Genomic DNA, 71,645 nt, shown 5'->3' on the forward strand with positions numbered 1-71,645 from the left:
AAGCTTTTTGATTCTTGGAGGTCTGTAGATTTATTTCCATATGAACTGGTTATTTTGTATAAAGTACATTCTTAAAATAGCAAGGTTCTGGCGTGTGTGTGTGGTGTGTGTGTCCACGTGTCACTTTTATCCTCGGGCAAATGCTCATCAGGCCAAAGGTTTGAACAAGGCCACAGTGGCATCATCTAAGATGCCATCGCTTCATCAGCTCTGCTTCATCAAGAATCCTGTGAGGCCAGAAGTGTACCCAGCGGGGAGGAGTGGGAGCAGTGTCTGGAGCCAGCTCTGAATTATAAGTGGCTGCAAGTGGGAACTACAAGCCTGAGTAAGCCAGTGCCTTTCTGCCTGCCCATTTTATTATTTCCAGTTCCGGGGAGGACTTTTCTTATTGGGGTCAGGGGAGAATAGGTAGAAATTAGCCATATTCTCATCAGTTAGGTATAGTCTAAACTAAGACATCAAAACTTCTGGCCTGTTGTATCCTTAAATAAGGAATCTCATTCAGTAAAAATCCCACAACAAATAGTACCACCAGTTTCTAAATCGGTTGTTCACTCAGATTTGTAACTTTGTAAGCAGTGACAGATCTTTTAGTTTTGACCTCCAATTGTGTGATGTCGGTATTATTATTATTGGCTAATATGTTTGGAGACTTCATCTTTTGACTTTTAAATCTCTGTTCACTGTTCAGTAGTTCTCCTATAAAATAATGTCAGTAGCATTTTCTAGTTCAGAAGTTTCATTTCCATATAATTTCTGAAACAGAAAAATCAACATTAAAGCAAAAATCATTAGTAAACCCCAGATTTGACATTACTGTGCTGTCAGGTTTTCTTAATTGATTCTCTCATTGTTTCTTTTTGTCCTGGTAGGGTACAGTGGCAGGGCACTTTGGTCTGTTTCTAACTTGAGTTTTCTGACTGGAACTCTTCTGCTATAATATGAATTCCTCACGAAAGGCTAGAATTTTCTGACAGTTAACAGTTAAAGGTAGGGTTTAACCTATCTTTTAAAAGAAACCCAGCTGTTAGCTGAGTGTAGTTTTAGGATGTTCCCAGGTTAACCTCCTTGGAACCTCCTCCCCACACCTGCCAAAGAAGTAAATCAGTTTAGGGCAAGATTTAGGGAAAAGAAAGGAAGCCATAAATTGTTAATGTGGATTAGTCTCAGAATCCTGATGAACTTTCCGTTTTGACATTTAGAGATATCCTAACATGCTTCCTTGGTTAAAGATTAACCTCTTTTGTCTCTGAATCTGTTCCTATCATTGGGAGGAAAATAACTTGTTTCCATCCAGTTGACTCCAACCCATGGCAACTCCTCGTGTGTGTGAGAACAGAACTGTGCTCCATAGGATTTTCACTGGCTGACTCTTTGGAAGTAACACATAACCAGGCCTGCCTTCTGAGGCACCTCTGGGTAGACTCAAACTTCCAGCCTTTCGGTTAGCAGTTGAGCACCTTAACCGTTTGCACTACCCAGGGACTCCTGGAAGGAAGGACATCCTAATTTTATCAACCTTTTAGGGGCTCAGTTTTGCCCTGGTCTCCACATTCTCAGAGAGTGCTATTAACAGAATTGAGAGAAGAATCCAGATTTGCTACTATGCAAGAGATGCCTTTTGGAAGAAATGCCATTGGACCTTTCCCTTCCATGGCTGGATGCCAGGCCAGTTCAGCCACAGGGGAGACCAGTTTTGCGTGTCCATGCTACAGCTTGTTACTTGGACTGCCTTCACTGTCCCCTTCCCCATCGTTGGATTTTCTGTAGATTGGCTCTGTAGATTTGTCTCCTTGGACTCATGGTTCTTCCTTAAGTTTTTAAAAGGGAACATCTGTGTATCTATTTTAGTTCCCTATCTGCTACCAAGCCTTACTCCTCCAGTTTCCTTAAGCAATTTTAACAAAAAAAGCTACAGGACAAGATGGACTGTAATCTTAGCCAAGAAAGCAACTGAAAATCCCCAGATTTGGCTATTGTGTGCTGAAATGCCAACCCCCTTCTGCATCCATGACATGCATATAAATTCAGGAGCCCTTTAGAAGTCTTCAGGTCTGGAAAAGCACAACACGCTGCTAACATCCTGGATTTGAAACTCATTCGGGAATGTTGTAGCCATGTGTCTCACCAGCTAAAGCTGGGCAGAATTTTAAGAAGGAACGGGGCCCGTTCCTTGGATTGTGTCCAGTGTTTTAGCTTTGGAGGGAATTGAGTCAGCAGTAGGAAGCCAAAGATAACATCCAAGAGCAGCCTGACCTATGAGATGAAGATGGAGCAGCTCAAAGTCACATTTTCAGTAAATAATAGATGCCCACTATGTGCCTAACGCTAAGAATACAAAAGGGAAAAGATAGCTGCCTATGCTCAAGACTTCACAATAAAGGAAAAATGTGGAAAAACAGGAGAATAAGGTGGGCTGTAATCAAATACTACAGAGTACACTGCTTAGCTAGGAAATCTGTGTGATTGGTTTCCCAGGAACTTCCAAGCTACTATTTGCAAAGTAACTAGTAAATAAAGGAAAGATTATTTTTATTCCCTCCCTGCAATTTAATCAATCATAGCAGGAAGGTAGAGTGTTGCTGTTCTTGGCCCACTCAATTTGGACAGACCTCAGTGCTTAGGCCCTGAGGGACTCATATAGTGAGTTTGGGGACTGAAGTTTCATAGCTTGTTCCTATTCAGCAGCCTCTGAAACTTGTCTGGAGAGGTGATCATGCCTTTCCCTCCACCTTTTTATAAGTCTCTTATCTCCTAAGGGAAGTAGCTAGGAGCGGTTAGAATCCAAAGCACATGATCTATAGGTGTTTTTCAAAGTGTGGCCTCCAGACCAGCAGGATAAGCATCACCTAGGAACTTGTTAGAAATACAAATTCTCAAGCCCCAGCCCAGACCTACTAAATCAAACTGAGTATGAGCCCAGCAATCTGTTATAACAAGCGCTCTTGGTGGTTCTTGTAAGCTATAAAGTTTGAAGACAAACCTATAGGAATGGCCTGTGACACTTGTAGGCCCTAACCAGTAATCACTTACCATACAGTCGATTCCAACTCACAGTGACCCCATGTGTGGGGCTTTCAGTGGCTGATTTTTCTGAAGTAAATTGCCAGACATTTCTTCCAAGATGCCTCTGAATGGACTGGAACCTCCAAGTTCACTTTTCGGTTAGCAGCCAAGCACATTAACCTTTTGCACCATCAGCCAGGGACTCCTTTTAGGCCCTCAGGCAAAAACCAAACCTATCGCCATGGAGTGGATTCTGTCTCATAGTGACCCTGTAGGACGGTAGAACTGCCCCGTCAGGTTTTAAGACTGTAACTTTTACAGAAGCAGACTGCCACATTCTCCCACGGAGCAACTGGTGGGTTCGAACTGCTGACCTTTTGGTTAGCAGCCGCACACTTTAACCACTGCACCACCAGGGCCGATACACACTCAATCTGGGTTGAATTATTCAAACCAGATACATAAAATAACATTCTTCTAATAAACTGTAGGAAATACATCCCATGTTCACTGGTTAACATGGAGTAAATGTAATGGATGTTCATCTATTCCAAGCCTGAGGAAGAAGAGCAGAACAAGAATAGCTGCAAAATAGAGAAATTTTCTCACTACTGTCTCCCCACCCCCACCCCAGGGCCAGTGCCACTCTGGCTGTCCACCCTGGCACACTGACCTGCCCTCCTTCACACCCTGCTTGTGTTCTCCCACCTTTCTCCTCAGATCTCATTCCCAGTTTCAGCTTTCTCTGTTCCATTCTCTGGACTGTGGTGTTCTTTAGAATGTAAACCCAAGAGACCAGTCCTATTCTAGCATCTTGCTGTCCACCATATGCAAGGCCCTCGATGCTGTTTAACGAGCTTCTGCGTGCTCCGTGTGACATCTCCCAAAGCTGCTGTTGCAATTTATTTATTCAGCAAACTTTACTGAGCTCAAGCTTGGCTTTCCAGTGCCTTTAAAGCAAGTTATCAATCTAGGCCACCCATTATGGGTTATCTGGCCCTTAAAGAATATCATGTACCTGGGCCCCACCCCCTGAGATTCTGTGTTAATTGGTCTGGGGTGTAGCCTGGACAGCGGGATTTTTTAAAGCTCCTCAGGTAATTATATCATGCAGCCAGTATTGTAAATCACTGTCCAAACCAGTGCCTTGCAAACTTCAATATGTGTATGAGTCAGCTGGGCAGTCTTGCTAAAATCAGATTCCCTGGTTCTGTAGGTCTCCGGTGGGGCCTGAGTCCTGCATTTTTAGCAATCTTCTAGGTGCTGGTAGTTGCTAGGCTCTCCAACGCTAATTATCTTACCTTGTTTTTTAAAGAGGGAGGCCACCTGACATATTCCTCTGAATTTTGTGTGTTTTCCAAACCATCTTTTTTTTTTTTTCCTGCCAGTAACATTCTTGCCAAAGCTGACTCTTTTACCTGTGCTTTGGTTTCCAACCTTTCCCATCTACTTCACGACTAAATCCCATCAGTGATTCTCTACCTTTCGTTGGATTCTTCTCTGCCTGTAAATGTTGCTTCAGTTTCCACTGTCTAAATAGGGCATATTTATGCTGCCATCCAAGGTGTCCTGGTGGCATGATGGTTGAGCTCTAAGCTGGTAACTGAGAGACTGGCAGTTTGAACCCAACCAGCAGCTCCACTGGAGAAAGACGTGATGATTTGCTCCCTTAAAGATGACAGCCAAGAAAACCTTATGGGGCAGTTCTATTCTGTCACATGGGGTTGCTATGAATTGGAATGGAGACGCTGACTCGAAGGCACCCAACTACAACGTATCACTATCCAACTCCTTACAACATAATTTGCACTTATTTTCTGTACTGCCAGGCTCCTGCAATGAGGCTTCTCTACCTTTCGGGAACTGCTAACTTAAAGCGTCTTCCAGATAACATTTCTCGGCTTTGTAGCGTTTCACACAGTCAGCCGCCTCTTGAAACTGGTCTTCATTGGTGCCTCGAGGCCACATTCTCCCAATTGTCTCTTTCATATTCTTGTCTTCCATATTTACCTTTCTTCTCTTGCTTCCCTGAAGTAGGCATTTCCTAAGATGCAGTCCTTTATGCTCCTCCGTCTGGATGATTTCATTTTTACCTGCAACTTTGTCATTCTTTGCAGTTGTCTCAAATTTCCATTTTCAGTCTAAACTTCTTTGCCATATTCTGTTCACCCTGTCCAAATTCCTGTTTCAGACATGGCCACCTAGACATCCTGCTGCCACTGTTTTGTGATTGTTTTGCCACTTTTTTTTTTTTTTATTACTGAGGTGGTTTTAATTTTATTTCCAGACTATTTCCCTACATCTTGCCTATTTTTTAAAAATCCTTTCTTAACCATTAGTGTAATTCCCATGCAATGCTGACCTTCTACCCCTTGCCTCAAGACCATCCATTTAAATATAACCTAGTAGCTTCTTTGCTTACCATTCCTTCCTCTACACATTGTCTTCCCCTCTTTTGCAGCTACCACTTTAAAAAAAACTCTGTGTCAACAGCCAAACTTTTCTTCATCTTCCTGCCCTCTCACCCACTCCTAATGCTCCTAGTTAGGGTGATAATATATCTTTCTCCTATTAGTCCATGTTTCAAACCTGGTATCTGTCCCTGTCTTGTTTAATCATTTGCCAAACCCTTCTTCACAGAAACTGCTCACATCTCTTCCCTCTTGTGCTCATTGTATCTCTCGCCTAGGTTGTCATCTCCCTGGTCCTGTCCAAACCTCTTGGCTGCTGCCATAAACCTGAACCCTTTGAGCCCCTACTCAGCATCCTGTATCAGCTTTCCATTGCCCACCTGAAAAAGGAAAAAGAAAATAATCATTTAGTGGACACCCTTTATATCCAGGCACTGTTCTAAGTGCTCTACAAGTAGGTATGAGTCCCGCTTCATAGATGAGGAAGCAGGCATAGAGAAGTAACTTGTTTAAGGTCACACAGCTAGTAGTAAAACAGATTCAAGCCAGTTCAAAAATAGCCTCCCCCTTAGCCCACTTTTAGCCCCTTACTGATTTCTCATAGCAGTCCTATGAAGTAGATATCCCATCTTCTGTCGAGGGAGGAATAAAAGCGCTAAATTTCATAGGTTGTGAGATCGTTAACAAGTTGAGTGCTGATCTTTGAACCTGAGATTCTGATTCCAAAGTCCATTTCATCTGGTTCCTCATCTCTTCCCAAATACTAGGTTGGCCTGACAACAAGGTCCTATACCATCTGGATCTAATATGACTGACCAGTTTTAATCTGCCCTCTATTGCCACTGAAGAGCAAGCTGGGTTTCAGTTTTACATCTCTGCTCCTGTTCTTTTAGTTCCTTCAACATTGTAGTCTTTCTGCAAACCCTAAATCAGTTGCTACTTCCCGAAACCTTCCCAGCTCTCCAAGCTGCAGCCGTGGGTTCACAACTCAACTGTAACATTCTTGAGGGCAGGGAATGTGCCAAGTCAGCATGGGCCCCCCACCCCACCCCAGCCGAATGCGTGGTACCTGTCGAAAACCGACTGCCGTCAAGTCGGTTCTGACTGAACGACCATATAGGACAGCGTAGAACTGCCCCATAGGGTTTCCAAGGAGTGGCTGGTGGACTCGAACTGCCAACCTTTTGATTAGCCGCCGTGGCTCTTAACCACTGTGCCACTAGGGCTCCGAGTGCATGTTAGCCCCCGACAAATCAGTGCTAGAACAGAAAATGAATTCCTGCAGACGGTGGGCCTTGTAGGCCAGGAAATGCTATGAAGAAGTGCTGGTTCCTGCCTTTCAGAGCTTAAGACAGATATTCTTACTGAAATTATAGAATCAATGAATCAGTCAGTCACCATCAATTATAAAATTGTATGAAACTGAGCAGCACGTTAGCTTCTGGCAGCAAGTGCTCTTTGCCCAGTCTGCACCGCATTGATTTTCAGTTGTTTGTCCTCCCTGGTGGTTAGGCCTCTGAGTCCTGGTGAGTCTCCACTCACTCCCCAAGCTGCCTCGGTCAGATCTTAACCAACCTGAACTTTTGTCCTGGGCATACCAGCACCAAAGTAAACAGCCACCTGCTTGCCAGCTGGGGAGGTAGGGCTTGGCTGTGTAGTAGCCTCTGGGGTTTGATTCAAACCCAACCTGTTGGAAGGTTCAGCACAAGGAGGAAGAGAGGCTGGGGAACTAGAGCAGAGGAGGAGGGTTTAGCGACTGCCGACTCCTCCCTGCTGTCCCAAGGTGAAAGTGCTGCTGTGGAGATGAGGAGGGAGGGATACTAACAAAATCCAAGGAAAAAACTCAACACCGGCTGTGCAGGATTATAAACAAACACCTGCAGTTCAAAGTAATCTGGCCTGTATCTTGGAGTCCGGAAAAGGCAGAAGGTTCTTAACTGAAAGCAGGTAAGTGTATGTCTTGTTTGTATCAGGCTTAGAGGTGGTAGGAAAAGACCCCCTTTTTAGCAGCATCTCACCCTAGTAAACACTTTCCCACAGCCAGCGGAAAAGGGTCTCCCATCTCTCATTTGCTGTACGAGTAGGAAGTGGGTGGGCAGAAGGAGGTGGCCTCTCCCTGTCTATGGGGCATCCAAGGCAACATCTAAGCCAGGAAGCAAGTCATATCCTTGGCACCGAGTCAAGAACTGGCTTTTGGCTACTAGTGTGAGGGGCTTATCCCTGGGAGAACTGCTCACTCTGCTGATAGGAGGAGGTGGACAGATGGCCCTGACGGTCCTCATCCCTGAGCCTCGACCCCCACCCCACAGCTCCTCACAAATTAAAGAAATGAGGGTAGCTAAAGAGTATAACTGTCTATCTCCTGATAAGACTGACTCTGCAAAGGTAAAGGAGGTAGTCACCCTCATGGTTCATTGATTCAGCAATGTGTATTGAATGCCTCTGCACCAGGCCACAGGATTCAGCTGTCAGAGTGTCTTTCCCCTTAAGTAACTTAGAGTTTCCATGGGGCTAAAAGACAGTGGTGGTTAAGAGCTCAGGCTGCTAACCAAAAGGTAGGCAGTTTGAATCTACCAGCTGCTCCTTGGAAACCCTGTGGGGCAGTTCTACTCTGTCCTATAGGGTCACTAGGAGTCAGAATCGGCTCAATGGCAGCGGTTATAGGCCAGTAAGCAAGCAGTTGTAATACAACATAGTAAGTGCTATAACTGGGTATTAAATCACAGAAAAGGACTCCTAGCCAAAGTTTTGAGGAGTTCAAAAACGCCTTTTGGGAGAAAGTGACATCTGAGCTAAAGCCCAAAGAACAATTTATAACCCATCAGGTGTAGAGGAGGAAGAGTGTCCTAGGCGGAGGGGACAGCACACACAAGGCTTAGACGCAAGAGGCTATAACGTGTTCCTAGAAGTGAAAGAAGTTCAGCATGGTGGGCTGGGAGAGGGGAGGAGTGACTAGAGAAGAGGTTAACTATAGGGGGCAGATCCTGGTAAGGAGTTGGGAAACTCCTTAGAGCAATGGGAAGTTAGTGAAGCACTTGGGAAGTGCTTAAACAGCAGGCTGGACACGGGGCCCGGATTTGCCTGTTAGCCCACTTGGCCATGTTGTGCAGAATAGATGTGAGGGAAAAGGCTGGAGGCAGGAGCCGAGTGAGGAAGCTGCCAGGTGCTCCAGGCAATGGGTGATGCTGGTGCGGTCTAGCAGTGGCTGCCGGGAGGGGAGCCATTGATGGCCTCTAGAGAGACTTAGGACAGTGCTTTACCAACTATGATGAGGACTCAGTTTTTCCCTCAGTCCATATGGAACAATAAAACCTATTGCCATCAAGTCAATTCCAACTCATAGTGACCCTATAGGGCAGAGTAGAACTGCCATAGGGTTTCCAAGGCTGTAAATCTTTACAGAAGCAAAGTGCCACATCTGTCTCCCACAGAGCGGCTGGTGGCTTCAAACCACCAATCTTTCAGTTAGCAGCTGAGCACTTAACCACTGTGCCACCAGGGCTCCATGTATGGAACAATAGCTTTTGTAAAATACAAGAAAAATTAATTACTGGAAAAATATAATTAAAAAAAGATAAAATATAAGCCCACTTTTTTTATTAATAGATTCTGCAAGCAAAATACTCTGCTGAATTGCGATAAAAATTTCTAAACATTTACTCTCAATTTCTGTACTCATCACAGACCAGTACCAAACCACATGCCACTTTTCAGTGCCACTGGCTTCAGGAGGTAGAATTGACAGAACATGACAACTTTGAGGGGGCAAGGAGGGAGAATCAAGGATGGTGTTCAGATTGACCGGAATCGCTGAATGGATGGCAGTGCCATTCTCAGAGCTAGAGAACCAAGAGGAAGAACAAGAGAAGTTGTGTTAGATGTTGAGTGTGGGTGGACCGCTAAGGTGGCAATGTCCAGGAGGCAGTTAAGATTATGATCCTGGGTCTCGGGAGAAAGACAGCTGAAGATACTGTGGAGTCATCAGCAAGTAGAGGGTATCTAAGCCAGGAAAAGACAGGCTTGCTCAGGATGAGTGGGAAACGAGTCCAGGACCTTGGGCAGAACTCAGCACCAATGACCCAGGGGCACCAGTAGAAGCTGAGGAGCCACTAGTGAGAGCCACAGGAGTCATAGAAGTCCAGGGAATAGAATGTTTTAAGATAGGTGGAATAAAAAGTATTGTAATCTGAGGAGCTCAGAAAATGCTGGCCTGCAGCTCACCAGCTAGAATCATTTCTCTAAAGGGTTGTGTCTCTGCATGACCTTGTTCAAAATAGAATCATGATTAACCATCTATTAAGAATCAAACTACAATTTTCTCTGCTTCCAGAATTTTCTAGAATTTTTTTTCTATGTAAGTATTCTAAGAAATGGAACATTCATTATTACTAACAAAAAAAGAATTGATCACTCCCTAAGATCTGTAAATGAGCTCTCCTAATAAAGCAGACAGGATGAGTCACAGAGCAGATGTGTTCAAACAAGGGGAGTCCCTGTGGGATGGGGAGGAGGCCTGAGAAGCCCCTGGAATGCTTCAGTAAGTGTGATAAGATCAGTGATAAGAGGACTGTACTTTGACTCACTGACTTTCTCTCGGTTACCGCTGGGCATGCTTCTGAGGCCATGCCCAGTACCATCCTTCGCCACCTCCTTTGTTTGTCCTACTCTTTCAACCTTAAGTCCAGGCCCATTTTTCCTTTAAAAATCACTCTCTCAGCTAACCCTTTTGCCCCCCACCACCAGCACCCTAATCCTTTTCTTTCCACCACCCTAGTCCTTCCCTCTCCACCTCATTTCTTTACCCTGATGCCTTCTAACTGGCCTCTTACCCAAAGTTTCCTTCCCTCAGCTCAGCCCATTCTTCAAGATTAATTGTTCTCAATCCACATTCAATATGGTAGTTTCCAACTTAAAAGTATTCAGTGTTTTCTCACTGTGTACAGGATCAAGTAAAATATTTGCTTAATTTGTAGGAGCACATACTGTATCTGGCAACCAAGGTCTTCCCATGACCTGGCCTAACCAACCTTTGCAGCCTTCTTTCCCACAGTTCTGCTTGTGCCAGACAGGGTGGTTTCCTGTTCCCCGAGCCTGCTTTGCTTGGCTTCCCCTCTGCTCAAACAGTGCTCACATCCAGACCGATAGCCCTGTCTTCTTCTCCTTTTAAATTTTCCCTTATTCTTTAAGGCCCACATCAAGTTCTACCTTCTTCTCCAAGCCAGCCCATAACAACCTTGCCCATCTCTGAACTCTTAGCACTTAACCGTCTAAGATCAATTGCCATTAATTGGAATTTGAGGGGTTTTTTTTGTTTCTTTGTTTTTTTAATGTGTTTGTTAGTTAAGGACTCTTTGGTTAATGAGTTACAGAAATTATCTCTAACTATCTTAAGACACTAAGTCAGTTCATTAGAAGGGTTCTGAGCTACCCCTTTGGTGCCCAAGAACATAATGAAGTGGATCACTGTGTAATCAGGGTTTCAGACACAACTAGAGTTTTCTTATCTCTATGGGTCTGCTTTATTCTTTTATATTGCTCAAATATCTCTCTTGTTTCCCAGACCATATGGCAGTAAACATGACTGCTGACAGGTAAAAACTCTCTGAGAGAGGCTACGTACTCTCTTAAAATTCCTGTGGAAGGGATTGAATAACCTAGCTTAAGTCAGATGCCAATCCTTAGACAATCAACATTAGCCAGGGGCATGGAGTCACATTTTAGGAATATGGCAGTTCCCACTGCAGCCAGGTAAAATAATGAAAGGGAGAGGGTTAATTCCTGGAAATGGAGTAATGAAGAGACACAATAGTTGTCTACTACATTTTACCCTTTGATGTCTAAGGACATGCAAACCCATGCTATTTTCCATACATCAAATGTCTTCCTCCTAATGGTTCAATTATCACATGTAAAATTGTAAATGCACTTATCTTCCCAGTGTGAAATAATTCAATGTCATGACCAGATACTGCATCTGGAGGCAATGACATGGAGCCTCTGTCATCCAAGTCCATCTAAGTTGTTTTGTTTATCCAATCTTGTCTCTGCTTTGGTCCCAGAGTTCTAGATATGACTCCTCATAATTCCATTTAGAAAGGAAGTACTATCCAAATGATCAACAGTCTGAGGCATAGAACACACTTTAAATGATTGTTGTTGTTGGGTGCCGATTAGTTGATTTTTGACTCAAAATGACCCCATGTGACAGAGTAGAACTGCTCCATAGGGTTTTCTTGACCGTAATCTTTACAGAAGCAGATCACCAGGTCTTTCTCCTGCAGAACCACTAGGTGAGTTTGAACTGCCAACCTTTCGGTCAGCAGCCAAGTGCTTAACCATTGTGCCACCAGGGCTCCTTCCTTATGTGATAACTCGTTGCTGATTCCAAATCATATCGACCCTATAGGACAGAGTAGAACTGCCCCATAGGGTTTCCAGGGAGCTGCTGGTAGAAGCAAACTGTCAACCTTTTGGTTAGCAGCCTGAGCTCTTAACAGCTGTGCCACTAGGGCTCCGCTTAAGTGATAGGACCAGATAATTTAATGAGTGTCCGTGTGTTTACTAAGTTCTTTGGCAGTTTAGTGAGTTCGTTGGCCAGGCAATATGGCTGCCTCAGGCCTGTTTTCTGGAAGAATTTCCTTTGTCCAGGATCTTTTAGGGCCTATATGGAGAGAACAGTGAGGATGAGTTCCCAGTAGGAGGTTGAAGGGTGAAATATAGCTCTTTAAATGTCTATTCCTGTTACTGCTGGCACCAGTAGAAGGTAAACTCAGTGAAGGCAGGGACCTTGTTTTTGTTCCCAGCTGTATCCCTGTGACCTAGAACAATAAGCACATAGTAGGCACTCCACAAATTTTTGTAGAATGACCAGGACTCAGTCCTATGGCATTGTTGCCAAGTTTGGTTTTTTTATGGTGCTATGACTCCTTTAAAATCTTAGCTGGCTGACTATCAATTTCCTCTTTGGGGACTCTCTTTACTAATACGTTTTCTAGTGCCAGAAATCTCGTCAAGTCATACTCTGAATACCTAAATCTGTTAAAGGGAACTGCCAGGGCTTGCATTTACAGTGGCTTGGCAAAATCTCTGAAAGCTGGGGCGACGAAGCTGGGAGCTCTGAAATGTACCCACCCACCCACGCAGACACATCCACAACACTTATGGTAGAGACATTATCACACTTGTTCATTGGAGGTGCTATGGAGTGGCCCTGTGACTGGATCTCCCTAATTTCTCTGGCTTCTCTTAAATATCTTATTCCAATAGTCAGGGAACCACAATTTATAAAATAGCAAGTTAGCTCTAGAAATAGCATGAAATATGGCTGCTAGGGCAGATGTAGGTTCTCAATTCTTTTGACTCATTGGCTTCAGACAGAAACAAATTTTTGAACAAAAAATTTTGGGCAAATTTACCAACATGTCCTTTATTTATTTATTTTTAGTGAAGCAAAAAGTTTTATTTGGCATATATTCAAAAAGGCAAAAGTGGGAAATGGACAACCATGCTGCCAGAGCCATGTCTGCCCGCGTTCAAGGAAATATCACAGAAAAGACAAAAGTGGGGAAACAGATAAGCATGCTGCCACAGCCATGTCCACCTGAGTCCACAGACCATTACAGAACAGACAAAAGCGGGAAAACAGACAAGCATGCTGCTAGAGCCGTGTCTGTCCAAGTCCAAAGAATATCACAGAATAGGCAAGAATGGGAAAACGGACAAGCATGCTGCCACAGCCATGTCTGCCCGAGTCCCCCAACATGTCCTGTTTTTTTGTATCAATTTTTAAGGCAGTTACCTGAGATCAGAGTGTGACTTTCTCTCATAACAACTTATTAGTTGATTAATAATAATTATTAATTGATTAAATCAGAGAACAGCCAACACTCTTTAATTTCCTGACATTTTGCCACCATTTTGCTCTTGCTCAAAAGATGACAAATGATACTGCACAGGAACTGCCAATGTCCCAACCCAGGATGGGGGAATTGTCATGGCCCATACCCTACTTTGTCTCAGCTGATTCCATACTTTGAGATCTGTAATTTGCAAATTCCCACTTCCATTACTAATTTCTTCCATTACTGATTTAAGGGCTAATTAAGACTTTTGGTTGGAAGGAACAGAACCAAATCTAGTAAGAGAAGCAATAATGTCAAATTACCAGCAGGACTGTGTAGTGTCTCAGAATCCAAGGACAGGAATGAACTGCAACCACGGATTTAAACAACATTAGGAACGTCTCCATCTTTTGTTTCTCTTCCAGATGTGCTTGCTTCACTTCTCTTTCTGTCTACAGATCAACTTCTGCTTCTCCAACAGATCTGTACAGGTTATAGGTCCAGACTCCATGTTACAAGTCCATTCTTCCAGTTTCTCACACCAGAAACCTTGGTGTCCCCTTGATTGTTTTTTCTCTCTCAAGTCTGGTCCACCAGGAAATTCTGTTGGCCCTACCTTGAACATATGTCCATAATTTAACCACTTCTCACCACCCCAACTGCCACCACCCAGGTACAAGCAGCCATCACCTCTTGCCCAGATTATTGCAATAATTGGTATTTCTGCTTCTATCTTGACTTCCTGTGGTCTGTTCTCAATACAGCAGTCAAAATGGTCCTATCACTGCTCAAAACTCTCCATTTGCTTCTCTTTTTACAGAGTAAAAGCTAAAGGCCTTGCGTGACCTTACCTGATCATGCCTCCACCCCATCATCTTTATGACTTTGTGTTTCAGTACTCACCCTTGTTCACTCCTCGCTGGCCACCTTGCTGTTCTTCAGCTCACGAGTCTCACTCTGCTCTCAGGGCCTTTGCGCTTGCTTTATCTCAAATGTTCTTCCCCCAGATGTCTGCATGGCTCACTCCCTCATTTCATTTGATCCTTACAAGTCACTTCAATGCGTCCTTCCTTGGTCAAGTCCCAACCATCGCACCCCACTGACATTTCCTGTCCTTCTTCCCTTCTGAATATTTTTCTTCACAGCATTTATCACTATTGATACCCTGAGGATATGCTTATCTCCTTTATTGCCTGTCTCCTCTACAATGTAGTCCCTGAGAACTGCGATTTTAGTCTTTTGTTTCACTTCTATATCCCCAGACTTAGAACACTGCCTGGCACTCAGTAATTTTTTTTTTTTTCTTGAATGGATTAGTAAAACCACCTGGAGAAAGACTGAGCTCTCTTTCTGTGTCTTTTTTCCCTCTCCAAAATAAAATACCTGCAGACAATAAAGAATTGTTGGCAGCCTCCAGGAACAGTGAGGCACAGAGGAAGAGGGGAGCCCTAAAGCAGCTTGAAGGGGGCTGGGAGAAAAGAGGCTTCTCATAGCTCAGACCAGCCTCCACTTTGTAACATCAGGAGAACTGTTGCTGACCCTGCCTCTCTGGGTTAAACCTGGACCCTCCTCAGAAGCAAAAATAATTATTATTGTAGCTTCCATTTTCTGAGCACTGTTCCGGTGCTTTCCAGATATTACAATTATAAATAAATTCAGAGACTTAGTGCAGCTTAGTCTCTCTGTAGAGTCATATGAAGTTCAGAAAACACAATTTAAGAGCCAAAAAGTAACGGAAGAACAACTCAAGTATTCTATTGTAGGTCTTGAACATTGGGAGGGGAATTCCTAGTCCATAGCAACTCTCCTTAAAATCCCTATTTTGAGAGTGATGAAAACGTTTTGGAAACAGTGGTGATGGTTGCACAACATTGTGAATGTAATCAGTGCCACTGAATTGTACAATTAAAAGTGGTTAAGATGGAAATTTTTATGTTATATATTTTACCACACACACAAAAAATGTTTAATCCCTCTTTCGTATCCCATCAGCTTCCCTTGCTGCAGCTGCTCCCAGCTTCCTTCCCCCTCCAAAATGCCCCCAAAATTCCTCTCCTGGAGCCTTAGTTTGTGTCCCTTATCCTTCCCTCCCATTCCCCTTTCTTCTGATTCTCAAACCCTGAAGTCCCAAAAGTCTAGGCAGAGAAGCAACAAGCAAGCTATCAGCGTTAACGCATTAGTAATGTTTTGACTCATCGACATACGTGGTTTCTCATCGTTTGAGGTGGGTGTTGTTCTGACCACTCCATAGAAAAGTAAAATGCAGCTCAGGGAGGTTGTGACTTGCCAGAATCTCAAAGCCAGTAGGTGGCCCAGGCCAGTCTCCTCTCAAAAACCCGCATGCTCTGTCCACTCCACCACAGTAGGCTGGAGTCAAGGAGATGACACGGCTTCTTCCCCCCTCAGCCGGCCCTGACAGCCACCACCTCTGAGCAGCGAACAGCCTGGACTCCATCAGCCCTCCGTGGCCCCGGCACAATGTCCAACCAGGATCTGAAGTAAGCTCGGCCGGTCGGTTGGGACAGCCTGTCCTCTCTGGGCCGGGTTTGGGGTTGCTGTGGCAACAGCACATCACTCAGCTTTTCTTCCAGATTCCTGAAGTACTGAGTCCTGCGGTGGGGCAAGCGAGGCCCATTTTCTCCACATGGAAAAATATGCATATTTGTAATTGCTGGGAACGCATCTTCTCAGATTGCAAATTTTAAGTCTTTGTGTGTGTGTCCTGAAATTTCTTACTTGCTTATTAAGTTTCATGTGTGGGAAAACCTACTACATACTCTAATCACTTCCAGGTAATCTATCTCCAAATACGTTGCTCCCAGTCTGCCTCTGTCCTGAAAGATAAGAAAATTTTACTAGGTTCCCTGGAGTCTGAGGAAGATTTATGTCTATTTTCAGTCTTCTGAAAATCCTATACTTAACCAAGATGAGGGAGCCCACATTATGTAAAGTGTTGTTTTTCTTTTTTTTTTTTAATTTTGGCTAGCATTAGATAATCTCTTTATCTCATGCTGACTAGAAGCCCCGATTGTCAGAAATACCTGCTCTTCTATTATTAACAATAATAGCTATCGTTTATGGAGTGCATTAACATATTTAATCCCATTGAGGCCACTTTTACAGAGGGGAAAGGATGCATTAGAGAAGTGCGGTAACTTGTTCAAGGAGACAGCCAGGGGCGGATTAACCAGTAAGCACAGTATGCACGCGTTTACAGTAAGAAAGGTACGCACGGGATTAATCGTGTTTATTTACTAATCCGTAGTGCACAACTTCACCTGGGTTTCACCACTTATTTGATGTGGTGTTAGTGTGGTGAAACCCAGGTGAAGCTGTGCACTACGGATTAGTAAGTAAACACGATTAAGCCCATACATACTTGGCTTGTTGGGTAATCTGTCCCTGTCTCAGACAGCTAGTAAGTGGCACAGCCAGGGTTCAAACTCAGTTCTGGCTGACATTAAGCCCAAAATAAGAATTGTGGTTTGTTTGAAAACCCTTCCACAAACGGCTTCAAGGGTGGGGAAAAGCCAGAGAGTTTTGGTGAAGGGGCTGTTCCAGGCCTGAGCTGAGGACTTCCTGTGCCCAGTGGGGCCCCAGGGGGCAGAGTTGGCACTATGGGCCTCCTTCCCAGAAGTCCCTGCAGCATCTTGGCTTCTTGAGCACTTCCCTGTTGGGTTGGGGCAAGATGCTTCAGGTTTGGTGAGTGCAGTTCTCCTGGAGCAAGTGAGCCAGGCACTCCAGCTCCCTGCCCCCAGCCCATCACTGAACTGGAGCCTGGAGGTGGGAGGTGGGCCAGGGACTGCTGAGGGTAAGGCAGGAAGCTGGGGAGAGGGGTCTCTGGTCACCTGTGGGGCTGAGGCCCTGGGGGCCTCCATCCTTACTCTTTCCCTGCTCTGTTCCTGCTCCCCGCTATTTGTCCTCTCTCTGTCACCCTTCCCCCCACCCCACCACCCACCCAGTGTCCCCCAGCTATGTGCAGCTCTGTACCCTTGTCTCTGTGTTTCCCTCACTCACTTGGTGCCTCCCTCCTCCCTCGGCCTCAGTGTCACAGCAAAGCTCATCAATGGAGGTGTGGCAGGACTCGTGGGGGTGACTTGCGTGTTCCCCATCGACTTGGCCAAGACCCGACTGCAAAACCAGCACGGCAATGATATCTACAAAGGAATGTAGGTATTGGTGAGGGCATTGGGTGGCCAGGGGGAGCTGGACTCCCAGAGGAGGATATGGGGCCTCACTCTTTCCACAGTTTCTTTAGGGAGTGTGTGAATGAGGGTGTGTGGGCGTTGGGGAGGCCTTCAACTGGGGTGTGCCCAGCAGGATTAGGGATGGGGAGGGGGCAGGCAGAGCAGCCTCCCGTACATCACTAACTTTTTTTTCCATAGGGTAGATTGTCTGATAAAGACGGCCCGGGCAGAGGGCTTCCTGGGCATGTACCGAGGTAGGCTTATCAGGCATCCCCGGTAGGCCTTCGGGTAGGATGCCGGGGTGTCAGCCCTTGTGAGGTTATAAAACATTGGGAATCGGTGTTCTCTCTGCCCAGGGGACTCCTGGGATGGGGCTGGGGCTGCTAGGTGATCCTAGAGTACAGGTGCTTTTCACTTGCTTTTGGTGGAGATAGAGGTAGTTCTGGTTCCTGGTGAGGCTTCAGGGGGCACCAGGGAGCACACTATGGTCACCCCTCACAGAGGCCGGAGGCTGGGTTCCAATCCTGACACCAACACTACCTCACTATGTGATGACAAAAGCAAGTGAGCCCCAATCGGTCTTCCTCTTTCTTCTTTCCTCCTGCCTCCCTTCTCCCTCCTCTGCCTCTTTCCTGGACTGTAGGCGTTCAGCTACTAATAGCAGGAGAAGAGGGAGGGGCTGAAAGGGACAGAGAATGGAAAGGGCTTTGAGTTCCTTAGGGAGGAGTTATGAGGTGGTTCTTCCCTAACATGGTCCAGTGTCCCCATTCCAGGGCAGCACAGCCATGATTATGCTTGGAAAATGGCTGACAGGCTGATTGCCCCGAAGAATAAAATGAAAGCCTCCAGGAACCACAAAGCTGCCAGTGGGGCTGGGCTAGTGCAGCACAGAGAAATTGAGACACGGTCCCTGTCCTCCAGGGGCTTATTATTGGCCTTAATATTGGGACTGCTCCTTTATCATCGAAGGTGGACAGCACCAGCAAGGACAAAATAAAATGACTTCTTGGCAACTGGACTAATAAGCCCATAAAGAAAACAAATGCAAAAAAAGGAAAATGTCGTGAAGTGAGGGCCGAAGCAGGGATAAAAAGAAAATTTATGCTTCAATAAAATAGGCCAGAGGTACCCTCCTTGACCCCCTGAGACTCCCCTTGCCCCCAGAGATTTACCTGACTAGCACTGAGAGCAGGCCGTCTATGAGAGTGGCAGACTTGGAGCTGTTACTTCTGCTATGAATGAAGTAATGCCCATTTTCGTTTTTCACTTCCAGGGGCTGCAGTGAACCTGACCTTGGTCACTCCAGAAAAGGCCATCAAACTGGCAGCCAATGACTTCTTCCGGCAGCTGCTCATGGAGGATGGGTACGGGCCAGGTGGGGGCTGGGATGGAGACCCTTCACGGTGTGTCTGCGGTTTCTGGGGGGAGGGGGCAAGGGGAGGACTGCATCTATGCCTCAACTTACCTGCGTGCATGTATATAAATATGTGCACACATACACATGGCTGAGGGTTAGTGTGTGTTTTAGCAGGTGCAAAGGGAGGGGAGAGAATGAGCTAGTATAATTTCAAGGTTCTTTCTTTCTCTCCGTCTCTGTATAGGGAGATAATCCCCGTTGCCATTGAGTCAATTCCGACTCATAGCAACCCTATAGGACAGAAGAGAACTGCCCACAGGGTTTCCAACGCTATAATCTTTGCAGAAGCAGACTGCAACATCTTTCTCCCATGGAGCAGCTGGTGGGTTCAAACTGCTGACCTTTTGGTTAGCAGCTGAGAGCTGCTACCAGGGCTCCTACTATACAGAGTTATATATATATATATATAGAGAGAGAGAGAGAGAGAAGTAGACATAGATATAAGTATATAGATATATAGAGAACATATGGAACGCACAGAATATACCTATTCTATTATGTATGTATTATTATAAATAACAGAATATATATATGTTGTTGTTGGCTGCCATCGTTGTTGTTGGCTGCTGTCAACTCAGCCTGACTCATGGTGGCCCATGCACAATGGATGAAACACTGCCTGATCCTGCGCCATCCCTATGAAGAGTTGCAGATCAGATTGTTGTAATCCATAGTGTTTTCGCTGGCTGATCTTTGGAAGTAGGTTGCCAGGCTATATACACACACTCACATTCATTCATGCACACATATATTCATCAGCTAGCTGATGAGTTTTAATCAGCCCCCAAATACTTTCTATTCTCTCTGTGGTCTTGCTTAAGGGACAAGGAAGAATCAAATACCCATGATAGAGGGTCTCATTGTTATGGTTTTAGCTTCTATGCAGGTGCTGCCTCCTTAGCAGCCTGTTTTAAATCTAGTCTCAGGTCTTTAAGGAGACCAAGTCTGAAGTCAGGTGATCGTTACCGCGCTGGGTGAGTGGCAGCTGATGGGGACAGGGCTAAATACCATCCACAGGAAGTCCTAACCATCAGGGGAGAGGAGATGAGCCAAGGTGGGCACAGGGCTGGTGTGTGACTGGAAGAGCCTGACTCCTGGTTCCACAGGGGGCAGCAGAATCTGAAGATGGAGATGCTAGCTGGATGTGGAGCTGGAATGTGCCAGGTGGTGGTGACCTGTCCCATGGAAATGCTCAAGATTCAGCTGCAGGATGCTGGACGATTGGGTGAGCCCTAGCTGACTTCACACAGGATCAATAAAGGGCTATGATCAGAATAGACTCCCCACATCCCCACCCTCATTTGTTAAACTGTGTGATCCAGTCCGCTTTCTAGGCCACTGAACTCTTTATGATTACCACTCTAGATTTCAACACTTCCAGCTTTAGAACAAATAGCAGAAATGAGAATCTTGATTTGGGGGGATGGAGAACCTAATACCGCTATCATAATGCCTTGACATTCAGATTTGTTTTCCTAAAAGATTTTAAGAAATGCCCAAGGCCTGCTCACTAACACCTCAATCAATAGGAATTTTATGCCATGGAAGCTGGCCTTTAGTGGGAAGGCATAAAAAAGGGAGAAGACAGTCATTTCTATTCTTTTGGTGTTCCCTGGAAGAGAAGCTTGGCCCTTTCCTAAATGCTGGATTTAGGAAATAGTGGAGCAGGTACCAAAGCATCTAGGTAGGAGCAAGGACTGGCCATCTAAGAAGACAACCCTAGTGGGAGACACAGATGCACCTCTCATCTGGGGCAAAACTACACTGTCCGAGTTAGATAAGCTAATGGGCAATGTGCTCAATGGCACCTGGCACAGAGTGGACTGTCCTCAGTAAATGTAGGTGCCCTTCCCCTCCTCAACAAGCTAGAATTCAACTAGATTTTTAAGGTGGATTAAACCAGCCCGAAGCAAATAAAACTGCAGAAAGAATAAAGTTCAGGGACTGGAAGGCCCCCACTGTGTTTTGATTTGCAGGGTAAAAGCCCTGTAATGTTCAGTTTCTCAATCTGGATGAGAAACTTTAGTATTCCTAAAACATTAAAAAAGCAGTGAAAGGATATGAGTTAATTCTGTGCATTTAAAGCTGACAGGGAAAATAATGTTCACAGTGATTAACTCCTGACAGCAGATTGTTTGAGGCCTGCACCTACATTACCACCAGAGGGAAATGTGTACAGTAACTGTCTTCCTAGTCTGAAATGTTGGCCTAAAAAAAAAACCAAACCTATCGCCGTCAAGTTGGTCCCCGCTCATAGTGACCCCATGTGTGTCAGAGTAGAACTGTACTTCATAGGGTTTTCAATGGCCGATTTTTCACAAGTAGATCTCCAGGCCTTTCTTCACAGGTGACTCTGGGTGGACTCGAACCACCAGCTTTTCAGTTAGCAGCGAGCAAGTTAGCCATTTGCAAAGCTAATTGTTTGAGCCCTGCACCTAGATTACTACCATAGAAAAATATGTATGGTAACTATCTGCCTTGTATGAAACGTTGCCCTGCTGGATACTAAACAAAATTGGGAACTTAAAGGCTTCCTTTTAGCAAGGGCTTATAATATAGGCAAAACTTTTCCAATGCTGAGATTTAAGAAAATATATGTTTACACAATTCCAATATCTTAAATCCTGTGGTCATTAGTGGGACTCACCCGCATTTGAAATTGCTTGAGTTGGAATCCACTCAACAGCAACGGGTTTGGGTTTGGTTTTGTATTTACTCTCCACCAGCTACTCCTTGAAAACCCTATGAGGCAGTTCTGCTCTGTCCTATAGGGTTGCTATGAGTTGGAATCGACTCAACGGCAACAGGTGTGCTCAGGAAAAAAATAATTCCATTTGATTTACTCAATGTTGAACTCATCAAATGATGGGCTCTGAATTAATCAACTAAAATGGACTGATATCTAAAGGCTCAAATTCCATATAAGAAGTATATAACAAGGGGAAAGAAGGACAAGTTCACCTAATCCTGGAGTACCAGAGGGAGGAGGCACCCCTGGAAAGACTGAAGGAGAGAGTTTTTGGAGAAACAAAAGGAATTTGCTGCTTCACACATTAGGCAGGAGATGTATGGGACTCCTATGTCCTAAATGGTTTAGATATGGAAGACAGATCAAAAACACAGTATTAATAGGATAAGGAAGTTGGGAATACTGCTACAGCTTCCTGTAAAGAAAGTGGGGCAGGAAATGGCTATGTTCTTGTGAAGCCATCTTTTTTATTTTTTGCTGTTGAATTCTTTTTTTAATTGTGCTTTAGACGAAGGTGTACAGAACAAACTAGCTTCTCATTAAACAGTACACATATTGTTTTATGACATTAATTAACAACCCCACAACAGGTCAACACTCTCCCTTCTCTACCTTGGGTTCCCTATTACCAGCTTTTCTATCCCCTCCTGCCTTCTTGTCCTTCTCCCTGGGCTAGTGTGCCCCTTTAGTCTCGTTTTATTTTATGGGCCTGTCTCATCTTTGGTTGAAGGGTGATCCTCAGGAGTGACTTCATTACTGAGCTAAAAGGGTGTACAGGGGCCGTACTCTCGGGTTTCTCCAGTCTCTGTCAGACCAGTAAATCTGGTCTTTTTTTTTGTGTTAGAATTTTGTTCTACATTTTTCTCCAGCTCTGTCCGGGACCCTGTATTGTGATCCCCGTCACAGCCGTCGATGGTGGTAGCCGGGCACCATCTAGTTGTGCTAGACTAGTCTGGTGGAGGCCGTGGTACTTGGGGTCCACTAGTCCTTTGGACTAATCTTTTCCTTGTGTCTTTGTTTTTCTTCATTCTCCCTTGCTCCCAACAGGGTGAGACCAGTGGAGTATCTTAGATGGCCACTCACAGGATTTTAAGACCCCAAATGCTACTCACCAGAGTAGAATGTAGAACATTTTCTTTATAAACTATGTTATGCTTGTGAAGCGTCTTGTGCAGCTACTACTGCAATGTAATCAAATCCTGGGCTGGCTGGTCAGTCTGTCCAACTCAGTGGCATTTGTCCTGTTCTTACTCAGGGGTAACACATTAGATAATATAGACCTTAGAAAGATTTCCTTTTTGCCAAAAATTAAGTCTAAAATTAGGACATCCTCAGAATTCTAGTTGGGGTGTCAGCCTTGGCTCTGAGCTGCTGTCCCAGGAGTAGGACTTGGGAGCCATACTCTGCGGAAATGTTTTACAGCACCTTTTGGGGCTGGATTATGATGGGGAGTCTGTCCTTTCCTTTTCAGCTGTCCACCATCAGGATCCAGCCTCAGCACTTTCCTCCTCCACTTCCTACACTACTGGTCCGGCTCCCACCCACAAGCGCCCATCTGCTACCCTCATTGCCTGGGAGCTGCTTCGCACCCAAGGCCTGGCTGGCCTCTACAAGGGCCTGGGTGCCACTCTCCTCAGGTGAGGCTCTTCCTGAACTTGGGACACAAGCATTCCTGGCTTGCTGGGGCCTGAGTGAACAGGGAGAGGGAACAGAAGGCCAGAGAAACTCCTGCCTTAATCTGCCTCTGTATTCTTCACATTCCACACCTAGGATAGCAAATGATTTCCATGCTTCACATATATGTCTTTTTATATCTTTTTTTTTTTTTTTTAAATTGTGATTTCGGTGAAAGCTTACAGAGCAAATTAGCTTCTCGTTAAACAGTTAATACACAAATTGTGACACTGGTTGCCAACCCCATGACGTGTCAACACTCTCCCCATCTCCCCAGGTTCCGTTTCCATTTGTCCAGTTTTCCTGCCCCTTCCTGCCTTCTCATCTTTGCTTTTGGGCTGGTGAGCCCATTCGTCTCATATACATGACTGAACTATGAAGCACGTCCCTCACGTGTGTTATTGTTGGTCCTATAGACCTCTCTAATCTTTGGCTGAAGGGTGAAACTCAGGAGTGACTTCAGTACTGAGTTAAAAGGGTGTCTGGAGACCATACTTCGTATTTTGTCCAGAATTTGGCAGGGTTGTACAGAATAGGTACCTGGAGGACAAACTTTAGGCCCCTTCTCCAGTAACAAGGCCCGTATGAGTATTGGGTATTGTGTGGCCCATGACTGCGGATCTTTTATAAATAAATGAGTAAACATAGTCTCTCATCTTACCTTGCTACTTGGCTTATAATTGAGCCACCAAGCTCTTGGCCAAAATCCTTAAAGTTGGTCAGAAGAGTCCCAGGCCAGGGACTAGTTTTCTCATGTCACCTAGGCAACAGATTCATGAACTTTACCTTCCCACCCATCCCTACCCTTCAACATTTATAGCTTACCAGCCACTTGCTCAGTTTAACCCTTACCTTAGCCTGCCTGCCCCTTTAGTAGAATGGGTTACCAGTCTTTAAATCTGCACCTGTTTCCTCATTAAGAGGCTGCAGAGTAATGAACTGGGAGGGTGGGGTAGGCAAATGGGTTTCTTTTATGCTGTCTACGCCTCTACATTATCCTGGGGTGCCAGAGTAGGAATAGGTAGCTGTGGCTTGTCTCTGACCCATCAGACTACAACTCATGGAAAAGGCCACTGGCTGACCCTAGGGGGAAGCCCCGGAGCTGCATGTAGCTCAGTGTTTCTTCTTCCTCTCCTGCAGAGACATTCCCTTCTCCATCATCTACTTCCCACTGTTCGCCAACCTTAACAACCTTGGGCTCAACGAGCTTACTGGGAAGGCTTCCTTTGCTCACTCCTTTACGTCAGGCTGTGTTGCAGGTTCTGTAGCTGCTATTGCAGTAACACCTCTGGATGGTAAGTGCATGGGAGAGAGAGGGGCTAATTATTTGGGGTTCAAGGGCTGACATGCTTGATAAATTAAGCATTTGTGTAGTAGTCTATGGGGTAAACAGTATTTTTGCATGTTCAGGATAAAGATGAAATAGCACCAACCCTAAAAACCCTCCTGGGGTCTCAACCTGTGACCAATGGCAAAAACATACCAAAGGTTCTCTAGAGAATGAGGGCCCAAGGAGACCTTCACTCTGCTTCTTATCAATGACAAGTTCCTTCACCTCCTAGCTGCTGATTCCATTAGCTTTCTGTCCCCCAGCAGAGTTACGAGCATCCGCTATAAATGATCACTGACATTTTAAAATTTGAGACCAAAAGCAGGAAATAAACAAAGTGTGAGAGGACAACGTTTGCTGTGTATTTGGGGCAGCATCCTATTTCTCTGAAACGCAGCAAGGGCCTAGGGGCAGACCTTTCTACAGCACGAATAACCTCAAAGATCATGTTGTCTCTAATTCGCTCATTTCATGAGGCCCAAAGTGGAGAAGATCTTCTATTAAAGATCACGCTGTCGCAGACTGGCTTCATGATTCAGTTTTACGTATGTTGGTTCTACAAGGAAACCCAACCACTTCATGTTGAGAAGACACCAAAAGCAAGATGGCCACTACTTATTTTCACCTTTCTTTGATTTAGTTTTGAAAACTCGAATCCAAACCCTCAAGAAAGGCCTGGGTGAGGAAGTCTACAGCGGGATCATAGACTGTGCCAGGTGAGAGCTCAGTATGCCTTTACTGACAGTATCTGGGATGGTCACCTCTGCACTGGTGTCTACCTACACCAGATTTAGAGACCAGTTTTATTACTTTACTACACTGAGCTCTGGATTTCCTTGAAACGTCACTTTCTCTCACCTCTCAACAAAAAACAGGATGTGCTGGAAGCTTTTTTCTTTTCCCTTTTATCCCTACACCATCTTTCTCCCAAAGATTCTAGCCAGATCCAGCCTGTTTTCCAGAGCCTCAATTCAATTGCTAAGTAATCAAACTGCACACACATCATGGGCAAGGCATGGCTCCCACACATCTGGGAAATCTTGCTGTTGCTGTGGGAAGTGACACTTATCTCAAAGTACAAATGTTTGAAGAGGATACCACCCAGTACTGCTTGCCATGTGCTTCTGCCCTTCAGCTCACTAGGCTCTTCTTTCTCCCTAGGAAAGTCTGGATTCAGGAGGGACCATCTGCGTTCATGAAAGGAGCAGGCTGCCGGGCCCTTGTTATAGCACCTCTCTTTGGGATTGCCCAAGGTGTCTATTTCATCGGTATTGGAGAGCGTATCTTAAAGTTTTTTGAGTAGCTGCTGCTGGAGCTGGAGTCTTTTTACTTGGTGTCATCTCTCTACCTACCCCATTTTACCTAGACTAGATGGGGTAAGAGCAAGCTGGCCCACCCATGTTGTATTTCGTCCTCTAACTGGTAGTGCTACCTCAATCTGGGAAAAAACAACCCTATTCTAATAAGCTGGATATCACCCTAATCTCCCTACATGATACCTGTATTTGTTTCCTTTGGAGTATAACTACCATGGATCTTTAGAAGCCCTTAACTACCTACTTTCCAACAATAACATGGTACCTAGTATGGTTGTATTAATGGCAGGGCTTTAACAAACAGTAAAGGTATAAGGGTTGTTTCTACATTTTATTTCTGTTTCACACTCAAACTCAGTATACGCAAGTCAGTTTTAAGATTTAGTTTTGCCCGGAGACTTCATCAACCTGAGACCAGAAGAACTAGATGGTGCCCGGCTACAACCAATGACCACCCTGACAGGGAACACAACAGAGAGTCCCGGATGGAGCAGGAGAAAGGTGGGGTGCAGAACTCAAATTCTAGTAAGAAGACCAGACTTAATGGTCTGAGACTGGAGGAACCCCGGAAAGCATGGCTCCTGGATTCTCTGTCAGCCCAGAACTAAAACAATTTCCAAGGCCAGCTCTTTAGACAGGGACTGGACTGGACTGTGGGACATAAAGTGATACTCGTGAGGAGTGTGCTTCTTAGCTCAAGTAGACACGAGAGACTAAATGGGCAGCTTCTCTCCGGAGGTGAGATGGGGAGGCAGAGAGGGTTAGGAGCTGGCTGAATGGACATGGGGAATCAGGGTGGAAAGGAGGAGTGCGCTGTCACAGTATGGGGAGAGCAATCAGAGTCACCTAACAATGTACGTAGAAATTTTTGTATGGGAAGAAATAAAAAAGAGATTTAGTTTTGCTAATCCTGAATTAATTTATGGTTAGTCCTAGCACTGATTTTGGGGAAAGGGAGGATCAGAAATTCAAGCAGACCACGAAAGCCCTCAAAGTCAGGATTTAGTTTGAAACCAAGCAAACCCTTTCAAATCGTTCTGGTTGAGGGGTTAGGTTGATTCTAATTAAAAGCCTGGGCAAAGTCAGGACAGCCATCTGCCACAATCTTCCACTTGCAGCCTCAGACCCACCCTTACCAATGTTCATGGAACAGTATTTGAAATAAAGCTGACTGGTGAAATATCTCATCTGCAATGAACACTGTCTGTCATCTGCTTTTCTGTGTCCATTTCAGAACCAAACAACATTAAAATAAACACTGAACAGGTCACTATCACTTATTCTTCAAATTGTTACTTAAGAAGATAGAGAACAATAACCATAGGAATACTTTAAGTTACGCTGGATTTGGAGCCTTGGTTAGTAATAACTATTTATTGCATCTTGAGGAACTGAGTTTGCTGTGATGGAGTTTTCCCCATGTGCCTCAATTCCTTCCCCAAGGCTGCTACAGAGAAAAGAAATGATGTCACATGAGTGGGGTCAGGTCCTAAGGAAAAAATACCTGTTCCAGGAGTTATTTACATTAGTCCCCACCTAATGTAAAACTAGGGTGAATGAGAAGAGGATGGTGCTAAGATGGTCAGCCTTGGTGGCCTTTTTATTAAGATGAGTACATATGAGCATGGGCTCCACAGTCAGATTTGAGTTGAAGTTCCAGCTGTGTTATTTACTAACTCTGTAAGACTGTGGGCAGAGCTCTGTACTCATCTGAGGAAAAACTAGCTAGAGAGGAAGGATGGGGACAAAAACAAGGAGCTTTGTGAGAGGGTTTAGGCCTAGAACACAGTAACCCAAAAAGCCTTAGTGTCCTTTCTTTTGTGACTCTGCCAAAGCTAAAAAAACCTATTTCCTCAATAAAGCTGTAAAACTCTTGTGGAGGACACCTGTGCGCACGTGTGTGTTGGGGGGCGGTATTTGTAGGTAAACGTCTGGTAAAGTGATCAAGAAGTGCCAGGACACACAGAAGTTAGTGGATTCAAGTAGTGACAGCTGTAAATTATCAAATGTGATAGGAACTTGGAAAATGGTCCTTTTCTAGTTAGCTCAGTAAGAACTTTTCTCTCAAACCACACATTTGTAGTGTCTTGCATAAGAATTTACAATAAAATCCACATAAACCTTTTCTTTTAATAAATAAAGCACATTTTCATGGTTTAGATTTCTAGAGCTAGAAAGAGCAGAACACCGAGTGAAGTTCATGCAACCACCATTTGATCCCCTCACCTTCATGCTGCAGAACCAACTGAAAGTTGGGTTGCTTTTATAGAGTAGGTTCCCGATCATTTTAACTGAAACTTGCTCCTGTTGGTAACAATTAGGCCAAGGGCATTGATTACATAGGGTATTCCACTGATAAATACAGAACAATATTACAACAGCAAAGAGAAGGTTACACAGATAATCTTGGTTCTTCAAATATCAGAAACTTCCATATCCTATCAGTAAAGGAGTGGAATGAACTCCACCTCCAAAACACTTAGTCCAAAAACTTCCTGTTGGCATTAGCACCAAACAAGGCTCCCCGTACTTCTGGCATCATCTGTGAAGACATAATTTTCTTTAATAAATAAGTGTTGTCAACTGGAGAACTTGGAAAGAACTGCCCATTTAAACCTCAGGCAAAAGTCATCAACCCTTATGTGGCTGGGAAGGGAAATCACAAAGCTAAGTACATCAAATATGTCCTTTACTTCTCTGAACCACTGTAACGGAGTCCTTGGTGAGAATTAACTAATCACATACTTGGGAGTTAAGGCCGACTGCTTACAAAGCTTCGTGAAGAACGAAGAGGACGATGAAAACAACTGAAGTCATCACTGTCTAAGGCCTCTGGTTACTGAACACTTGGAATGTGGCTAGTCTGACTGAGAAACTGAATTTTTAATTTCAGTTAATTTAAACAGCCAGATGTAACTAGTGGCTGCTGTACTGGGCAGCACAGCTCTAAGGTTTAAGTTATCAGAAAATGATACTCAAAGTCCAAGTGCTTTAGCTATAAGACAAGTGCTCATACAAACAGTAAATCGCTCTTCTAAGTTAGGCAATAACTAAGTTAGCAGCCATAGAAATAGATAACCACTATTGACAACTGCCTAGTATTTTGGAACAACTGGAATCTTCCCAGAATTCATTTGCGCAAACCTGGAAACGGTGGAAGAGTCAGCAGCCCTAAGGTCTTTAAACAAGTGTTTACTTTAGTTTTGATCATTCTTGCTGGAGAGAGGTCACCCTCTCTACATGTAGTGAAATGCATACATTAGAGTCCTAGGTAAACAAAATCCTTGTTCCGACCCCAAATCCTCCCTCAGGTGAATGGTATCACCTCAGTAAATGCCACCAAATGCCTGATCCTCATCCCTTTTAAGAAAACATGAAGAGTGACAAATCCCAGATATCACTGAATCGACATGTATTCTCTGTGCCCCTTCAAAGTAACAACAGACCAACTAACGAGAAGTACTCCCACACTCACCTGCTGGGCTATGAGATCCAGCCGGCTTTCTAGGGTGTTGGAAACCTTTATTTTACGATCCCCATTATAGATCTCAACACCACCAGCTCTACAGAGAACAGAGGAAATAACAATTTTTATAAATCTGAGGAAGGCAGAAACACACACGGTTCACTTATTTTACTCCCTCGGAGGAAAGCACTTTCAGTGTGTGTGGAGTGTCTAAATAGTGTAAGGAGCCAATAAACATAAGGAATAGTTATGTTTAAGATTAATTTTAAAAGCTTCTGACAATTAAGGTATGTGTGTTGATGGTAACTGTTGTTTACCAAGTGTCTGCTATGTGCCAATTTGATTTCATGTTTATAGCACCTGATTTAATTCTAACGAGCTCTCTCCAACAAAATCATGAGTGTAGAATTTAGTCCCATTTTGTAAATCAGTATCACAGAGCTGATACTGAGTGGTAGATTCAAGATTCATATTAGTCCATAAATTGCTACAAAATGACTTCACAAATAGCATTTGAAGATTCCTCATCTGAGTATTTTTTTAAGCCCAACACTGCTAATTACCAGGTAGCTTTGATAAGGTAATACTCATAACTTCTTCGTGCATCAGATAAAAGGTATCACTGCTACCTTCCGCTAAACTCACCCTCAGAGAGTTCTGCCTCTAGCCACACCTCACTTCTGCCATTCCTTTCCTCAAAGTTCCTCAGCACTTAAAGAGACATAAGGTCAGCAGGTCCAATTCTATTACAAGGAACCTCAGTGAATGAAATTGTTTTGCTGCGTTAGAATTTTATTTCATCAAATATTGCCTGAAACAAGAGGACTATCAGCCAAAGGCTGGGAATGGGAAAGGTTTCGCAGATTTTCTGTGCGACTATTTGAACAGACTCTGTATGACCTTAGTGTTATTTTTTTACCCCTCTTCCCCCCTTTCTTTGTTTCACCTATCTTCAGTTTCTCTAAACAGGTTACATTCTTCATAAAGGCATGGTTAGTTCTTTGCTAATCCTGATCCAATGTCTGTGATAAATTCTTTCTCCATGTTGGGGGAGGGAGGGAAGGAAGACTAACACTCAGAATGTTGACTGTGTGCCAGACACTCACAGAACGTGAATTCAACGAGGGCTTCTCACTTCATCTTCACAGTAACCCTGTGAGGTTCTTAGTATCCTCGCCATTTTACAAGCACCGGTGCACTGACAGAAAAAGCAGCAGTAGCTGCAAGCGGAACCCAACCATACCCCTGCTCCTTGTGGCTGAAAGTGCTTTGGAGAAAATACACTTCCATCACAACCCAGTGTAAGTCTTATCTCCCAACGAGATAGCACCCCATGTTAAAAGCAGAAATCCTCCTTACATGTCCTCAGGCAGGTAGGTCTCCTGATCAATTTGGACATCAACATCTTTTTTGGTGGCGATTTTGTACATAGGGATTGCTTTTTGCACCGCAGCCTAGAAAAACAGAAAGCAATGAGAGGTTCTGGCAGAAAACTATGGAGCAGGTACCCTCAAAAAATCAACAAACTAAGTATATGAGTAAGGATATTCCTGTTTATTCCAAGTAAAAGAATACATGGAAGTGGGTTTTCACTGCTGTGCTACAGTTAGTGGGGCATAATATAATTAGTGACAAGTTCTGTCTTTGAACAATATTATACACACTCTAATACACATAGAAATAACATTTTCTTGAAGGAATTAAAGGAACTTGAACTATTTTTCTCTGACAGTCTCACTAGTTGAACAAATGGATGCATATATTCCTCTCTTGCCTGCTCCTCAAATCTAATGCAGCACCACTTTGGGGAGCTGCTCACTAACACTAGACACTGTGGAAGTTTCAAGAAAAAAACTTGCTTGGCACCCAGCAGTACATGGTGCCATCTAGAAAGGCCAGCTGGCAACTCAGACAGGCCTCCATTGCCTTGGTGAACTCTCCATTATAATGTCCATCCCTCTGTTTTATGGGTTCATGAACAAGGCTGTCAGCACAAACATGGATCCAGGTCACTGAAGTGATTTACACACCAGAACCACATTTATAGTGGACAATGTACAATGGAGGGGAATGAACACCTAAGTTCTCCAGCTGGCACATTTTCTTTCCTAGGAGACAAGTTACCTAGGGAGACAAGTTATAAGAATATAAATGTATTTTGTATTATAAATGTATTAATTTATACTATGAAATACAATTGCTCGGGGACTAACAACTCACATCTTTGCCTTAAAGCAAACTACAAGGAAAAAGAAATCTAATCTAAAGAGCAACTTGATGACACAGAATCAGAGCTGGGGAGTCCATTAAACAAACCCACTGCCACAGAGACAATTCCGACTTATAGTGACCCTACTGGACAGAGTAGAACTGTCCCATAGGGTTTCCAAGGCTGTAATCTTTATGGAAGCAGACTGCCACAACTTTCTTCCGTGGAGCGGCTGGTGGGTTCAAACCACTGACCTTTCGGTTAGCAGCCGAGCACTTAACCACTGTGCCACCAGGGTTCCTTCTGTCTGAAGCATCCACCTATTACTACAACCTGAGTACCTGCCATGGGACCAGATGGGTCACGCCCTCAGATCAGGGCAGCTTCTCCCTTAGACAGTATAGGGAGGACGACTGCACTGGTCATCTCTGGGACTGTGTATTTTTCACTGCTGACCAACCTCCTTTCTCTAGGTATGTGAATATATTTAACTAGGTCAGAGCCACAGCTTGCTGGCCTGGGAGTGGTTTGCCTCTTGAAGATGGTGTTGCCTACCTTTGCTCCAATCTAGTAGGTGCTGCTTTTATTGTTTGATTTTTAGAAGATTATAACATTACAAAGTTCCTACAAAGGGAGGAGGGCATTAGCTCAGATGGCAACTTGACTACTTTAAGAAAAGAAATTCTTAGAAACTTGAGTAAGAATAACAATATCCACAGCGTGCTAAGACTCCTCAAATTCCTATGGTTGAGAAATTATCTATTAGAGCATTCACTGTATCTCCTAACATTTTGATCTTAAAGACAGAGAGAGATTTCTTCTAAGCTCTTTACCTTTACCAGCGGGAAATCCTGTTTCCTGCAACGAACGATCATTCGGGGCTCCAGCAACTGGTACAAACCCTATAGAATACAATCAGATGTAACTGGTAAGAAGTGCAAACCATAAAATAAAGCAACAGCAAAATAAAATATTTTTATAGTTCTTTTCAGAACATGGAAATAAGATCTTGATATCACAAGTAAGATAAACATATCCATTACTGCTCTGGTAGTAAAGACAAAATTCATATAAGAGTCTTATCTTACATCAACCATGTTGAGAACAAATACTGTAATTAACTAAGTAAAATATGGACTTACAGGCTGGCAGTAAGCAATTAAAATGTATACATCCTTTGGTCTAAACCCCATTGTGGAAGTATTTTAGTGAACAAATTAAGGAAGTTTAAAGCTAAAGGTTGTAAGCAAATTTGACTCGAGTTGTAAAACCCTGGAAGTCTTATCAGACGAGACAGACATTACTACCCTCCTCTATGACACACATTTCTATATTAGACAAGGAGAAGGAAAGAAGTTGAGAAGAAAGGAAAAACAAAGCTGGTCTCTATAACATATCCTGTAACTTTTCTAAGAATAGTGGGCAAAGCTGGCAGCCCTGGCCTGAAAGGGTACCTGGAGGACCAGTCCATCCAGCAGCACTTGGTACCTGGTTGTATCTTTTACCACCTTGCTGAGTCTCTGTTTTGCTTCATTTAGTAGGTCCTACAAAGAGTGGAAAAGAGAAAAGTTATCTACACATCTGGGTAGCTGGCTCAGAACCCACCATGAGGCTGGTCCTGTCCCATGCCCAATTGTTTCACATTTCACTGCTGGGTTTTCATTCAATACCTTCAGTAAAGATCTATGACAAGCCAGACTCTGTTCTAAGTACGCTGATACAGGAAGCATGAAGCACCAGCCCTGCTCCCAAGGAGTTCACAGCCCAGTGGAAGAATAGCTCAGGTATCAATCAGTTCAGAAACCTACACAATTAACTGACATGGAAAGATCTTATGATACAGATTTGAAAAACAAGCTATTGAGACAGTTATAAAATATGATCCCACTTTTATCAGGAAGAAAAACAGATGATGCATATAAAGAAGTCCGTAGATCAAAACATCAACAATGTTTATCTCTGGAAGGCTGGATTGCCAATGACTTAAATTTTCTTTATGCTAGTTTGTATTTTTTAATTTACTGTGGTATTGATAATATGTGACAAATTGTTATGTTTAATGGCAAACCAATCAGACAATTTAACCATTGTTAAACATCTTCTTTATCTGTATAAAGTGCATATAATACAATTAGCAAGTGACAGAGCTGGGGCTCAAATCCAGACTGACTCCAAAACTCTATACTGCCTCCCCATTTAGTTCTGGCTGCTAAGGCCTCAGGGAAAGAGTTAGCTGGAACAATCTGCCAGGAAGAGCACAAAGGCAGCTGTTGCTCATTTCTTCCCTACCCCAAGTTATATGACTAAGACTCTCCAAGTGAGATTTGTCTGAAATTCATTCACATTTAATTTCAAACAAACATTTATTTATTTTGACAACTGCTAAGTGCAAATATGCCAAAATTAAAAAAAAAAAAAATCAGGAGTACTCACTTTAAGGGACAATTAAAAAATTTTTTACAAAATATAAAATAGATTCAAACACCTCAACAGCACCACCTAGTATTTAAATATGGTATATAGTAACAAATGGCAGCTCTTCCCTCCTCTACACACTTACTTTGCAAGGAAACAGGTTTCAGAATCAAATCTGATATTAGACAACTAACAGAACTACAAACACACTCATGATTTCTTAAGACTGTTTTAAACACACTAAGTTTATTAGTGCATTCAAAACAATCTTCGTATGAACTTACTTTTAAACAATAAGTATGCTCTACCGTAGAAGTTTTTAAATCTGTGGCTGGACAACCCCAAGAGTTTCATGAAGGTGTTCTTAGGATCCAATCAAGATTGTAATGAAGACTAGTAAATTTCTATTTAAAAAATAAATAAATAAAATGATTGTTTAAAAAAGTATATTTCACATATTGTTATATGCCTTAATATTATCTTCGCTGGATAAAACATCTAAATAAAATCCTTATATTGCACGTTATAGTGTCTCTAAAACACCGTGGTGGTAACAACTGGTTAAGCACTCAGCTGCTAACTGAAGAGTTAGTGGTTCGAACCTGCTCAGCAGCTCTGAGGAAGAAAGACCTGGTGGATCTGTTTCTGTGGATTAACAGCCAAGAAAACCTAAGGGGCAGTTCTATTCTGTCACAGGGGGTCCCTGTGAGTTGAAATTGACTCAACGGCACCTAAAAACAACAGGACACCCAAAACTAAGTGACAGAAAAAACATAGTGATGGTATATTCAATTTGGCTTTTCATATACCTGGAAATAAAGGTGAACCACACTAAAAGTGAGTTACTTGCAGAGAAATAAGTACAAAAGGGCTCCTCACCCTAAGTACAAAAATAAACCAGTTGACTTTTTTAAGCTCAAAATATCAGGTAATGAAGTTTCTGTCTACTTCAGAAACTTTTAACACGAAAATATTTTTTCTTCTTAGATTTCATTCTACATTATAATACATACTCTGTCCCCAAATCAAACATGATTTAATGCCATTCATTGGTCAATGAATCAAATTTTCATCATCTATAATTCATTTTTAGTAAATTAAACGGAGCACACCACTTGTTAAGTAGAGAAAAAGCAAGAACTTTGTATTATAACTATTTTAAGTAAACTTTAAAGTTCAGTCTTTAATATACAGATTAATTTTTTTCTTAAAAATCATTATTACATCCCACATATAATTGATAAAACGATTAAAATTCCCAGGGTAGTTTGCAAGATTCTAGTTTATTAATAAGTCAAAGAGATAGAAAATGCTCCTTTACAGCTTCCCTGTTAGAACCCAAAGTAGGAGTCCTTTATTAACAGACCATATTTAAGGGAAAAGTCCAAGTAACTGAAAAATACTTTGAAGCCTGAAACAAGTTAGCAGGCAAGTTTTGCTAAATTTGTCTATCAAGCAAAACCAAGTACTTTTAAAGAAAACAATAAAATGTCTAAACAGGACAATCATTTTTCCTCCTCTTCTAAATATAATTAGATGACAGTCACTTTAATTTTCCCATTGGCGGGATCATCTTAGTGGTTATGCTAGTGCCAGCTCTATTTCACTTCCTTTCAGTCCTTGGTCAGCTTTTATCTTAAGCATTTAGCTAACAGAGGTATTTCTATGACAACTGCTATTAAAGGAACTCACCAGAAAAACTGTAAGGCCATTAGCCTTTTCACCACATTGTATAGGATTAGCTTTAAGATTTTTCCAGTCCCCGAAGACTCAAGTGAAAGCAGAATCTCAAAATCTCCCCATAGCAACGGCCCTTCTCAAATATATTCTGCGTCAGTCAGACTAAACCATCATAGCAAGAAATATTTAAACAGTAATTCACAGCCTTACAAAGACCTGAGACTGAAGACAAAGGGTTATAATTCTGAGTGAGCCCAGTAATGGAAAGAAGTGATGACAAGACCCATGAGAAGACTGTCTTAAGTTCAAAGGAAAAATATATATTTAAAAAAAAAAAAAGGTGAGAAAATTGATTTCAGGGGATTTCAAAGAAACTAAGCAGAATATCATATGCCTTGACATTTTCAGAATTAAAATTTCTATAGGAACACAGTGAAACCATTAAGAGTTGATAAAAGATCAATCTCTAACTTTACGTGTCTATCAGAACAACCTAACCCTAGAAGTGTTATCAGCTAAATCCTAATAGCCTGGGAAGGCATCATGTAAGCCTTTAAAATGTAGGACTCTTACAGGCACAGGATTTGAAGCATATACTATACAAAACATTTAGCTGAAAAATAGCTCAGCCCTTCCCTACCAAGAGATCTCTCAAGCAATTTTCTCTTTGTGCTGGAATCAACCAATTAACATTGGCCAAGTAAACAGGGATGGACAGTATGAGTATGGTGACAGGTTTGCTCTAAGAGAATAACATCACATAAAATCAACTTGTAAACAGTGGTATTAACCATCTATAAAAGTAACCCACGGTGGAAAATAATCTGGAAATGGGTAATTGAGGAATTTTATCACCACTCAAAACTCTAAGGATGTACGGAGGTCTGAATAACCCAAACTCCAGCTAAGAAGGCTGAAACTTAGTGGATAGAAATCGAATTGACCCCTTCTAAGGAGCATTCCTGTCCACTTAACAGATATGTCACTAAAGGTGAGAAAGGTAAATTATGATCAGTGTTGCAAATCACAAATATCCTAGTGACACCCTTTGATTTGATTCTAAACCCAAACAACTTTCAAATTATAATCTGGCTCCCCATGCAGCTTTTAAGGAGATGGATCTTTACTGCTGTATTATCTCACTGTAAAATACTACAGCTCATATTTCAAGTTACGTATCAGTATTTTGAGTTTGGTATTTTTGTCCACCTGAACCTAACTGCCACTGAGGATTCTGGTCCTGAAAACCAGGAAACCAAAGTCTGATTATGATGACAACATCAAAACCATGTCTCCATGGTCCTGCCTAGTCTGAGGGGTTAACTGGCCTCCCTAGAAGATATTTTTATCTCTTATCTCTTTAACCACCACACTAGAAAGCTCTACATCAGGACCAATGAAATTAGAATTTAAATAGTGGTTCTTTCTGTCCCTTTTAAAGGAAAACATAAATAAGTTGTGAGGTTTGAGAAAATGATAATAAAGAACTATCATTTATTCAACAGCTATTTTGTGTCAAGTGCTATACTAGTTACTCTACCTAGGTTATCTCATTTAATTCTAAGTAACCTTCAGGTAGATGGTTTTCCATTTTATAGGAAATGGGAGGTGAAGAGGGTTGTTGTTGTTAGGTGCCATCCAGTCAGTTCCAACTCAAAGCGACTCTACATACAACAGAACAAAACACTACATGGTCCTATGCCATCCTCACAACTGCTGCTATCTTTGAGCCCACTGTTGCAGCCACTGTGTCAATCCATCTTGTTGACGGTCTTCCTCTTTTTCACTCACCCTCTACATTACCAAATGTCAAGGGAGTTAAGAGGGTTAAAAAATGCACCCAAACAGCTGGTAGTGGTGAAACAGAAATTCAAATCCCAATGGATTCCAAAGCTTGTGCTCTTAAAACCTGGAAAGCATCTGGACAGGCAAGGAAAAAAGGATAAATAGTAGACAAAAACAAGTAAAGGACTATGCAACTTAAACCAAAGGAGCAAATTAGTTTGCTCTTTTCTTTCCATTTTTACCCTGGTTCTGTATTTTTCCCCTTCCATTTTTTGTCAATGTCCATTTCTATCTTAACTGCTTGACAACTTGCCTTCTTTTCATAATTTTTTATTCTACAGATAAAAGCTAGAAATAAAATGTTTTAAAATGGCAAAATCCATCCCAAGCATGTTATGTGTGCTTTTATCTATGCGTAACCCTGTTTGAAGGAGCCCTGGTGGTACAGTGGTTAAGCACTTAGCTGCTAATTGATAGGTCAGTGGTTCAAACTCACCAGACACTCTGCAGGAGAAAGATGTGGCAGTCTGCTTCCTTAAAGATTTACAGCCTTGGAAAGAAACCCTATGGGGCAGTCTACTCTGTCCTATAGGGTCACTATGAGTTGGAATTGACCCGATGCCAACGAGTTTTGGTTAACTGCTTAACCTATCATTTTATATTCTGTTTTCTTATCCTCCCAGTCTCTTATTTATGTGGTTTGCTAAACTGTATGTAACTTGATGGCAAGAAGTTAGACTGGAAAGGAAAGAAGCATCTGGAATAATTAAAAATCATATGAATGTTTATTTTCACAAAACTCCATTATAAATCAGAAAGATAAAAATTCAAGTTGTATACTGAATTCAAGTTGTTATGCTACAGTATACTTGGACCTTATGTTGCAGAAAGAGATGAAACACTGACAGTCCACAAAACCAAACTTCCTAAGAGGCCATACATACTGCTTTCAGTTCCTCACCAGACACTCCCTTTTCACTCATCTGGCTGTCTGCCTTTATCATTCCAATGAACTCGCTCTGGCAAAAGTTAGCAATGACACCTTGACTGCTATCTTAGTTTCCCAGGGCTGCTGTAACAAGTCACCACAAAGTGGGTGCTTTCAATAACAGAAATTTATTGTCTCAGAGTTCTGGAGGCTAATAGTCCAAATTCAGAGTATTGGCAGGACCATGTACTCTCTGAAGGCTCTGGGGAAGATCTTTTTCTTGTTTCTGTCTGCTTCTGGTTGGAGTCCTGGTGGCGCAGTGGTTAAGAGCTCTGCTGCTAACCAGAATGTCGGCTGTTCAAATCCACCAGTCACTCCTTCGAAACCCTGTGGGGCAGTTCTACTCTGCCCTAAAGTGTCCCTATGAGTGGGAATCGCCTCCAGGGCAATGGGTTTGGTTTTTTTGGTCTCTGCTTCTGGTAGCCCCAGGCATCCCTTGGCTTGCAGCTGCAGCATTAACTCCATGGTCACATGACCCTCTTCTCTGTGTCTCCTGGTCTCTTTTCCTGTTTTATAAAAACACCACTCAGGTGGGATTAGGACTCACCTTACTCCAGTTTGAGCTCATGTCAAAGGTCTTTGAAGATGTTATCAGTTAACATCTTCTCGAAGTCAAAGACCCTATTTCCAGACAAAGTCACATTCACAGGACTGGGGAGGGGAGGGAGGAGGGCTTCAATACTGCCCACAACAATTGCCAAATCCAAAGATCACTGTGCTCTTCCTACTGTGATTTCCTGAAGCATTAAACTCTAGATTATCAGTTTGTCCTTCAAATTTTCTGTCCTCTTGGTTGCCTCCAACATGACTGCTTTTACCCAGTTTGTTTCCTTAGCAGTCTCTTATTTTCTTGCCTATTAAATTTGAAGCTTCTTAGTTTGTTTACTTGGACTTCTCTTATACATAAATATAAGTCACAATCCGCTCCTGAGCCCCACACTCACACTGTTCACTTGGCTTCCTAAGGCAATTCAAACTCAAAGGTTTATCACCATTCCTCTACTGTTAAAAAAAAAAGAAAAAAAGAAAAAAAAACAACCCTTAGCAGCCCTATAGGACAGTGCAGAGCTGCCCCATAGGGTTTCCAAGGAAGGGCTGGTAGACTTGAACTGCCGACCTTTTGGTTAGCAGCTAAGCTCTTAACCACTCCTCCTAAACTGTTACTCCTTCTATATTTCTTATCTTCACTCACCTATTCAGTTGCCTAACCCAGACCTTTAAATCATTCTTGATGCCTTTTTTTCCATTCACTCATCACAACCAGAATTTCCGTCTGAAAGCTAAGCCAGTATTTATTTATTTAAAAGGATTTAAAGCAGCTTATAGAAACATCCAGTAAAAAATTTAAATCTGATATAAAATAACTAATAAAATATAAATAAGTGAATGAAAAGATCCAGGCAAACATAAAATAAGTATAAGAAATAGCAAGTTAAAACTTACTTCACAATGACAATGAGTAACAGAAGAAGTAGGAGGTATCCAGGTTGGGTTCCTGAATATAATTCAAATACCTTTAGAGCTTCTTGACTAAGTGGTAAATTTCTGTAGGTTTCTGCCCTCTTTCTTGGATGATGAATACTTCCGAACTGGTTTTCTTATTTCTAACTTCTTCCCTGTTATTAGCCTACACATTCATATCATAAGCCCTACTTATCATAGTCCCCACCCAAAAAAAAAAAGACAAAACAACACAACAACTTCAATGACTGCCTATTAAAAAAAGGTGAAGCGCTTTAGTCTTGTCCTCATGGTCCCTATACTAACCTCCCATCGTACCTCTCTAGCCTTATTATTAGTCCCTATTACCCGCATAATTTTATAGCTAATAGGGGCTAATTACTCACTGTGATTAGGTCATCTCTTGCTCTGAGGACTTTCAGTCTTGCTTGATTCATCAAATTGGACATCTGACTGCAAAAAGTATGGAAAAATAGTATCAGCACAACATAAAAAACAAAATAAATATATAGTTTCCTATACAGTACAATGAAGATTTGATAAATGACCAATACTTTTCTTTCTAATGACCAAAGAGAACCCCACTGAGACACATTTAGTGATTTCTACCAACTTGTTTCCAAAAATAGGAAATATTTATTGAGTGCTTACCAAGTGACAAGTACTTTTCACATTTGTTATTCCAATCAAAATTTTCAACAATCCTATAAGGCTTCCATTTTCACAAATGAGGAAAGCAAAGTTAAGCAACTTGCCTGCCCCCCACCCCCCCCCAAAAAAAAACAAAGACCATTGCTGTCGAGTGGATTCCGACTCATAACGACCCTATAGAACAGAGTGGAACTGCCCCATAGAGTTTGCAAGGTGCGCCTGGTGGATTCAAACTGCCGACCTTTTGGTTAGCAGATGTATCTCTTAACTATTATGCCACCAGGGTTTCCTCAAGGTCAAAGAAATAGTATACGGTCAAGTCAGGACCTGAACCCTATCTGCCTGACTCCCAAGCCCCTGCTTTGTTCCCTTGTCTCACAGACCTTTGAAAGATTCTTTAGCTTAATACTGTGACAAGGATCTACTTACATTTTCTTCTGCTGCTCAATTTGCTTTTCTTTCTTCTCATAGTATTCCATAATCTTCAGTCTTTGGGTTTGCACAAGACGACCTTTCTCAATGTTGAACTCTTCTTCTGCCTACCAGGGAATTCACATGAATTCATCTCACTCAGATATTTTATTTTTATGGTTGTACTTTAAGTGAAAGTTCACAATTCAAGTTAGTCTCTCATACAAAAATTTATACATATGCTGTTATGTGACCCTAATTGCTCTCCCTATACTGTGATAACACACTCCTCCTTTCCACCCCTGATCTCTCATGTCCATTCAACCAGCTCCTGACCCTCTCTGCCTTCTTATCTCACCTCAGGACAGGAGCTGCCCATTTAGTCTCATGTATCTACTTGAGCTAAGAAGCACACTCTTCACGAGTATCACTTTATGTCACATAGTCCAGTCTAATCTTTGTCTGAAGAGTTGGCCTTGGGAATTGTTTTAGTTCTGTCACCCAGATATTTTAAACTGTGGTAAATATATACATAACCTTTGCCATTTCAACATTCTTCACATGTACAATTCAATGACATTAATTGTGTTCATCATGTTGTGCAACCATCACTGCAGTGCGACTGATTACTTTTGTGTGTGGCCTTTCTAACCATGGTCTTGTAATGCCCACTCAGGTGACTGGGCGGGACTGCGTGATAGGGTAATTGTGACCCACCAACGGAACTGGTCGGTTCTGCCATCCTGCTAGGCTTGAAATGAGCCACCCCCAGAAGAGAAGAGCCTACCACCACCAAGGAAGGAGAGACCAACAGGAGAGACCAGAAGCAGGAAGACAGCGGAGTGGGCTTCACGGCCCACAGAGAGAGAAAGCTGAGTGCCTTTGGGGAGAGGTGTGCCTGCGAGTACAACTGGGAAGAGGCTGTCCTGATGGAAGAACTATATCCTGAGTGTTCCTTCCTGAGCCTGAATTGCAACTGTTACTTCCCTAATAAACCCTGTAATCATGAATATGGTCTTTGAGTTGTGTGTGGCCACTGCAATGAATTATCAAACCCAGCAGAGAAGTAGAGACTGCTGCGTGAGAGACGGTTGGTATCAGAATTAGTAAAGATGGCAGAGAGAGGAGGCTTATCTGACCTCCACCTCATAGGAATCAGCCTTGGGCTGTTGATCTTGGTTCTCCTTTCCCCTTGTTGGGTTGGAGGAGGTCAGACACTGCCCCCAAATGCATTTACTTATGTGGTCCACAATAAATTTCTACATTTGGTCCAAAAAGAAATAAAGGAATTAATACTGCAATGAGTCTATGACCATCTAAGCAATACTAAACAACAGCCAGTCAACTGTCGTATATTAGTGGAAGGCAAAACAGTCTTTTCTTTCTTAAATGATAAATCAGTCAAATAGTTCAAAGTTTTAGTCCTGGAATACCAAGCCCATCCAATGTTAAGGCTGTCCTGGTAAGTAACAAATGTAACTAAAGTAGAATATATTAAAAGGATGATGAAAATAAAATAAATAATGCATTTTAATCATATTTGAATAGCAAGTTTTTAAAATGTTTGTTACGACTATACCGAGGGAAAAGGAAAATTTGATACACTGTTGAGGAAGGTAAATTGGTATAGATAATGTGCAACAGGAAATGTCTATAAAAATTTTAAATGCTGAATGAATGTCATCTTTGTGATGGACAGGCTTTCATTTTATACCTTACATACTTGCAAACTTTTTTTTTTTTTTTTTTGCAATGAGCATAGATTAATAAAAAAGCAAATACAAACTAAAAATACTATACCTTTCCCTAACCAACTATCACAGTTAGCCACAGATACTAAATCTCTGAAGTATGGATTCCATGAGAAAATTAACCCATCTATTTCTAGCCCCTATCATAAAACTGCAGGCCACTTACTGGCAATCAGAAACAATTAGAGAGAAAAAATTATTTTTTTGACATTAAAGATACTTATATTCTTACACTAAACCAAAAAACCAAACCTACTGCAGTCAAGTCAATCCAGACTCATAGCGACATTCTTATAGTTCTATGCAATATGCAGTTAAACATGCTTATTTATAATACTGTTTAACAAAGCAAAACAACATGAAACTGTGATAACGTCTTAAAACTAGAAAACAGAATCTCACCTTTGCATCTATTTCTTCTGCCTTCTCATTGGCTTCTTGTTCAATGAAAGCCATCATGTGCTTAATCTGTAAGAAAAAAGAAAAGATTAGTTTACTTTTGAATTCAACGAGGAGAAAACATGACATCTACGTTTTCTGATTCATTCAACAATCACACGTTATTAAATATTATGTGCCAAGCACTGTGTACAAAGATAAATGCTCTCAGGGAATTTACATCTGGAATTTGTACTACCAAATGAACAAGATGGAATATACGATGTTGCTGTTAGCTGCTGTCAAGTCCGCCCCTGACTATGGAGATCCCATGCACAATAGATCAGACCATTGAGATCCATAGGATTTTCACTGACTGATTTTTGGAAGTAGATTGCCTGGCCCTTCTTCCTAGTCTGTTTTAGTCTAGAAGCTCTGCTGAAACCTGTTCAGCATCATAGCTACATGCAGGCCTCCACTGACAGCTGAGTGGTGACTGTGCATGCAGTGCATTGGCTGGGAGCTGAACCAGGTCTCCAGCATGGAAGGTGAGAATTCTACCACTGACCAACCAATACCCCCTGCAATACACAATAACACAGATAAATAGGACATCATCCTACTGTCAAGGAACTTGAAGTCTGCTGGAAAGGGATGACTGCATATATACCCTCCTCCACGTCATATGCCACTTTAGCCAGCACCCTCTTTCTTTTCTCTATCACTAATAAAATGTGTCAAAGAGTTATCTATGTTTACTCTTTTTCAATTTTCTTACCTCCTACTCTCAACACACTTCAATCTGACTTCTGCCCCTTTCATTCCACTAAAAGTACTCTCATAAAGTCAGAACAATCTCTTTGCCCTTAAATCTTGGCCTAATCTTACTTGATATGTTGACCAACCCCCCCACCCCACAACAATCTCTTCCCTTTGCTTCCATGACTTTCTCCTCTGTTCTCTGGTTACTCCTGCTCAGTCTCCTTTGGGGTCACACTCTTCTTCCTCTGCTTCCTAGACAGCTCTTCGATATTCTACTCCCAGTAACCTCAAATTCAACATATTCAATACTGAACCCCTTATTACTCTTCTGCCCCCACTTTGATCTCCATCCTACAGCATCTCTATCTAATAGCACTAACACTCTCAATTTTGACTCTTCCTGTACCTCAGTCCTCACATCCAATTGGTCAACAAGTTCTACCAAATCTCCCTTCCAATAGTCAGAATCAACTTGATGGCACACAACAAATAGTTCTTTAATTTATCCACATTTCTCCACCTTCACAGTCACTACTCTAGTCCTTGCCATCATCATCTCTCAGCTGAATTATTCCAAGAGCTTCTAAATTTGTTTCCCTGCCTCCAGTCTTGTTCCCTCTCTAATCTACTCTACACTGCAACCAGAGAGAGCTTTTCAAAATGTCTATCTTATCAAGTATCACTCACCCCAAGACTTCTCATTGCCTTTAAGATACAGAACAAAGATTTTAGAAGGTAAATGATGTGATCACTGCCTACTTTTCCAGCATCACATGTAATAACCCTTTACCACTCACCACTCTTCAAACTCTTAGTTCCTGCCATACCAAACTTACTTCAGTTTTTCGGTTCCTTAGGCTCATCATTCTCTTTCTCACCTCCAAGACGTCAAACAGGCTGTTCCTTCCACTTGGAAACACTCTTCCTCCCCCTCTTCACCTAGAAAACTTCTCAACCTCAGTTTGTTTAACTGTCACCTCCTGTGGGAAATCTCTCCTGAACTCTTACCTATGTGCCCCTAAAGCATTCTGTATTTCCTCTATCATGGCACCTAAGCGCACATTAGTAATTACTTGCTTACTTGCCCCTATTCCGAACTAAACTATGAGATTAAACCAAAACGAAAAACAAAAACCAAGCTAGTTGCCATCAAATCAGTTCCAATTTATGGTGACCTCTTGGGTGTCAGAGTAGAACTGTCCTCCACAGGGTTTTCATGGCTGTGACTTTTTGGATGCAGATCACCAGCTCTTTCTTCCAAGGCACCTCTGGGTGGGTTTGAACTGCCAAGCTTTTAGTTAGCAACCCAGTGCCACTCAGAGACTCCAACTATGAGGCCAGGAACTTGTTAAAGGGTTTTAGATCCTTGGCTACAGATGGAGAATAAAGTCCACTGAAGGCTTCTGAATGGGTTTGGGGGTGACTGATCCAACTTAGACTCATAAATGAACTACTGTCTCCATTGGGAAATATAAAATATGCCAGGCAACACAGCTAATCAAACTTACTGGCAGTGGAAGAATAGTTTCATTTCAGAGAGGTGCTACCTAAAAGAAGTAATGTACCAAAACATAATTATATAGAACCTCTAGGTTATGAATTCGTTTTGATTATTGCTCAATTTCTCCCACTAAAAGTAAGTTCCATTAGTAATAGGAATCTTGTCTGTCTTTTAGACCACTGTACCTGAAAAATATGGAACAATTGTGACAATAGTATGTGCTCAATAAATATTTGTGAATGAATGAGAATCAGTCAGGAATTTCAAGCCTTCTGAGGAGTACACGGTATCCCAGGTACTCTTTCAGGTTTAACAATCAGGAAATAATTCCTATAGCAGCTTCTCCACGTAACACAAAGATACCATAAATCTAAGAGACACATATGTGTACAAAATGAGTTAAGTACTCTTTGTAGCATCAAAATCTTTAAAAAAACACAGTATGGTTTTAAAAGGGGGCAGATTTATTCTTTTATCAAAATTCTTATGCTACTACTCGACAAGCCAAAATAATTATGATAATCAAGGCCTATTTTATAGATAACACAATACTAATAAAATCTCAGGTCTAGAAGTATTTAGGGGAACTAGTCCAGAGCTTCATTTATGCAAAATTATTGTGGCCTTGCTAAAAGGATTACCGAATTTGTAGGATAGTGGGGGTAGTGAGGAATGGTGTCTCCACAAATTCAGTTTTAAACCTCACTGAATTTATTCTGTCTGGAATTCTAAAAGTAGCTTAGCTAAATACAGTAATCAAAACAGGTATTTATAAATGCTACAAAACATGTTCTGGCCTGTAAAAGTGAGCTATTTCAAACCTGCATTATCTGCCTTTGTTACTGCTGCTGGACCCTTGGCTACCAGATCTAACTAGATTAGCATGGCTTAGAGCGGAAACACACTGATTTTAACCCAGGCCAGAGAAGCCTTACTATTTACAGTCAACATGGTCATATTTAGTCTTTTTAATTAAGAGTTCTGAGACAAGAAACAGCCAAACCTTTAAGGACATTTATGCCACCCCTAATACAGAAAAATTTAGTCTTTAAAAGCATACTTTTCTTCTTCCTGTTAACTCAGTAACCAAGCTTTCTGAAAGGTTGAATTCCTTTGAAAATTTGATAAAATAGATGACCATACTCCCCAAACAAAAAAGAAACACACATACAAATACTTTAATACAATGAGAAAGAAGTTAGGGAATCCAGGATTTATTTGGCACCTAGCATATACTTGGCATTTAGCCTATTCACTACTGGGAATTCAGTGAACAAAACACTACCTTAATGGAGCTTACATTCTAGTGTAGAAGGGTACAGACCATACATAACATTTCTTCACTCTTTCAATCTTACAGAAAGAAAAAATGATTTGGTCTAGAGTCCAAGAAAATACACTGCTCTGCCTTTATATTTTTTCGGGGAAGCCTTGTTGTGTGGCAATTTCAACTCACAGCGACCCCATGGGACAGTGCAGAATTGCACACAGGGCTTTCTTGGCTGTAATCTTTACAGGAGCAGATCTTCAGGTCTTTTTCTCATGGAGCCACTGGATGGGTTCAAACTGCCAATCTCTGATTAGCAGCTGAGCTCTTAACCATTGCACCACCACGGCTCCTGGGGAAGCCTTAGTCTTCAATATATTATAACAAGCAGGAAGATGAAGGAACAAGAGAGTCAGTATCAAAATTGTGACAACGAGAGTATGTGGAGGGTCCCATACCTTTCCAATGCATCAAGTTTATGCCATATTAAAAACCAGAAGCAGGGGACCTCAAACCATCAAGAAAGCAATGCCAGGAGCAGAGCGCGTCCTTTGGACCGGGGTCCCTGCGCCGAGAAGCTCGTAGTCCAGGGGAACACCGAAGAGAAGAAGGCTGACAGACAGAAAAAGCCTTCCCCTGGAGCTGACACCCTGAATTTCGAATTTTAGCCTACTTTGACAGTGAGGAAATAAATTTCTCTTAGTTAAAACCATCCACTTGTGGTATTTCTGTTATGGCAGCACTAGATGATCACTAAGACAGAATTTGGTACCGAGAGAGTGGGGTGCTGCTCTAACAGATACCTAAAATGTGGAAGCAGTTTTAAAACTGTGAATGGATAGACGTGCCGCAGTGACAGAGGACCGGCAGCAGCAGAGAAGCAGCAGCAGCAGAGAACCAACAGCAGCAGAACCAGGAAACTGGTGAAAGACGGTGCTGGAGCTGACCCACAGAGCGAGAGAGATGAACGCCTGTGAGCAGGAGGCTTCTTGGCGGAGTGGGGTGCCTCTGGGCACTTATGGGTGGAGCTAGGCTTGCCGACCCGAACCCACAGAGCAAGGGAGCTGAGTGCCTGTGCGCAGAATGCCTCCTGCCAGAGTGGGGTGCCTCTGGGCACTTACTGGTGGAGTTACGGAGCTTTGGAACACTTGCCCCAGCAGGGCGTGAGGCCCGAGGGCTGAGGGGCCATAAGAAGCAGAAGCTGAAGAGACAAGGGACACAAGAAGCCAAGCTGCTTCAGCCTCAAAAGGTATGGCCATGACCTCAGGGGTTTCAAAGGGTGGAGCCATGGCCTCTAGTGTTTCTAAGGGTGGAATTGTCACTGTATGGACTAGGAGAATGGTGCGCCTAAAGCCAAGGGAGCAGAGTTGCTGTCCCAGTGGGCCTGGAAGGCGGAGCTGAAGCCCGGGGCTGAGGGGCCTCCACTCAAAATCCAGAGACTGTGGCCAATACCTAGAGTCTGGAGGGCAGGGCTATTGTGGAAATTGTCTCAGAGAACAGAAGATTATTTTCAAAGCCTTGAGGGCTAATGTAATGTGTTCTGCTGACTTGCTTGGTGCCTGTTATCACTTTTTTCCCTCTAGTTTCTCCCATTTGTAATGGAACTGTCTAGCTTGTGCCTGTTCTGCCATTGTACCTTTGGAAGCAAATAACTTGTATTCCATATTTCACAGATGAAGAGGAATTTTTGGATTTTGGACTTGGAGTTAAGACTTTTGCTATGATATGATGGGGTGAATATGTTTTCCATGTTGTACGGATGTGATTGTGGGGGAGCCAAAGGGTGGAACGTCATGGATTGAATTATGTCTCCCCAGAAATGTGTTTATCAGTTTGGCTGGGCCATGATTCCTGGTACTGTGTGATTTTCCTATATGTTGTAAATCCAGCCTCTATGATGTTAATAAGGGAGGATGGGTGGCAGTTGTGTTAGTAAGGCAGAACTGGATCTACAAGATTGGATTGTATCCTGAGGCAATCTCTTGAGATATAAAAGACAGAAGTGAGCAGTGAGACAGGGGGACCTCATACCATCAAGAAAGCAGTGCCAGGAGCAGAGCACATCCTTTGGGCTGGGGTCCCTGCGCCGAGAAGCTCCTAGTCCAGGGGAACACCGAAGAGAAGAAGGCCGACAGAGAGAAAGAGCCTTCCCCTGGAGCTGACACCCTGAATTCGGACTTTTAGCCTACTTTGACTGTGAGGAAATAAATTTCTCTTTGTTAAAACAAAACAAAACAAAAAAACCAGAAGCAGTGATGACATAAGTTTAAAAAAAAAAAAAAAAACCATTATTCTGTAAGAATACTGGAAGATTTCTTAAACTTCTCTGTTGATGCTATTTTTGTTACCCCTCTTCCTCTTTGTGATTAATTCAAGAATCACTGAAATGAAAAAGTATTCCATTCTTCTTGGTGCATATTAGGTTAAGAATAAAATGAAAAGGCATTTTCAAGGAAATGGAAACATCCACGGAAAAAAGCATTTTATCCTATTGCTCATCTAAGAAGATTCATAAACCAGTGTGCTTTAGTCAGAGAACTTTCCTAGTACTTCAAAAATAAGTAGGTTTAGTTCTCTAAATTATGCGGAGATTAAATAGCAGCCTTAAGCTTCTGCCTCTGAAAAACCTATTGGCAATATGACTACTAAATATACTACTAAACGCAAGGTCCCCGGTTTCGGAACATCTGTTGACAGGGGAAATGGCAACCCCGTTTGTCACGTTAGTTATAGGCCACTATATTTTCCTGAAAGGCTTTTGCATTACAATATTCCTAAAGCCCAGTCTTGAAGGTATGGCACATTTTTAAAAACTAAACAAGTTTCCCAGGACCGAGTACACACTTGTAAAGTTGATGTAGGTTCACGACTTCCATAACAATTTTTTCCATAAATCCTGACTCATCTACTTTGTGCCAAACACTGTTAGGTGCTGCGGCTCATAAATGGAACAAAAAGAGGAGTACCAACATTTGACAAATATTACCATACTGAATAGTGGGAGACAAACCATTACAACTCATTATGACAGAAGAGACTCCTCCACGATGAAGATTAACAGTTCATAAAGTAGATGACCTCAAAACAACATTGGAGGCAGGTCTCTTCCCTTAGCACTGTTTCTTTCCTTTCATATATCATGATCCCTTCCCTCAGGGTCAAAAATCAAGTGAAGAGGTAGTTTTCAATCACTGCACAGATCTGTGCTCTATCAAGCACGGCAAATACCCCGTGAAAATAGAGACTGGGAGCTCAACGAGGCGGCGGCGCGCAGGCAGGTGGGCAGAGCGCAAGACCCAAGCAGAAGTCACATGAGCTACGGGGTACCGCCGGGCGGCAAGTCACCCTCCCGCAGACAGACCCGAAGACTTCGGAAAAGGACCCTCCTCCAGTACCTGAGCTGCCAAAGGCCCCCCGCGCTCCCTGAGCCCGGGCCCCAACCCACCACTCCCAGGACCGGCGCCGCGGCTTCACGGGACCCAGCCCCAGGCCCTCACCTGCTTTTGCACGTCAGCATCGCTGAGGGCCATGGCGAAAGCTTTGCTAGGCCAGTGGGCAACAAGCTGGAGTTTCGGTTTGAAGCGGGCGGCAGAATGAAGAGACGAAAACCCGGCGTAGCTTTCAGCTTTATAACCCGGCTTCCGGTTCCTGCCAGGTGACAGTGCAGCCCAACCCCAAGCGCCTTCTCAGCCAGTAGGAAGAGAGCGGGCTTCGGGAAGTCCCGCCCCCGCCCCGCCCAGTCTGGCCTTTTCCTGCCTGGGTGTATGCGGAGACAGTCCTGCTCCAGAGTCGCTTTATATCCCTGGCTCTTGAGTTTACCCTGCACAGCTTTCCTGGAATGCCTGCTGCCTTGTAGAAGAGAGAAAATGAATTCTTGCATCTGAGATTAGTCATTAGTTACCATGCCTTTTTTTTTTTTAATCTCCTGTAATCTGAAATAGTTCCTCAGACTTTGTCTTTCCTGACATTGATATTTTCTTTGAAGAGTACAGGCCACTTGTAGAAAGTCCCTCAATTTGGTTTTGTCTGATATTTAACTCATCATTAGATTCACGTTATGCACTATGGCAGGAGGACTACATGTGTGATATTGTGTCCTCAGTGCATCATATCAAACAGCACATGTCAGTTTGATCTTTTAATGAGAGTGGCACACACATTTTCACGAGTTTTGTATATGCTGTGGAATTGTTTTCCAGTTTGTAGTAGTGGACAGTGTTCCTTGTAGTGTGTGACAGATTGTTACACTTACTTGAGATGACTGGTAATGTTGGATAAGGAAAGGATTTAACCACAGGAGAATAGAATTATCGGGGCAACAAGTTAAGGTTGACCTTAACTTCATCAATATTCTAATAACTGAGCTAAACCAGACAATAGGATTTTTTTCTCTAACTTTGTTAATTCTTGCCTTAATAACTTCATTTTTCACCATCCCAAAAGACAGATTCCTGGTATTATGCCTCCCTGTAGCTTTCTTAGGCCGGGATGAGGTAGCATTCACTCATTTGGATTACAATCCTCCTCCAATTTATTTTAAAAATATTCTGCAAATAACTGGAGTTGAGAAGTTGGAGCAGCAATCTAATGCCACATATCAAATAGGTTTTGAAATTAATGCTTAGCCCAGGTGTAGCACTGTCCAGATCAATATGCTTTTGGTTTTTGGGAAACAGTATGCTGATCTTTATGATTTATTATTATTTTGAGACATTAAAAAATACAGAAAAGTACAAAGAATAATTCAGATATTCACATACCATCACCCATAATTGACAATTAGCATTTGTCACATTTGCTTCAAGATTTTAATTTTTAAATAAAAGAAATAGCATTATGCTAAGTGAATTCAGTCAGTCGTAAAAGGACAAATGTTGTATAAGACCACTATTATATGAACTCAAGAAAAGGTTTAAACACAGAAGAAAACATTCTTTGTTGGTTACGAGGGTGGGGAGGGAGGGAAAGGGGTATTCACTAACTAGATAGTAGACAAGAATTATCTTAGGTGAAGGGAAGGACAGCACACATTACTGGGGAAATCAGCACAACTGGACTAAACCAAAGCTAAGAAGTTTCCTGAATACAACCAAACACTTCAAGGGACAATGTAGCAGGGGCAGGGTTCTGGGGACCGTGGTTTCAGGGGACATCTAGGTCAACTGGCATAACAAAGTTTATTAAGAAAATGTTATGCATCCTACTTTCGTGAGTGACATCTGGGGTCTTAAAAGCTAGCGAGAGGCCATCTAAGATGCATCAATTGGTCCCAACCACCTGGAGTAAAGAAGAATGAAGAACACCAAAGTCACAAGGAAAGTATTAGCCCAAGAGACAGAAAGGGCCACAAAACCAGAGACTTCATCAGCCTGAGACCAGAAGAACTAGATGGTGCCCAGCTACCATCAATGACCACCCTGATAGGGAACACAACAGAGAGTCCCTGATGGAGCAGGAGAAAAGTAGGGCGAAGAACTCAAGTTCTAGTAAAAAGACCATACTTAATGGTGTGAGACTGGAGGAACCCCAGAAAGCATGGCCCCCAGACTCTGTCAACCCAGAACTAAAACAGTTCCCGAGGCCAACTCTTCAGACAAAGATTAGACTGGATTATGGGACATAAAATGATACTCGTGAAGAGTGTGCTTCTTGGCTCAGGTAGATACATGAGACTAAATAGGCAGCTTCTGTCCAGAGGTGAGATGAGAAGGCAGAGGGGGTCAGGAGTTGGTTGAATGGACGCGGGAATCGGGTGGAAAGGAGGAGTGTGCTGTCACAGTATAGGGAGAACAGTTAGGGTTACATAACAATGTATGTATAAATTTTTGTATGAGAGACTAACTTGAATTGTAAACTTCCCCTTAAAGTACAACAATAAAAAATAAAAATAAATAGGAAAACTTGAGGTAGGTATGCCTGCCGCAAAAAAAAAAAAAAAAAAAGAAATAGTGTTACAAATACAGTTAATAACCCCTTTTGAGCCCTGCCCCTGCCTCCCATGTTAATACTTTCTAAGACCACAGCTTCTGCAGTGTTTTGCTGATTCACCAAGGAACAGGCCAGGACCTGTCTGATAAGAATGTGGTAAGCTTCACAGAGACAGTCCCTGGAGTGAGAAAGTTATGAGTACATGCACAGAGTGACCAATCGGTATTTTTCCAAATCCAATTTCCTCCTATACTGCCTTAGGTCTTGTGAAAAAACTATTAAAGCAGCTTTTTAGAACTATTTAAAAAATCCCCACTCCTGGATAAGCCTATTTGCCTACGGCTTCACCAAAATCACTGGCCTAGATAACTGTCAGTTTAGTCACAAACAGATGGTTTGTGGCATTGTCTCACCTGCTACCATGCTGAGGCTTCACTATGTGGTTTAATTAGAAATTGAGTCAGCAGAATAGATAAGCTAACTCATGAGTCTGTTTGCTGGGGAGAACCTAGAGGAAAAGACTAGAAGTTAATGTAGATTATTTCCATCTTTGAATGTTTGAGGAATCCGTTTAGAAAGAAAAAAAGGTAGCAAAAAGCAGAACTCTAATTCAGGTGCCTGCACTTTTGCCGTTTTCCAACCAATTTTCCATAAAGCAGAAAGAGTGATTTAAAACCCAGATGGCATCCACTCACTCCCCAGTTTATAATCCTCTGGAAACCCGGGTGGTGTAGTGGTTAAGTGCCACAGTTGCTAACCAAAAGGTGGGCAGTTCAAATCCACCATGCGCTCCTTGGGAACTCTATGGGGCAGTTCTACTCTGTCCTGTAGGGTCACTATGAGTCGGAATCAACTCAATCGCAATGAGTTGGTTTTAGTAGCTCCATTTGTTCCTAAACACCTCACAACATGGCCTCTATGAATGCTGCCTGATCAGGCCCTTGAACAGACACTTCTTAAATTTTCTGGATACAAGTTCTTTGTCAGATATACGTTTTGTGACTATTTTCTCCCAAACTGTGGTTTGCCTTTTCATTTTCTTAAGTTTATTTTGATAAGCATATTTTAATTTTGATGATGTTCAGTTTAATAATTTTTCTTACATTGTTCATGCTTTTGGTGTCCTAAGAAATCTTGACCTACCCAAAGGTTGTGAAGATATTCTTGTTTTTTTCCCAAAAGCTTTACAGTTTTTGCTATTATATTTAGATCTATGATCTATCTCAAATTAATTTTTTTATATAGTGTGAGGCAGGGATGGAGGTTCAAGGTTCATTTTTTTCCATACATTTATTTAGCTGTTCCACAACCATTAGCTGAAAAGACTTTCTCCTTCCTCATTGAATTACACTGGTGCCTTTTATCAAATACCAATTGACCATATATGTGTGGGTCCATTTCTGGACTTTGTTATGTTCTATTGATTTGTCTATCCTTATGCCAATACAGAGTCCTGGTGGTACACTGTTTAAGAGATCGGCTGCTAACCAAAAAGTTAGCAGTTCAAATGCGCCAGCCGCTTCTTGGAAACCCTATGGGACAGTTCTCTGTCCTGTAGTGTCACTATGTGACTTGACAGCAATGGGTTTGTTATGCCAATATACCATTTTGGATACTACAGCTTTATATTAAGTCTTAGAATCAGGTAGTGAGACTGGCAATTTTTTTTAAGATTGTTTTGGCTATCTTTGGTCCTTTGCATTTCCGTATTAATTTTTAGAATCAATTTGTTAACTTTTTATTTATTGTTTTACAAAAACAGCCTGTAGGGATTTTGTTTGGGATTGCTTTGAATATGTAGATAGATCAATTTAGAAAGAACTGATATTTTAACAATAGTGAGTCTTCCATGAGTCTTCTAATTTCTGAACACGGTATAGCTTTGCATTTACTTAAAGCTTAATTTCTCTCAGCAATGTTTTAGTTTGTGTAGAGTTTGCATCCTTTTAAAAAATTATAACGTATTTTTTGATGCTATGTAAATGGAATATCTATTTTTTTTTACTGTCTGCTAGTATAGAAATCAAATTGATTTTTATATCTTGTGACTTTGTTAAATACACTTCTTGGTTCTAGTAGTTGTTTTTAGGTTCTATAGGATTTTCTATGTAAACAATACATAAAATGTGATGTTTTAAACCGAACTCTGACTGTAAATTCTTACTAAGATATATTCTATGGGCGAAAAGCTGCCAAGAAATCTTAAACTTTACTCAGTTTTACTGTACTAGTAACTATGTATTAATTTTGAAATTATTTTATGTATATTGTAGGGTAAAGCAAATAAGTTGCCATTAATGTTATGAGGAACCAAGAGATACAAATATGAGAAAAGAAAAATCCTTCATGTTATATTTGTTATATTCAAATACATTTGTTATATTTGAATTGAAGGCATCTATTTGAATTTATGACTTAAAAAAAAATCTCCTAGATGTATCCATTGAGAGGGCCTAGAAGTAAGGACATCTGGTAGAAGTAAGGATACCTAACATTCATATCTTGGTTTCTAAACGTTATTTCCTTCTAAAAGGAACCAGGGCCCCTTGGAGAAATGACTGATTCCCAGTCTGGGGCAGGGAAGGTACAAGGTGAATCTGGACATCTTATTTTACCAGTGAGCAAGAAAGCTCTCAAAAAGACTCCCATGTCCTTTGACACAGAAGTGCACCTGAAAGGGCTCTCACTGGCCAAATTAGGGACAATTTGGAAGTCAAAAAGAATAATGACTGTATTTTAAAACATTAAATAAAAATCCATTTCTCTATAATGTTAAACAGTAAAAACAAATGAAAAGAATACTCACTTCAGCATGCAGTGATTATTACATGTCTTGGTCATCTAGTGCTGCTATAACAGAAATACCACAAATGGATGGCTTTAACAAAGAGAAGTTTATTCTCTCACAGTCCAGTAGGCTACAAGCCCAAATTCAAGGCGTCAGCTCCAGGGGAATGCTTTCTCTGTCAGCTCTGGAGGAAGGTCCACGTCATCAATCTTCCCTTGGTCTGGGAGCTTCTCTGTGCAGGAACCTCTGGTCCAAAGGACTCGCTCTGCTGCCGGCACTGCTTTCTTGGTAGTATGAGGTTCCCATGTGTCTCTGCTCGCTTCTCTCTTTTATATCTCAAAAGAGATTGGCTTAGATACTATCCAGTCTTGTAGCTGTCATCAGTATAACCGCATCATAGTGATAGAATTTACAACAGGTAAGGAAATCACATATAACCTCATCACAGCAGTAGAGTTTATGACACATGAAATCACATTAGATTACAAAATGGTACACAATCATACAATACTGGGAATCACGACCCAGCCAAGTTGACAGATATTTTTGGGGGACACAATTCAATCCATGACATTACACTAACTCTATACTCTGAAAATTGGTAATTACAAGAAATGCTTAAGTATTTAGTCTGCTTTTTTTTTTTTTTTCCAGGAGCAATGGCAATTAATCCCCAGTTGATTCTGTAAATAAAAAAAAGCTCTTATTTACAGAATGCCAGCTAAGAAATGTAGAAAAATAGAATTAGGAAATCACTATTTTCAATGTTCAATGAAAATTATTTAGGCAAGAATAATAAATGAATGCTAAAAATATTAGGTGAAACGTTATTGGGGAATAGGATCAAATTTAGCATCACTAATAATGGGACACCAGACACATTAAATGCTCCTATATAATGCAATCTGAAGTACACAGCCTAACCTATGAAGAACTTTTTTCCAGAAATGTTTAATCTGAATCTAATCAAGCCTTTACATCTGGTCTCCTCAAAAAGCCAATGTCATTTAAAAAAAAATATTTAAGAGACTAATAAAAGGTAACAACCAAATGCAATGCATGCAAATTGATTAAATCCTGGCTTAAAAAGAAAACAGCTATGAAGGAATTATTTGGGCAATTGGGGAAATGTAAATACGGGCTGGATATTAGATAGTATTAGGAAATTATTTCCAACCCTCTTAGAGGCTGACTAAGCCTTTTCTTGGCAAATCTCTTCCCTATTTCTCTGTTAATGGCACCAACATTTTCTGTCACTCAGGTTTAAAGCATCCGATGACATCCATCTCAATCTTCTCTTCATTTCCACCATCTCTCTATCAGTTCCGGTTTTTATCATTCCTTCTTTAACAGCTTTATTGAGCTATCTCACATATCATTTAATTCACCATTTAGCTACCTAACCATCACTACAATCAATTTTAGAACATTCTTACCACCCTAAAAAGAAACTCTGTACCCATTAGCAGTCACTGCTTGTTAAGGAGTGAATTGTTTCCCCCCATAATGTGTGTCAACTTGGTTACGTCATGATTCTCAATATTGTGTAGTTGTCCTCCATTTTCTGATCTGATGTAATTATCCTAGGTGTTGTAAATCCTAACCTCTATGATGTTAATGAGGTAGGATTAGAGGCAGTTATGTTAAGGAGGCAAAGCAATCTACAGGATTAGGTTATATCTTGAGTGAATCTCTTTTGAGATATAAAAGAGAGAAGAGAGCAGAGAGGACAGGGACCTCATTACCACAAGCAAGAAGATGCAGGAGGGAGCAAGTCCTTTGGCTGGGTCCCTGTGCTAAGAAGCTCCAAGACCGGGGAAGAATGATGACAAGGACCTTCCCCCAGAGCCAACAGAGAGAGAAAGCCTTCCCCTGGAGCTGGTGTTCTGAATTTGGACTTGTAGCCTCCTAAACTGTGAGAGAAGAAATTTGTTTGTTAAAGCCATCCACTTGTATTTCTTTTACAGCCGCACTAGATAACTAAGACACTCCCCATCAGGCCTTCATCACTTCTCATCGGCTTCTTAACAACAGCCTAACTCCCTGTCTTCAACCCTTTGTTCCAACTCGACTCATCTACACCACAGCTGATGTGACTCCCCCTAAAACGTGGTTTAGATACTATACCTTCTCCCCTAGATGCCTTCAGTGACTCCCCCAAAGGACGCTTCGATTCAAGTATACAAATATCCTTTAAGCACATAGTATATTCCAGGTACTGTACTAGGTGCTGGGAACACAGGGTTCCACCGCAGCCTTAACTTCTCTATCCTCCTATCCTCTATTCAAAATCGATTAGTACCGAAGGCTTCCTTTATTGCCATAGTGCCTCTGCTCAAGAAGTTTCCTCTGCCTAGAAAGCTCTCTCTATCCTACCCCCTCATCATCCCCTTGGAAATATTCCCCAACATTCAAGGACTATCTACCCTGACAAGTTGGTGCAAATCCCGCAGCACTCGAGACTCTCTTGACATTTATATAATCCGCTTGCTTGCACATACTCGAAGCTCAATACACATTTGTAGAACTGAACATATTCTGTGGACGCAGCAATGCTCCTTTGCACGGACGGAACCTCTAGTCTCACTCCCCGCACTGCGATTGGCTCTCCAGTACTTCCACCTCTCTTTCTCCTAGCCCTCTGTGACCGGAAATGACTTGGGGAGAGGGCGCCTCCGAAATCCCATGAATCATAGATTCGAACGACTCCAGGGAAGAGCGGGCTAGAAGGGGTGGGCTCTTCCGGGTCAGATCTGCGCGACCTCAGCTGTCCCGGCTTCCGTTTGGGAGAACAGAACCGCCCCTTTCCCGCGCTCCTCGGCGTCCTCGGCCCGCCCTGACGCTGGGGGTGACGGATGGCGGCGGCGGTAGATTAGGGCCGTGGGTCGAAGCAGGCACGACCGCTGGGGGACCCTGTCGGAAGCAACTGCCGCTGCTGTCGCCTCTTTCATCTCTTCTGAGGCAGGGGCCAGGGCCAGGTGAGGGGAGTGGGGTGCTGGGCACGCAGAGCTGGGCGAGGAGACAGTTTCACCTCAGTAGGACGGTGTCCGGAGACTCTGCCGACCCCACTGGCTCCCCAGTGGCCCCAGCGAAGCGTGAGTGAAAGAGAGAGAGACTGTGTGTGTATGTGCCGACGTCCCTTCGCCTGAGAGTTCGCGAAGCCAAGGGCTCCATTTCATTATAACCAGACTTGTCCAGCATGGTCTCACCGCGGACGCATGTTGAGCGGAGCTTCTCCCTGACTGGGCTGCCTGAGGCGTAGGAACTTCGCCCATTCTCTGCACCGTCGTTCTTCCCCACAAATATCTTCACGTGGAAAGTGGGCTCCATTTTTAGGACCAGAACGAACGTGAACTTCTCTTGGTCTCGGAAAAGGTTTTCATGCAGTTCACTTGGAATGAGTATAGATCCGCTCAGTCAGTCGTTCATTCTCACAGATTGTTAGAAATCTTGCACTTCTTATTGTAAATTCACTGCTGTTCTGACACCGAGTATTTTTTCGTAAAAACCTGCCTTCTTAGAGGCAATACGGTTCATACTAAGTCCTTGTTTCCTCGGAACATTCCAAGGAGAGGATAAGGAGATCCAAGTTTCTTTCCTTCCTAACCGAGTATAAGGGAGACTTCCTAGACTTTTTGAGTTGAGGCTGACTTCTTTCACTTAGCATAATGTTTTTGAAAATCGGATGAATCCGGCTAGTTGTTCACATGCTCTTTACTGATAGTAGCTTTGTTTAGCTCTTAACCACTCGCGGCACAAGTTGTTTGTTTATCCGTAATCGCTGCCTCTCTGTCTCGATTTAGAAGTCTTGAACTGAGCTGACAGTTTGCCCCCCTCCCCCCTTTTTTGGCGTTATGGTTTAAAGCAAAACAAACAAAATCTTTTTGCAAAATTGTCAGTAGGATTTTTCCCTGGAGGTTTGGTATGAACCAGAATGTTGATCTCTGCCCTGACTTGTTGTGTGACCTTGGATGAGTTGCCACACCCTGCTGGTGCCTTTTTTTTTTTTTTAACCCCCAGAAAATTAAGCAAGTATTGTGTGAACTGCTTAGACTTCCTATACACAGTTGGACACTTGTACCTGCACATTTATATCCTGCAGACTGAAAATATTTAAGCCATTGTGAATAAGTACTGTTCATTTGATAATAGGCAGTTAAGCGTTTTGTAAATCCTCTTTACTCTGAATGGCCATGTACTATTCTGAATTGTTTTTTAAATGACTCATTTTCTTATGGAGGAATGTAACATTGAAGTTGAATTCGATTTAAGATGGGTCGCTATGAATCGGAATCAACTTGACGTCAACAGGTTTTTTTTTTTTTTTCCTCGTTTAAGGTTGAGTCCAACCAGTTTTGTAAAGAAAAGTGTGTTCACTAGCTCATCAGTTAGTAAGTCAGTTAATATATGTTATTAATATTAAATACCTTACATAATAAGCCTTTAGAACAAGTGATTTGCAGCAATAATAATAGTTTTAAAAATATTTTTTTAAAATATTTTAGACATACGAAACAATTTTTAAACACTTAGTACCCACCATGCTGCTTTTTATCACTGTTTTTCATACATGATTTTGATTCATATCTTAACCGAAATAAATAGTCACCGAGTTCTTGTTTAATGTATATTACAGAGTTGAAGGGGAGGCATTTTCAGAGTAGCTGATTTTTTTTAATAGCTTCATTGAGACATAATTAGCATACCATACAATCTATCAGTTGTATAATACAGTGATTTTTAGTATATTCACAGAGTTGTGCAACCATTTTCATTACTCTGAAACGAAACACCATAGCCATTAGTAGTCATTCCCCATGCCTGCCCCTCACCCCATCCCTCCCCATCCCAGGCAACCACTAATCTACTTTTTGTCTGTATATAGATTTGCATGTTCTGGACATTTCACAGAAATGGAATTACACAATATTTGGTCTTTTGTGACTGATTTCTTTGACTTAGCATAATGTTTTCAGGATTCATCCATTTTGTAGCATGTATCGTTATTTCCTTTTTATGGTCAAATAATATTCCATTGTATGCGTATGCCACATTTTATTTATTCATCAATTGATTTAGGTTATTTCTACGTCTTGGCTCTTATTAGTAATGAATACGTAATGCTCTTATGAACATTTGTGTATAAGTTCTTGTGTAGACATGTGTTGCCATTTCTCTTGGGTATACCCGGGAGTGGAAAGAAGTAAATTTTATGTCTATTTTGAATTTATGTCTTTAATGACTGTTATGTTTATGTGGAATTTTATGTCCACAAGCTATATACACATAAATGGGAAGCTTAATTAGCCTGTTGCAAAAGTCAGATTTTGTGTATGTGTGTGTGTGGGAAGAGGTGACAGTGAGGCATTCCCTTCTGTATACATTACCTGGAAATGCCAACTGCTGAGTGAAAATATTTTGGGGACAGCTCTAAACACAAGATTGAACTAGAGTATTTCAATTAGGCATGCATGTTCAGTTGGAAGAAGAGAGTCTGCATAACGGTACTTACTGTCTGCTGAGTTTTAAAAATGACACTGAGTTGCATTTCACGGGTGGGTGGGATGAATTTGCAACTTCACAATCTTTATTAGGATTATTTAATTTTACTTCTTTTGAAGAAAGTCTTAGGATTCCATGTTGTTGTCAAGTCGACAGGACTCTAGGAACTAATAAAACATGGATTAGAAAGTGCAGTTATTGGATTTCATGTTAATTTGTGGAATTAAATAAAAAAATTCCCTACTCAAACTACCAGTAAGCCTTGAGTCTAGAGAAGTGGTAGTCAAGAAACTTTATTAATGTTTAAAATTCCAGAGTCTTAATTTATGACTGAGTTATCTGTGGATTTTGAGATTTTTATTTTTCTCTCTATAAACTGGGATTATAGATATGTTCAACTCTGTTACTAGAGTATTTAACAATATTATTACATTATAATTTTATTTTAGTGGAAGTAAATGGTTGAAAAACAAAGAGCTTCCTGAAATAATTTTACTAACTAAAAAAAAATTGTATTTTGATTATTGTTCTATAGGGTTAAGGAATAAAATGTAAGCATGATATTCTGAATTAGTATGTCTGAAGTGGGTGCTAGGAATTTTCTGTTTTTAACAAGCATCTAAAATGATTATGATCAGGCAAGTTTGGGAAAAAAACTACAAAAGGCTCTGATAGTGCTGCAAATTTGCTTTTCATAAGAATTTAGAGTAGAATTCAATATTCACTGCATACCTTTTGGTTATAGTTCATAGGTAAAATGTATCTATTTAACTTCTGCAGTACCATCAGTGCTGGCATCCTGGAATTTGCTCTAGTATCCATAATTGAAAAGGAGCCCTGGTGATGCAGTGGTTAAGCGCTTGGCTGCTAACCGAAAGGTCGATGGTTCGAACCCACAAGCCTCTCCGAAGAAGAAAGATGTGGTAGTCTGCTTCCATAAAGATTATAGCCTTGGAAACCCTATAGGGCAGTTCTGCTCTGTCCTGTAGGGTCTCTGTGAGTCGGAATCAACTCGATGGCAATGGATTTGGTTTTCGTATCCATAAATGAAGTCTGGTCTAAAAAAAGCAAACCATTTATTGTAGCACTGTGGATATTGCATTTGTTACTGAAGGATCATGGTGTTTTACTTGCTACTGGTTGCAGAAAGGAACCCTGGTGATGCAGTGATTAAGAGCTTGGCTGCTGAACAAAAGACTGGCAGTTCAAATCCACCAGCAGCTCCTTGGAAACCCTATGGGGCAGTTCTACTCTGTCCTATAGGGTTGCTATGAGGGCAGCGGGTTTTGGGGTTAGTTGCGGAGATGCCACCAAATTGATGCAAAAACGAAGGATTAAGTTACCCTAAGCTTCCTCAGAGACTATCCATCTGGCTGACAGATACTTGAACAAACTAAAAATCTGTGGCAGGGAAAGGAGCAGATGGGTCACATAAATGTATTCAGTAATTTGTTTGAATTATGCAAAAGGTATGAACTTTTATATTTAAAATTATTCATATATTTAATTATTTTTTGATACCAAGAGAACTAGTATTTAATTCTAAAAGATTCCATTAAGTAAAATTTAGAGAGTAAAAGTAATTTGTCCTTTTCATTATTTAAAAAGAAGTTTGAAGTACCTGTCTTACAGATATGAAACATAATCTGCTTGTATTGGTAAGGCAATAGTGGAGTGGACCTGAGCATTCTCCCATTTCCAGGAAAGCCCTGGGTGGTAGTTCCGAGATCATGTTTACCTTTCATCTAATCTTTTTTTTTTCCTTCCCCATTCTCAAAATTGACAAATTTGCTTATTTCAGTTCTCTGAGTGTTTGATATTAGGAAAACCACCAACTGATATTAGGAAAACAACTTTATTTTTTTGCCATTGCTTCCTGCTAGTGTTAGTGTTTCATCTCTGCTTTCCTCTTACCTAGCGTACTGCCAGGCATGCAGTAAATTTGTGTTGAATGAATGTGGTTAAGGGCTAAGAGTTAGGAAATGAAGAGGCTTCATCTAACCAAGTGATTGTATTGTTAACTAGCTGTTTGATTTTGGGCAAATAGATTGTCTATTCTGGTTTTTCCATCTATAAAATTGAGGCTGTTACCTTTTCCTTCTAACATAGAGGATTACTGGACAACACATGGTAAAGTGCTTTGGAAATAGAGGTGTCATGCAGATGTAATTTATTTATAGTATTAGAAATGCAAGAGCCCATTGTGCAATATGCTATTTAGGCACCGCAGAATGTTGCGAGGGAGGTGGATACTCTCTCTTCCCAGGATGCCCTTAGTGTACATGGCCCTGTAGTAGTGCTGTGGAGTTTACATTTGGCATATTCTCTATTCTTTTGTCCTATAATTTAATTTAATACAAGCACATTAGACATATAATAATGTTCCTGGGATCTGTCTACCCTATCACCTAACCACAGGCCTGAATGAGCTGTTTCATTGCTATACTGGAAACTTAAGCTAAATTAGAAGTTGAATGAATATTTTATACTGTAGGTATGGTATGTTTATAACTAGAATGCCAAATACACATTTAGAATTTAAAAACTGTATACTAAAGTTTAAATGATTAGAGTTTGATGATATTCTCCGTAAGTGTGCATCATTGAGAAATGCTTGAATATATTATGATTCACCAAATATGTGGAGATATGGATATTAACATGGTATATATACTAGAGCTAAGGACTTTATTGTAAATGAGGTAGTGAATGTGGAAGATGGGAAGTTTTGAAATCCATGACTAATGTTGCATTTATAATTTGTCGATTGGGATTTCTAAGAATTTGAAGAACATTAGGCTAAGACTCAAATTTGAGAAATTGGTGAACTATGCTTAGTCTTAGGCTTCTGGCGGGGGAATGAATAAAAGTATCTTCAATAATATGGATTCTTGGTAAATCTCAAGAAGTTTAAATACAACAAATTAGAGAATGTCAATTTTTTTCTTTAAAGCATTATTCAAAATATGAATACTTCTTTATTTTTGTTACCATATAAATACTGACACTTTTTTTTGTTTTTGCATAATATTTTAACATTTCCCTTGTGCTTTTTTTAATTGTCGTGCTTTTAAGTGAAAGTTTACAATTCAAGTTAGTCTCTCATACAAAAATTTATACATACATTGTTTTGTGACCCTAGTTGCTCTCCCTGTACTGTGACAGCACACTCTTTCTTTCCACCCCAAACTTCCCGTGTCCATTCAACCAGTTCCTGACCTCCTCTGCCTCTCATCTCACCTCCGGATGGGAGCTGCCCATTTAATCTCATGTATCTACTTGAGCTAAGAAGCGCACTCTTCGCGAGTACCATTTTATGTCCCATAGTCCAGTCTAATCTTTGTCTGAAGAGTTGGCCTTGGGAATGGTTTTAGTTTTGGCCTAACAGAGAGTCCATGTCTTCCAGGGTCCATCCAGTCTCAATCAAACCATTAAGTCTGGTCTTTTTACTGGAATTTGAGTTCTGTACCCCACTTTTCTCCTGCTCCGTCAAGGACTCTCTGTTGTGTTCCCTGTCAGGGCAGTCATTGGTGGTAGCCAGGCACCAGGTAGTTCTTCTGGTCTCAGGCTGATGAAGTCTCTGGTTTATGTGGCCCTTTCTGTCTCTTGGGCTAATACTTCCTTGTGTCTATGGTGTTCTTCATTCTCCTTACTCCAGGTGGGTTGGGACCAATTGATGCATCTTAGATGGCTACTAGCTAGCTTTTAAGACCCCAGACACCACTCACCAAAGTAGGATGCAGAACATTTTCTTACTAAACTTTGTTATGCCAGTTGACCTAGATGTCCTCTGAAACCATGGTCCCCAGACCCCCACCCCTGGTACTGTATCCCTTGAAGTGTTTGGTTGTGTTCAGGAAACTTTTTAGCTTTGGTTTAGTAAATACTGACACTTGTTAAAGCTTAAATTATTACTGATTTGATCTGTTCTCCCCCTCTTTTAGGACTTTACTTCATAATTTATTCCTTGCTATCTATATTTATTTATAACTTCTTATTGGCTTCTTTTTTACTGAGTATAAACAGGCTTAAGTCTCTTTCATTGTGTACAAAAACAAAACTAAACAAATGAACTCTTGTCAACCCTTTGTCTCTCTCTGGCCTCCATTCTTTTCTTCTCTTCAAAATAAACTCTTTCTTTGAAAGAATAGACTAAAACTCACTTTCCCTACTTCTTCCCATTCATTCTTCACTCCCTAACTTCTTATCCTTGCCCCTGCCAGTCTTCCAGAACTGTTCTGTCAGAGATCACAGATAACTTCCTAATGCCCAAATCCAGTTGATTTTCCATTTTCATTCTTTTTTTATTGTAACCATATATGTAACAAAACATTTGCCATTTTAACATTCTTCGCATAAACGGTTCAGTGACATTAACTTGTGTTCTTCATGTTGTTCACTCATCACCCTTATTCATTCTTCTTGATGTGTTGTTACATTTGACACATTTGTTCACTATCTTCTTGTTGAAATGCCCCTCTGGCTTCTGTGACTCCACTCATTCCTGGTTTTCTTCCTACCTCTGACTGTTCCAATCCAGACTGAGAAGTCTCCTTTTCTCATTTTTGGCCCACCCCATCATAAATGTTAGTGTTGCTCTGAGTTCTAATTATGTTTCTTTTTCAGATTACACCAGTATTTCTCAGCGTATATTTTCTTAACCTATGTACCGTTTTGGTAAATAAAAATTTCCCTTGCTCCTATTCTGGTAAGAGGGGTGTAGTTATTCTTCTCTCCTGTCCCTTATGAGAATCATGGATACAAATAAGATTGAAAATTTACTGTGCTTTACTTCATATAGTTTGTAATCTGAAAACAATAGATAATTTTTCCTTTTCCAAGTATGAAACTGTATACTGAACATATTTCTTCAAACTATATTACTTCTCCCCTCCTGAAATTATGAAACTTCCTTCCTGTTAACAGTAACTGCTTTTCATCCACTCTTTTTAAGTAATTTCATTGACTTGCATCTGTGTAGTGTATTTACAATTTTATATTTCCAGTCCAGACCTCTTTCCTAGTTTAAGACCTGTTTGTCCAGCTACTTACTGTACATCTCCACCTGGACAACCCATGTGTTGTATGCTTAAGAGTCAGTTCCTACTCATAGCGACCCTACAGGACAGAGCAGAATTGCCCTATGTGGTTTCCAAGGCTGTAATCTTTATGTAAAGCGGATTGCCACATCCTTCTCCCACTGAATGGCTGGTGGGTTCAAATTGCTGACCTCTCTGTTAGCAGCTTATTGCTTAACCACTGTACCACCAGGGTTCCTTGAACAACCCATAGGTACTTTAAAATGCATTATGCCCCAAAGTGAACTTGTTATCCTTTTCTACAAAACCATCTCTTCCTGTATTGTTGGAAAAATGGGAGTAATACCGCTTTCCATAAGCCTGTTTGGATTCCTTGCTAGTTAACGTCTTTGCATTTTCTTCCTTAACATTTTTCCTATCCATCCCCCTCTTTCCAGTATTCCTGCTCCAGTTCAGATTCTCATACTTCTTTTTAAAAATTTCCAATATTTCCCTAAATCGTTTTCTTGCCTCCAGTCTCCCTTCTGTCTTCCACACTGCCTCTAGGGTGATTTTTCTATAATCTGTTAAGATGCCTCCATTATTTCAAATCCTTTAGTGACTCCTTACAGAGTTCTGCAGTAGTTTTTAATCTGTTTTGTATCCTGGAGTAGTTTGAGAATCTGATGAAACCAACGGAGTGACTTTCCAGAAAAATGCTCATGCACACAGAATTTGCATACAGTTTGGGGAGGTCATAAATGCCCATTCATGGACATAGTTAAAATAATTCCTGGCCTCCAGGGTAAAATCCAAACTTCCTAGCATGCCATAGTGTACAAAACACACCAAATGCTGACTGTTGTTACTCTTGCTGAGCCCCCTTATATCTTATGATCTAGATATGCCAGACTCCTTAATTTTTGTATTGCTTCATGCTGTTTCAAAAGACTTCTTTCTGTACCTCATCCTAGTCTTCTTTATGTTTAACAGTCATCCCTGTCCTATTAACTGGTTCAATTAGTGAACACCTCCTGTTCCAACATTGGCTCAGGTTTTACTTTATAAAGCCTTTCATGATTTCCACTTCCTTTTACCCTTCCCCTAGAGAGACTTGCCTGCTTCCTCTGGGAAATGTAGTCTTCAGCTGTGTGGCCATGGGCCTAGCTAAAATTTAGGAGGTTTTATTACTAAAAGAAGGAAGAACATATACTGTGAGGAGCTGAGGGGAGAGTTTGAGGGGTAAAGTAGTTAGTGTTTTCACCACATAGGTAAAAACAGAGAAACTAGAAAGAGACTTCTTATTGGGTGCTGTGGAGGAGATTCCAACTCATAGTGACCCCACATGAGAGACTAGAACTGCCACATAGGGTTTTCTTGGCTGTAATCTTTACGGAAGCAGATCGCCAGTCTTTCACACACACAGCCACTGGGTGGGTTCGAACTGCCAACCTTTCCATTAGCAGCTGAGCACTTAACTGTTGGGGCACCAGGGCTCCTTAGAAAGGGGAAGAGAAATTTGCTTTTGATCTGAAATCTGAATAAATTCCCACTTGTAAGTAAATGAAACTTACATTTCTTGAGATTACTGTGAAGAAAAGTCTGAGAAATATTTACTTTTTTATCTAGTTGAATAATTGGAGTTAATTATGGGAAAATATACTTGTATATTATAACCTTTAAACTGAAAAAGTATGTTTTATGTTTTTAGGTTTTACACATCTCTAAGTAGATATCTTTGGAGTTCTGCTGGCCAACTCAATGGCGTCCTCTACTGCTGTGCCTCTAGGATTTCACTATGAAACAAAGTATGTTGTTCTCAGCTACTTGGGACTCCTCTCTCAGGAGAAGCTACAGGAGCAGCATCTTTCCTCACCCCAAGGTATTGTCTTTGACTTAATGATGGTGGTACTAAGTAGGAAAAAGGGCTTTATATATAAAAGTATATTTTAATTTATATCTGAATAATTTATATGTGTTTATAAAATCAAGTAATACTAATAGGCTTATAAAAAATAACACTTTACCTTATCTTTTCCCACCCTCCAATTCCAAAACCCAGATGCAACTCTTTCAATACTTTTTAAGAGCTTGATACTTTAAATGATTGCTGTTTTGGTACAGATAAAAATGTGCTATATACATGTAAATAAATAGAAATCTATGTCTTTAAAGATTTCACACTTAAGACATGGCTTAGAATTGCGTCATTATTTTTTTGTTTCCACATTTTTTATGTGTACAGTTCAGTGACATTAATTACATTCATCATGTTGTACAGCCGTCACCACTATCCATTTCCAAAATTTTCCATCACCCTTAACATAAGCTCAATGCCCCTAAATAGTGACTCCCTCTTTCCCTTCCCTCCCACTCTTGGTAGCCACTAATAAACTTTACTGTCTGTACATTTGCCTATTTTAGATATTTCACATAAGTGAGATTGTACACTATTTGTCTTTTTATGACTGACTTATTTCACTCAGTGTAATGTTTTCAAGGTTCATCATGTTGTAGCATGTATCAGGACTTCATTTCTCTTTCTGGCAGAGTAATATTTCGTTGTGTTATGTATACTACATTTTGTTTATACATTCATCTATTGAGGGGCATGTAAGTTTTTTCTCCTTTTGGCTATTGTGTATAGTGCTTCAGTGAACATTGGTATACATATATCTGTTTGTGTTCCTGCTTTCAGTTCTTTTGAAATTCTGGTTTATGTGCTAGGTAGTCCTGTGGAATTTTTGTGTGTCAGGCTTCTGTACTCAGTACAACCTCTAAACTGTTTTCGACAGCGGCTGTACCGTTTTTCATTCTACCAGTATCCTTGCCAACACCTATTGTTTTCCTTTTTTTTTGGCATTTGATTATAATGTGTCTTGGTGACTTTCTTTTGGGATCTCCCTTATCTGGGGTTCGATGAGTATCTTGGATAGATATCTTGTCATCTTTCATGATATCAGGGAAGTTTTCTGCCGACAAGTCTTCAACAGTTCTCTCTGTATTTTCTGTTATCCCCCCCTGTTCTGGTATTCCCATCACTCATAGGTTATTCCTCTTGATAGAGTCCCACATAATTCTTAGGGTTTCTTCATTTTTTTTAGTCCTTTTATCTGATTTTTCCTCAAATAAGTTGGTGTCAAGTGCCTTATCTTCAGTCTCACTAATTCTGACCTCCATTGCCTCAATTCTGCTCGTGTGACTTTCTGTTGAGAGACTAATTCTGAAATTTTATTGTTAATCTTCTGGATTTCTGATTGCTGTCTCTCTATGGATTCTTGCAGCCTGTTAAATTTGTCATTATGTTCTTCTCTAATCTTTTTAATTTCCTCTATTGCGTGTTCTGCGTTTTGCTTAATTTCCTTTCTAATTTCTTGAAGAGTTCCGTATATTAATCTTTTGTATTCTGCCTCTGATAATTCCAAGAAATTTTCCTCCTCTGGAAAATTAGTGGATTCTTTATTTTGGGAGCTCGCTGAAGCCATCATGGATTGCCTCTTTATGTGATTTGATATTGGCTGTTGTCTCCGAGCCAGCAATAAGTTATTCTATTTATTTATTTTATGTTTGCTTACTGCATCCTAGCTTCTTGGTTTGTTTTGATATGCCCAAATAGGCTGCTTATATGAGCTGATTTGATTATTGGCACCTTTGAAGCTCTAATGTCCTGTCACCAGGTGGTTAGATCTGATATTAGGTATATGAGCTCAGGAGTCTGCCCACTCCTCCTATATGGATTCAGCTCAGGTGCCCAGGTAGATAGCCACCAAGTGTGTGGTGTAGGCTCTCATTTACAGTCCTACACAGGCATAGGTGATTGGTGTAGACACAGGCATCTGGCTGCAGCAGGGGGACACACTTTTAGCAAGGTAGGGAGCTGATGGCCGCCCTGAGTGTCCAGGAGGAAGGCGTGTCCCTGCTCCCTAGAGTGCATAGGTGATTGGGTTTTGCAGCCAGACTATGAGCACTCCATGGTTTTGGCTGTAAGGACTGGGGGGCACCTCTTATTCTTGGGCCCCTATCTCAGGCAGCTAGGTTGCATGGGTGGAGCCACCAGTCCTCAGGCCCTGATGTGGGTAGGTGAAGACCCTGCTTAATGGGCAGAACAGTGTTAAATGTCACGAACCTGCCACTTCACAGCTGAAACAGTTGAAGTTAGACTTCAGGTATATACCCTGTTGTACTGCGGTAATGAGGGCCTGCACTGTTGAAACGGTCCCACACAAGTCTCTGCAGGGGGATAGGCACTCAAAGTCCATGGATCCCTTGTGCCTGTGCTAGGCAAAGGAGCTGTGCCCACCCTGAGTTCCTGGCTTAGGGGAGCTGGCAGTTTATTTTCTCCCGTTTGTTAATTTGTTCACTCTCCAAGGCCGGGAGAATGGCTCAGGGCATGTGAAGGATCCTAATTCCCACCCAGGGGACTTGGCAGTTGCTGAAGCCGGTCCAGGACCCAGTGCAGAGCAGGGAGTGGGGAGGTAAATGAGAGAGGTTTTTCCCTAAGGGGGTTGTTTTTTGATCTGCACTGTAGGCTGTACACAAGTACTTATCTGTTGCCGATCGGGGGCTGCTTCTCACTGGTTCTGGGTGGGTGAATAGACTCTCTGGGGCTGGGTCTCTCCTGGTGCGGAAAACGCGCCTCCCGAGCACCGCTGCTTGCCTGCCTCACCACTCACCCATGAGCTGATCAGGCCTGAAGGGCTCAGGCTCTGGCCGGGTCAGGTCTGGCAACTTCTCACTGCTTCCAAACCGTTTCTCCCTCCCCCTGCCCCTCAGTCCGGTTCCTCAACTTTGCCTTCGATGTTCAGGGCTCCTAGATTGTCATATATAATTGATTCACTTGTTTTTTCAGGTCTTTGTTGTTTTCGGGGCTTTGTTAGCCCCGCCTCCCCCCCCCCCTTTTTTTTTAATCATGGCCATGTTAGTGAGGGTGAAGTGATACCTCATTGTGGTTTTGATTTGCATTTCCCTAATGCTAGTAACATTGACCATCTTTTCATGTGCCTCCTAGCCATTTGTATTTCTTCTTTGGTGAATATCTGTTCAAGTCCTTTGCCCAGTTTTTTTTTGATTGAGTTGTTTGTCTTTTTGTTGTTAAGTTGTAGGATGTCTTTATATGTTCAAGATATTAAACCTTTATCACATATATAGTTAACACAGTTTTTTTTCCCAATCTGTAGGTTGTCTCTTCACTTTGTTGATAAAGTCTTTCGGTGAACAGAAGTTTTTAATTTTGATGAAGTCTCATTTATCTTATTTTATCTTTTATTGCTCGTGCTTTTGGTGTCATATCTAAGAACCCATTACTAAATACTAAGTCCTGAAGTATTTGTTTTCTACTAAGAGTTTTATGAAGTTTTAATTCTTATATTTAGGTCCTTGGTCGATTTTGAGTTAGTTTTCATATGTGGTGTGAGGTATACGTCCACCTTCATATTTTTGCATGTGGAAATCCAGTTGTTCCAACACCATTTATTAAAGAGACTATTCTTTCCTCATTGGATGGACTTAGCACTCTTGTTGAAATCAATTGACCATAGATGTGTGTGTTATTTCTGGAGGACTCTCAATTCTGTTTCATTGGTCTGTATGTCTATTGTTATACCAGTATCAGACTGTTTTGATCACTGCAGCTTCATAGTATGTTTAGCTTCATAGTATATTTTGAGATTGGGAAGTATGAGTCTTCCTACGTTGTTCTTCATTTTCAAGATTGCTTTGACTATTTGGGGTCCCTTGTACTTCCATATAAGTTT

At 41.6% G+C, this 71,645-nt stretch overlaps 4 protein-coding genes across 5 annotated transcripts in view; 3 read left to right on the forward strand and 1 right to left on the reverse strand.

Moving 5' to 3' along the window:
• The window catches only part of LOC101356136 (cat eye syndrome critical region protein 2), a 191,008-nt gene extending 185,148 nt beyond the window's left edge, over positions 1 to 5,860 (forward strand). Inside the window, 1 exon segment of the mRNA XM_012556899.1 lies at positions 5,696 to 5,860. Coding sequence (XP_012412353.1) covers positions 5,696 to 5,860 — 165 coding nt within the window.
• Positions 5,861 to 15,736: 9,876 nt separating this feature from the next.
• Positions 15,737 to 26,417, forward strand: SLC25A18 (solute carrier family 25 member 18). Its single transcript, XM_004381216.2, has 9 exons — positions 15,737 to 15,756; positions 17,305 to 17,427; positions 17,644 to 17,699; positions 18,719 to 18,809; positions 19,969 to 20,087; positions 23,083 to 23,248; positions 24,426 to 24,580; positions 25,256 to 25,331; positions 25,777 to 26,417. Exons 1-9 carry the CDS (start codon positions 15,737 to 15,739, stop codon positions 25,916 to 25,918), a joined length of 948 nt encoding a protein of 315 aa, XP_004381273.1. The 3' UTR covers positions 25,919 to 26,417.
• A 1,624-nt stretch (positions 26,418 to 28,041) lies between these two features.
• Positions 28,042 to 50,298, reverse strand: ATP6V1E1 (ATPase H+ transporting V1 subunit E1). The gene is made up of 9 exons (XM_004381217.2): positions 50,154 to 50,298; positions 43,151 to 43,216; positions 41,016 to 41,125; positions 40,322 to 40,388; positions 33,061 to 33,150; positions 32,440 to 32,508; positions 30,757 to 30,851; positions 29,407 to 29,494; positions 28,042 to 28,473 (listed from the first exon to the last, which is right to left on the reverse strand). The coding sequence occupies exons 1-9, from the start codon at positions 50,184 to 50,186 to the stop codon at positions 28,411 to 28,413; spliced, it is 681 nt and encodes a 226-aa protein (XP_004381274.1). The 5' UTR covers positions 50,187 to 50,298; the 3' UTR covers positions 28,042 to 28,410.
• A 7,912-nt stretch (positions 50,299 to 58,210) lies between these two features.
• Positions 58,211 to 71,645, forward strand: part of BCL2L13 (BCL2 like 13) — an 80,826-nt gene continuing 67,391 nt past the window's right edge. The window contains exons 1-2 of one of the 2 annotated variants that reach the window (XM_004381220.2): positions 58,211 to 58,350; positions 67,604 to 67,774. In XM_004381220.2, the coding sequence (XP_004381277.1) occupies positions 67,654 to 67,774 (121 nt within the window). In that variant the 5' untranslated portion in view covers positions 58,211 to 58,350; positions 67,604 to 67,653. The other variant, XM_023735713.1, reaches the window with a different exon arrangement.

Source organism: Trichechus manatus, unplaced genomic scaffold (assembly GCF_000243295.1).
Source record: "Trichechus manatus latirostris isolate Lorelei unplaced genomic scaffold, TriManLat1.0 scaffold00081, whole genome shotgun sequence".
NCBI classification, from domain to species: Eukaryota; Metazoa; Chordata; class Mammalia; order Sirenia; family Trichechidae; genus Trichechus; species Trichechus manatus.

Coding starts and splice junctions, on each gene's coding strand:
- ATP6V1E1 (XM_004381217.2), bottom strand. CDS start 50,186: ATGGCCCTCAGCGATGCTGACGTGCAAAAGCAG. Junction 43,217..50,153: donor ATGCTGACGTGCAAAAGCAG/GTGAGGGCCTGG, acceptor TTTTTCTTACAG/ATTAAGCACATGATGGCTTT. Junction 40,389..41,015: donor ATTGAGCAGCAGAAGAAAAT/GTAAGTAGATCC, acceptor TACTTTTTGCAG/TCAGATGTCCAATTTGATGA.
- SLC25A18 (XM_004381216.2), top strand. CDS start 15,737: ATGTCCAACCAGGATCTGAA. Junction 18,810..19,968: donor CAGCTGCTCATGGAGGATGG/GTACGGGCCAGG, acceptor CTGGTTCCACAG/GGGGCAGCAGAATCTGAAGA. Junction 20,088..23,082: donor GCAGGATGCTGGACGATTGG/GTGAGCCCTAGC, acceptor TTTCCTTTTCAG/CTGTCCACCATCAGGATCCA.